We start from the raw sequence: 72,089 nt of genomic DNA on the forward strand, positions 1-72,089 counted from the left end.
AGATATATGTGCCTGCGGACTGATGGCCGTGCAGTGATGATGTTCAAGACCTGGTGTAGGCAGCGTGACTGCGTGGCCTGTGACACACCACCCACTATGGCACTTGTCCGCTGAAAGGATCCAGTGGCCAAGAAGTGCAGTACATTCAGGACCTTCTGCAGGGGGCTGAGTGCTTGGGAGCACAGGGTGGGTGATGTGAGGTCATCCTCCCACTCACTGACCAGGTCCAGTATGATGTGTGCTGGAAACCTGTACCTCCCATACACCTGGTCATCAGGCAACCCAAATAGGCTGGTTCTGGGTGTGAATATTCTGGCCCTGACTCTCCTCCTCCTCCTCCTTTGGTAGCCCACTGCCACTGCTGCTAGGAACGGTATGTTCATCCTGGCATCTGGCTTGTTTATTGATAAGTGCGCAAATTAATGCCTTGCGCGTGTTCTAGGCGAGCGTGTGACCCTCGCACCCCTGGAATCTAGTTCCCACTCCAATAGCGTGTGGAAATTCCCACGCAGCAGGCATACAGGTGCGCTGACGTACTTGCGTGTGTAAGTGCCCGCGCACCCCTGAAATACACGTACATAGGCCAATGGCGTGTACGCGCACTTTTGGCCAATTACACGCGATGTAATACACGTACATTAGCCAATCGCGTGTACGCGCACTTTTGGCCAATTACACGCGATGACACTCTGACGTGCAGTATTTCCACGTGTGCTCCGTCATCACGTGCTGAGTGGGGAACGCCCGTGCGGATCACGTCAGACGCGCTTAGGCGGTGAGGGACTCTGGTCCAATAGAATCGCGTATGCGTGCTGACGCACTTACGCGCTAAGGCCCTTTCCTCGGATTTCACGCTGACGTGCAGGAATTTCACGTGCCAAATCACTCCGTATCAAGCTGGCCACCCGAAAACACACGGAACACCACGCTCCTGCCCAGAAGGCCGAGTTACTGCCCCCCCAGTGCCCTGAGCAGCCTCCCACGTGCTATCTGCTGCTGCCTGCCTGCCTGCCTGCCTGCTGCCACCGTGCCCTGCCATTTGGTGCCTGCACATCAGCCATCTGCAGGGATCCAGTTGCTGTGTCCACCCCTGCTGGAACTGAAGACTCCCAACTGGGATTCCATCGCTCCACAGCCCAGCCCCAGGACCCAGTTGCCCACCCACACCTGCCTCTGGGGTTGCCATGTCGGGCACTTCGACATCTGGCACCAGTGGCAACCCCAGGCCAGAGGGGCAGAGGGGCACCAGCTTCACTGCCACCGAAGTTGGTGTCCTGGTGGAGCATGTCCTGGGGAAGTATGATGCCCTCTTTGGATCGTCCCGCGCCAGCAAGGAAGGACGGGAGAGGATCTGGGCCGACTGTGTGGTTGCCATCAACGCGGAGGGGGTGGCAACCCGCAACGTCCAGAAGATCAAGAAGCGCTGGGAGGACTTGAGGTCCAGGACCCTTGTGAAGGCCCGGCGCCTCGTGGAGGGGGGCCGGGGCCGCATGAGTTCCATCCAGAAGAGGGTCCTGGAACGCGTACGCCCAGCGCTCCACGCCCAGGTCCTTGAGAGGGAGGCCCGTCTGGAGTTGAGCGGTAAGTGTGCAAGCATTACTGTGTGAGACAGGGCATGTTGCGGTGTGCTGGTTCTATGATACTTGCCTGTATGTGTGCCATGGGCCATGTATGCATGTATGTGTGCAGGGACATCATGGTAATGCATGTGCGACCAGTGATGTGTGACCCACATGGTTGTTGCATGTGTTGAAATGTGGCATGGGGAGCCCTATGCAGATTTAGGACATGAGAGCATGCCAGTCTCTGTACCTGGACATGGATGGGGGTGAAGGATGGGTGCTGATGCCAGGTACATATATGGTAGCCATGTCTGTGTGCCTGACCTGCGTGTCTGTGACTTGTGCATGCCATGGATGCATGACACATGTGTGTGACAATGCACAGATTCTGTGACGCACCCAACTAACCCTTGTTTCGCCTGTGTTCGTTGTGTTTGGGGCCAGATGGATGTGACTGAGGTGAAGTGTGTGCATGTGATATGCATGAGCCATGATGCATGTGAGTTACATATCATTGAATGTTTCAAGAGTCAATTGGACATGCATGGAAATGTGCATGGCATGCACCATGCCTGTTACTGTGTGTGTTTTGCCTGGACTGACCCATGTGTTGTGGAGGGACATGATGGAAGTGTACTTTGACAGGGGTGCTCATCTGCTATTGCTTCCTGTCTAGGGGACCATTTTACAGTAGCCTGATGCTTGTGTCCTTTGTCTCCCTCTATGCAGCGGCTAGTGAAGAAGAGGGCGGAGACGGCGCTGTGGAGCAAGGCGGCGGGGATCCCCCCAAGGCTGCAGCGGAAGGGGTGGGTGAGCCCCCACAGGGGCCTGCTACGGCGGGAGACGGTGAGGAGCCATCCAGGTTGGTGGTTTGCACAGAGGAGGAGGAGGCCGACACTGGTGCACACATGGGGCCTGGTGGGAGCATCCCTGCTGGTGCAAGTGGTGCAGTCCAGGGCCAGGGGCAGGAGGCAGCACAGGTCACCGTGGAGGTGCCTGTGCATGTCGCTGTCCCTGACCCTGTGAGTGCACCACCATGCACCAGCAGGGATGCCCCGTCCCAGGCCCGTCCGCAGGTAGTGGGGATGTCCATGTCAACTGACTCCCCTCCACCTGCGGCCGTGGGAACCCCTGGCCGCGTGGAGCAGGTCCTGATTGGGGTCGCGATGCGCACGGCTGTGATTCGTGATGACGTGCGTGCTTCCCGGGAGGAGCACGCACGTCATCACGAAGTGCACCGTGCCGACGTGGCCCAATTGGGATCGGCCATGTTCGGGGGGTTCCTGCATGTGTTGGCCAATCTGACGGCCCTCTCCTCCTCTGTGCAGGCTATCCACCGGTCGTTCTCCTTGCCGTCTTCCGGCCCAGATGCCACCATGGCCCCCTGTGGACCTGCCCCGACCAATGCAGCCAGCTCGGTGGGGATCCCATCCCTGCCACAGTTGGGAGTCGGAGGTCCAGCAGGGGTGGACGACACAGCAAGTGGACCCCAGCAGATGGAAGATGTGCCGGCATCATCGGGCAGGGCACGTGCACGACGGCGTCGGTGGTTACCATCAGCCTGGATGCCGTCGTGCTGGCAGAGGCAGTGGCGTCGGAGGCAGCAGCGGGCTCGACGTGGGAGGCATCATGGCTCAGGGCCATCAAGATCAGAGGGGCAGGCATCGGCCGGAGGGCAGGGCAACCCTGGCATGGCGGTGTGTTCCGTGTGGGAGGAGTTTGGCCAGCGGATAGGTGCGGAGCGGCAGCGGGCGGAAGAGGAGTGGCTCGCCATGGCCAGGGCAGAGATCTCCATGCGTCGGGCATTGAGGCGGGCTGAGTGCCTCGAGGAGGCTCGCAGGGATTTTGGTGAGCACATGGGGTTGTCCCTGCGAGACCTCGGGGCCAGGACAGAGTCCCGCCTCCAGGACATTGACATGGAGTTCGAGGATGCCCTGGCCAGCATCACCAAGTGAGCCGCAGGACTAGCCCGCTGCCTTTGTATATAGTTTTTTAGTTAGTTAGTGCTAGGTTTCCTTTATTTATTTTTATTATTTTGGACCGCTCGGACAATGGCCACTTTTTTGTACATATTTATTTTATTAGTTAGTATTAGGTTTCATTTGTGCTGTTGGGCTCATGGACCCTGGAACATTCCTGTATATATTGTTATATTTTGGGAGATACATTTTTTAATTTTTTTATTGTTTACACCATGACGTAATGGTTTTTCTTTGATTTCCTACTACATGGTTTTGCTTTGGACAAATTATATTGATTTTTTAATCCTTTGTTTTTTGGTTTATCATTTTTGTTCTCGGACATGGACCTTTTATTTACTTTGCCACATAGTTGTATGTTTTATTGGTTTACTTGATATGTGTTTTTAATACATTTTTATATTATCTCACACTTGTGTTATTTTCTCTTTGGTTTCTTACATGTCATGATATGGGTTTTGACATTCACTTGCACCCATTGTGTATGTGTGTGTGACGGACATGTGTTCTTTTGCATACTTGCCTTTGGGGTTGTGTCATGTGATTGCATTCACTATGTGGGTGCATGCAATCCTTGCCTGGGTGTTTGTGCTGGGTATGCTGGCCATTACTGCCATGATTGTGTATCGTCAGGACCTGGGGCCAGGGGGACATGGGTGGGGGCCTGCTGGCAGGTTCCCCACAGTGCTGGGGGTGGGGGTGGTGGGAGACATGGGTTGGACATGGGTGGGGGCCTGCTGGCAGGTTCCCCACAGTGCTGGGGGTGGGGGTGGTGGGAGACATGGGTGGGGGCCTGGTGGAGGGTGCCCCTGGGGGGTGGGGGGTGGGGGTGGTGGGAGACATGGGTGGGGGCCTGGTGGAGGGTGTCCCTGGTGGATGGGGGGTGGGGGTGGTGGGAGACATGGGTGGGGGCCTGGTGGAGGGTGTCCCTGGTGGATGGGGGGTGGGGGTGGTGGGAGACATGGGTTGGACATGGGTGGGGGCCTGCTGGCAGGTTCCCCACAGTGCTGGGGGTGGTGGGAGACATGGGTGGGGGCCTGGTGGAGGGTGTCCCTGGTGGATGGGGGGTGGGGGTGGTGGGAGACATGGGTGGGGGCCTGGTGGAGGGTGCCCCTGGGGGGTGGGGGGTGGGGGTGGTGGGAGACATGGGTGGGGGCCTGGTGGAGGGTGTCCCTGGTGGATGGGGGGTGGGGGTGGTGGGAGACATGGGTGGGGGCCTGGTGGAGGGTGTCCCTGGTGGATGGGGGGTGGGGGTGGTGGGAGACATGGGTTGGACATGGGTGGGGGCCTGCTGGCAGGTTCCCCACAGTGCTGGGGGTGGTGGGAGACATGGGTGGGGGCCTGGTGGAGGGTGTCCCTGGTGGATGGGGGGTGGGGGTGGTGGGAGACATGGGTGGGGGCCTGGTGGAGGGTGCCCCTGGGGGGTGGGGGGTGGGGGTGGTGGGAGACATGGGTGGGGGCCTGGTGGAGGGTGTCCCTGGTGGATGGGGGGTGGGGGTGGTGGGAGACATGAGCAGGTGTGCAGGGTAGTTCCCTGTGGTGTGTGCTGCCTGCAGGGGCCGTGGAGGGTGTACAGGTAATGCCTGGGAGCACACAGCCAATTCGCGTGTGGAACTTCCCGCGCACCCCTGAAATCCACGTACCCGGCCATATCGCGTGTGGAACTTCCCGCGCACCCCTGCAATCCACGTACCCGGCCATATCGCGTGTGGAACTTCCCGCGCACCCCTGAAATCCACGTACCCGGCCATATCGCGTGTGGAACTTCCCGCGCACCCCTGAAATCCACGTACCCGGCCATATCGCGTGTGGAACTTTCCGCGCACCCCTGAAATCCACGTACCCTGCCATATCGCGTGTGGAACTTCCCGCGCACCCCTGCAATCCACGTACCCGGCCATATCGTGTGTGGAACTTCCCGCGCACCCCTGAAATCCACGTACCCGGCCATATCGCGTGTGGAACTTCCTGCGCACCCCTGAAATCCACGTACCCGGCCATATCGCGTGTGGGACTTCCCGCGCACCCCTGCAATCCACGTACCCTGCCATATCGCGTGTGGTACTTCCCGCGCACCCCTGAAATCCACGTACCCGGCCATATCGCGTGTGGAACTTCCCGCGCACCCCTGAAATCCACGTACCCGGCCATATCGCGTGTGGAACTTCCCGCGCACCCCTGAAATCCACGTACCCGGCCATATCGCGTGTTGGACTTCCCGCGCACCCCTGCAATCCACGTACCCTGCCATATCGCGTGTGGAACTTCCCGCGCACCCCTGAAATCCACGTACCCGGCCATATCGCGTGTGGTACTTCCCGCGCACCCCTGAAATCCATGTACCCGGCCATATCGCGTGTGGAACTTCCCGCGCACCCCTGAAATCCACGTACCCTGCCATATCGCGTGTGGAACTTCCAGCGCACCCCTGCAATCCACGTACCCGGCCATATCGCGTGTGCAACTTCCCGCGCACCCCTGCAATCCACGTACCCGGCCATATCGCGTGTGGAACTTCCCGCGCACCCCTGAAATCCACGTACCCGGCCATATCGCGTGTGGGACTTCCCGCGCACCCCTGCAATCCACATACCCTGCCATATCGCGTGTGGTACTTCCCGCGCACCCCTGAAATCCACGTACCCGGCCATATCGCGTGTGGAACTTCCCGCGCACCCCTGAAATCCACGTACCCGGCCATATCGCGTGTTGGACTTCCCGCGCACCCCTGCAATCCACGTACCCTGCCATATCGCGTGTGGAACTTCCCGCGCACCCCTGAAATCCACGTACCCGGCCATATCGCGTGTGGAACTTCCTGCGCACCCCTGAAATCCACGTACCCGGCCATATCGCGTGTGGAACTTCCCGCGCACCCCTGCAATCCACGTACCCTGACTAATCGCGTGTGGAACTTCCCGCGCACCCCTGCAATCCACGTACCCGGCCATATCGCGTGTGCAACTTCCCGCGCACCCCTGCAATCCACGTACCCTGACTAATCGCGTGTGGAACTTCCCGCGCACCCCTGAAATCCACGTACCCGGCCATATCGCGTGTGCAACTTCCCGCGCACCCCTGCAATCCACGTACCCTGACTAATCGCGTGTGGAACTTCCTGCGCACCCCTGTAATCCACGTACCCGGCCATATCGCGTGTGCAACTTCCCGCGCACCCCGGTATGCACGCACACGTTTATTTTTTCTCTCAGCGCGTGTCTGTGTTTGTGGGTACCCCTTTGTACGTCATTTGTCCTGGAGGGCCACAGTATTGGACATTGATCATGTCTGTATATAGGTGCTATTTGTTGGCGCACCTTTTAGCGCACATTTCTTGCAGGCGCAGAGACGCTACCGCCTGCTTTCTTGTGGCGGTCGTGTTTGTGCCTGTTTGTGCCTGTGCGCTGCTTTGAGCGTGCGTTTTTTTGCCCTATTCTATTCCATGAATACGTGTTGTATGCGAGCGTGTGGGCGTTCCGCGCACTTGCCTCCTATACTTTCCCCGTGCCGCCCACATTCTTCCCCATTCCGAGTGTTGTGCCCCATTTTATTCCCCATTCCGAGTGTCCCGCCCTGTGTTCCGCCTACTTTAGAGCTGTGCGCTGCGCTCGGAGTGATAGCGCAGTGGCCGTGGCGCACGACGTTGGTTGACCTGTGCGCCGGCCTGCGCCGCGCGCTTTTTCAGCGCACGTCCTCTGCTTTTCTTGCGCACGGACTTCCATGAATCGACGTGCGCTGGTTTCCCTGCGCTTTTCGCTAATTTTCGGCGCAGCGCACGTATTGGCCCCTCTGCGCCGGGATTTTCGGCGCACATTTATTCCATGAATCGGCCTGTCCATTTCAAAGCTCACTCGCCCTCAACCGAAATCTTATATTGGGGAATGCGTGGCAGCTCAATTCCATGTTTCAAAACTATCTTAACAGGCTCAATCTGTAAAGCACTGACATTATTGTCGTCGACAGCCCACAAGCTCTCTGGTACATCAATGAATTCTGGAGGCAAAGGTCTAGTCAAAAATTGCAAGGCAGAAGATTGCTGTGCTGAAATCGTCAAGCGCACTCCATCATAAGAACAATAAATCACTGCATTTAATTTTTTTAACAAATTCAACCCCAGCAAGTTCTCCCCGTAATCTGAGGTCAACAGAAAAGGACACTGGTCCGTAAAGGGACCCAAAGAAATAGGTACCGGCATAGAAACTGGACAAACAACTTGTGTACCGGAAATCCCTACAGAAACATTGGTTTGCCCTGACAGTGGAATGTTTGGAACCCGTGAATGATCAATGGAACACTTCTGTGCTCCAGTGTCTATCAAAAACTGATGCTTCCTATTTCCCACCATCACTGCAACGTAGGGACCTTTCTGAATGACAGGAATAGGCGTAGGTTCCAAACCCTGCTTCGGGCAATCCTAACAAAACAGAATATTATCAAAAGGAAGCTCTTCAGATAAATATGCAGCGGAAGGATGATCAAATATATTCCTAATGTCCGCACTCAGAGTCTGATTGTCCTTCGAAAAAGGTTGTTGAGGTTCCTGTGTAAACTGACCTCTACCAGGGACCCCTAGGCCCGGGCGATCTCTGGATCGCCTACCCATATTACCAAAAGTATTATTCGACCTCTATTGAAGGACGGGGCATTGTGCTCACCAATGACCCTCTTGACGACAATAAGCACATTGATTAATATTCACAGGACCCAAGGGCACATTCCCCTGCGGGACATACTGACCTCTAACCTGAGAGTTACCCCTTCTAGGGCCCCTAACAATTTGCTGCAATAGCACCTTAGTTTTTAAATCACCTTTCCGTTTGTCAATCCTATCTTTTTCATTATTGACACGGTTCTCATAGTACTGAGCCATGTGCAGTACTTCTGATTGTGATTTCGCCTGCCAAACGCTCTCAGAAGACATACTCTGTGACTGGATGTCAGGCAGTAATCCACGTACAAATGTGTCCACAAATAATCTTTTCCCAGACTCTGTGCTTAAGTCTTGTCCACTGAAATCTGAGAATACCTGTTCAAACTGATTAAAGAACTTGGTAGCACCTTCAGACTTTCATTGGACACAGGCCGTAAGCTTGACCCAAATAATTCTTTTTTTGGGAATTATGGTTTTTAATTTAGCAATGATTCTATCAGGCAGAGTTAATATCACCTGTTGTGGTCTTTCGCCAGCTGGCCTTTCCCCATCGAGTCTAGTTATATTCACCCATGTATCTCCCAACCCGGGTACATCGTCAATAGTTCTAACTTTTTTCCATAAATCTACAGGCAGGAGTACAGGAAACAACAAATCAATGTCACCTAAGGTGAACACTGAGGATTGCAAAACAGATTCCATCTCTTTATAAAACCCTATCAGATTTTTCCTAATATCAGGAATAGACTGTCTAATGGTGTTCACTTCCTGTCGTGAAAACTGGACGTGAACAAACTGTGATACATAATGCGCAGGAATGTTCACAGCGACTATATTATTTACAGCATCGGCCGCAACCTCAACCTTCGGGACAAATGTCGGAGGAACCTCTCTCATAGGCAACTGAGATGTAGGCAACTCTGAACGCTTACTAAGCAACAGAGCCAAAACGAGCGCTAAAGCAGTCGAAGAAGTGTCAAGTGAAAAATCTCTCTTAGAAATGTTCAATAACTCTGATGGACAACTAATGTTCCTTTTTACACATTCATCCTGCAGGTACTCTACCATTACCTGTATCACTTTCCTCTGCATTTCCAACGTATATTGACTATATGTCTCATATACCTCAACTGGAGTTATCGATATGTCTGAAATCCATCTAATCGCATCTTTCTTACATATTCGCATTTCCTCCGATATCGGTTTACGACACAGAAGGAACCGTTTCTGTACATACGTATTTCCCATTTCATCATCCTCAATCTGTATCCTTTCTAACTCCTTTCTATACCCAAATAACCTCTCGACATGCTCATTTACCTTCTCCACAGTGTCTCTGGAAAGTGCTAAAGTATTTAAATCCCTTAACCCTTGCGGAACATCCGCATTATTTAATCTTCCCCACATTATACATAACTGAATCCCTAAACCTTCAATAAAAACATTTTTCTCAGGAAAGTTATCTGTATTAAAAAGTGTGCAAAAAAGCGCTAGCTTGATCATCCTTCTCCATACAATGATTAGCCCATTAAATTAACTTAGGTTTCTTCTCCGGTGGTACAGTACTGCGAGTGACAACCTTTGACCCTGCACCACGATCGATTACAAGCGGCTCAGAACCACTTGGAAGAAAGGGAGCAGGCAAATTCGATGGAGGTGCTATAACTGGTGTGATAAAAAGAGGCAGAGGAGCAGGTGGAGGGACAAAAACCGGAGGAGTAGGAACAACAGGTTGAGAAGGAAGAGCAGGAATAACAGCAGGAAGAGGTACAGCAGCGAGAAGAGGAACATACAGAGGTGGCGCAGAGGCACCAGGCCTTCATTCATTTAATATTTTATCAATAAACTCATCAGAAACATGAAAATCTTTGGAATGATAGATTTTCTGAATACCAAGTGAGAAAGCCCTTTCCATATTTTTAGCCGACTCAGACTGTTTATCCTGGTCATATAACAACGCTTTTTCGGCATTCGTTTTATGACGGCGCACATGTTTCTCTCTACTCTTATGCTGTTGTAACGCTTCTTTTTTCCAATTCTGCAAAACATAAAATGCTACAGGTCTAGCCTTTTTCTTTAACAAGACTGACTCCAAATATTCAATGCGAGGGATCTCAAAACTACCATTGATTGGCCACTGAAGTTCGGAGGCATGTCTGGTTTGTCTGTGCCAAATATCATTAAATACCATACTTCCAATGCCATGCTTACAGTACATAGTACATGCCGGCGACCCCTCCTGTGGTGCCGGACAGCTAAATTCCAATGATTATCTATCACTGCGGAATAATGCCCTAAAGCAGGTAGACAATTTCCTAGGCATATCTCAAATTCTTGGTGTTACCTGGTCAATAATTGTGTCTGCAGATACAATACGCCAACATTCAAATTGTCAGGGTTGAATTAAGAATCGGGTCACGACTCACCTGACCAAACCTAAGGAGGACCGATCGGTACTTCTAAGAATCTTACCTAACCAATCTTACCTCGTGTATGGTGATTTCGACAAATCTGCCCGCCTCGATAAATGGACCCTCGTCAAGATGCCATCTCAGACCACAGTGTAATCGTCCAGGGATCGGGTCGTGCAGCGCAGCTGAGGTGTCTCGTCTCATCCAGGGGCCCCTTTCTTTTTGTCACACTGTCCGATCCCGGACCGATAGCGTGTGTCAACCTTCAACAATCCGGCATCAATCTTGAGGGTCCCTATTCGGGTGCCAACTGTGAAAACAGAAATAAAATATCGAGGCTGAGTACCCCAAAAGGAAATACACCGAACACGTGTTACAAAGGAACATACAAAGTACTTTATTCTCTACTGAATTCAATTACAAAAAAGGTGCAAAGTCAGATAGCTATCGGCCCTCAGTACAACACAACGAACTCCAGCGTGGTTCAGTGTGTTCACTGAGAGACGCTGTACATTAGAATGCATTCGCTTTTTATACATTTTGTTGGCACTATGTCCAGCCCCACTTCGGGTTAATATTCTACTTTATACATCACCAATTCTAGGGTTCGTGCCGAGTCTCAAATAACCGCATTTAACTGGTTTCGCATGCAGGCCTTCTTAAACATAAATACAATATAGTAAGACAGATGTTCTTCGTTCAGTATGCAAACACATTATCTCAATATATGCTCATGGATTAGTTGCATCGCACAAGTGATACCTTTACACATAGGTCAACGAAGGACGAGGTCTCAGTTCATAACCTCAACAAGTGGCCTGCAGGCAGATTACACATTAGCTATGTACAGAGGTCAAGACGGCCATGTTGTATTTTGCAATGACATCGTCCACCATTTTAGCTCACAGGGTGACTTTTACACAACGAATCTTAAAATGGCGGTTTGACCTAAAATGGCAGCCTACATAGATTTAAGGTCAGGACCTTGCAACACAGATTTCTTTCGCAAGCGACTTTCGAGCAGCTTGGCGTAGGTCAATATTAAATATATTTATTACAATAGGAGGCACAATATACTTTCTATTCCGACAGGTGAGCCTGCGGTCCGAGATGGCATCTTGACGAGGGTCCAAATATCGAGGCGGGCAGTTTGGCCAAAATCACCAACCACGTGGGTCCTTTGTGTCCTTAGAAATCCGATCGGACCTCCTTAGATCTTTTATCAGGTGAGTCGTGACCTGATTCCTAAGTATCCTGATAATTTGTTTTGGCACATTGCACTCACAAGTACAATTATTGACCAGGTAACACCAGTAATCTGACATGCCTGTTAAATTGTCTGCCTGCTCCAGGGCGTTATTCCGCAGTGACAGACAATCTTTGGAATTTGGCCGACCAGCGCCACAGGAGGGGTCGGCGGCATTTATTATGTACTGTAAGCACGGCATTGGTAGTTTAGTGCTTAATGACATTTGGCACAGACAAACTAGACATGCTTCCGAACTCAGTGGCCAACCAATGGTAGTTTTGAAATTCCTCGTATAGAATACTTAGAGTCTATATTATTAAAGAAAAAAACTAGACCTGCAGCATTTGATGTATTACAGAATTGGAAGAAAGAAGCTATGCCACAACTTAAAAGTAGGGAAAAACATGCGCGCTGTCATATGCCCAACGCTGAAAAAGCATTGTTATATGATCAAAATAAACACTCTGAGTCTGTTAGGAGCATGGACAGGGCTTTTTCAATTGGTATCCAGAAAATCTATCTGTCTAAAGACTTTCATGTGTCTGATGAGCTAATTGATAAACTTCTAAATGAACAAAGGCCTGGTGCCACTGCGCCACCACTGTATGTACCTATTCCTGCTGTTTTGCCTCTTCCTGCTGCCGTTCCTCCTCCCGTAGTTGTTCCTGCTCCTCGTATCGTTCCTCTTGTTGTTCCTCTTCTTCTGGCTGTTGTTCCTCCTCCTAATGTTGCTCCTCTACTTGCTCCTCCACCCTTGCCTACTGTTACGGGTTTGGTAGATTTGGCTTCTGCACCAGTGATAGCACCTTTGTTACCGAATGTACAAGATTCGTCTACTATTTCTCTTCCAAGTGGTTCTGTCCCACTTGTAGTTGATAAGATTGTAACTCGTAATACTGTATCTAAAGAGAGAAAGCGTGATTTAACTGAATGGGCTAGACAATGCACGGAGAAGGTCGAACAAGCTGATGTTTTTGCCACACTCTCTAATCTAGCAAGTTTTCCTGAGAAAAACGCTTTTATTGAAGGGTTGGGAATTCACTTATGTGTAATGTGGAACAGATTAGATGATATAGATCTCCCACAAGAGTTAAGGGATCTGAATGATTTAGCATATTCAAGAGATACTGTGGAGAAAGTATATGAGCACGTCAAGAGGGTTTTTGAGCACAGAAGGGAGTTAGAAAGTTTACGGAATGAAGAAATTGATGGTGATAGTTTGGACGCTATGTTTGTACAGAAACAGTTTCTTCCTTGTTGTAAGTCGATAAATGAGGAAACACGAATTTGCACACAGGATGTGATTAGGTGGATTTCAGACATGTCGATATCTCCCTTAGAATTATATGACACGTATAGTCAGTATGTGCCAGAAATGCAGAGGAAAGTGATACAGGTAATGGTAGAATACCTGCAGGATGAATACATAAAAAGAAAGATTTGGTGTCCCACAGAATTATTGAATATCTACAAGAGAGCTTTTTCGTCTAACACTCTTTCAGTTGCTTTAGCGCTCGATCTAGCTCTGCTGCTCAGTAAGCATTCAGAGTTTCCTATCTCTCAGTTGCCTATGTGAGAGGTTCCGCCAACATTTGTTCCAAAAGTTGAGATTCCAGCGGATCCTGCAACAGGTACTGCTGCTTAGGGTATTCCTGCACATTATGTGTCGCAGTTTGTTCACGTCCCGTTCTCAAGACAGGAAGTGAACACCATTAAACAATCCATTCCTGATATTCGAAAGAATCGAAAGGGTTCTATAAAGAGATAAAATCTATCTTGCAGTCATCAGTATTTACCTTGAGCGATATTGATTTGTTATTTCCTCTGCTCCTACCTGTTGATTTGTGGAAACAGATTAGGACTGTAGACGATGTACCAGAGTTAAGAGACACATGGGTTAATATAGTTCGATTAGATAGAGAAAGGCCAGCTGGCGAGAGACCACCACAGGTAATACTGACTTTGCCTGATACAATAGTCTCAAAATTAAAAGCTATAATTCCTGAAAGAAGGATTATTTGGGACAAACTTACTGCATGTGTCCAAGTGAAATCCGAAGGTGCTACCGAATTTGTTAATCGGTTCGAACAAGTGTTCTCAGATTACAGTGGACAAGATTTGAGCACAGAGTCTGGAAAATGACTTTTTGTAGACAAATTTGTGCGAGGATTGTTGCCTGACATCCAGTCGCAAATTATGTTTCGGAGAGCACTTGGAAAGCTAAGTCTCAGTCTGAAGTACTGCATATGGCTCTGTACTATGTGAACAGTGTCAATAACGAAAAGGAGAGAATCGAAAAGAGAAAGGGAGACCTGAAAACTAAAGTACTATTACAGCAAATTGTTAGAGGCCCTAGAGGGGGTACTTCACAATTAAGGGGACAGTATGCTCCACAGGGAAATGCGCCGTTGGATCCTGTAAATGTGAACCAGTGTGCTTATTGCAGACAAGAGGGTCATTGGCGTGCACAATGCCCGATCCTCCAGCAGTGGTCGAATAACGCATTTGGGTAGACGATCCAGAGGCCGCCCAGGGGCAGAGGGTCCTGGTAGAAGTCCGTTTTCTCAAGATTCACAACCTTTTTCACAGGATAATCAGGCACCGAGTGTGGATAATAGGAACATTTTTTATCATCCTTCTGCTGCATATCTCTCTGGAGAACTTCCTTTTGATAACATTCTATTTCGCTAGGATTGCTCGAAGCAGGGTTTGGAACTGATGCCTATTTCTGTTAATCAGAAAGGTCCCTACGTTGAAATGAAGGTGGGAAATAGGAAACATCTCTTCTTGATAGATACAGGAGCACAGAAGTGTTCCATTGACCATTCAGGGTTCCAAACATTCCACTGTCAGGGCAAACCAATGTTTCTGTAGGGTTTTTTGGTACGCCAGTAGTCTGTCCGGTTTCTTCGCCAGTACCGATTACATTGGGTCCTTCCCAGACCACTGTCCATTTCTTTTGACTATGAACTGTGGAGAGAATTTGTTGGGGTTGAATCTGTTGAAGGAATTAAATGCGGTAATTCATTGTTCTTCGGATGGAGTCCGTTTGACGATTTCACCACAGCAACGTTCTGTCTCTCAGTTCTTGACTAGACCTTTGCTGCCGGAATTTAGTGATGTTCCGGAGTGTTTGTGGGCAATTGATGACAATGATGTCGGTGTTCTGCAAATTGAGCCTGTTAAGACCATTTTGAAACATGAAGTAAAGTTGCCACGTACTCAGTATAAGATTTCGGTCGATGGTGAGCAAGCTTTGAAATGCATTGTCTCCGATTTTGTACATCGTGGGGTAATTCAGGAAATTGCAGGTAGTTTGTGCAATAGTCCGATTTTGCCTGTGTAAAAGAAAGACGATAATGCAATTCCTTTTCGTTTCATCATTAATTTACGTGCCATCAATAAGATTTTTGCTCCACAATTTTCTATTGTGCCTGATGTAAAGACAATATTAACCATGATTCTGGCGTCTGCTACTTTCTTTAGTGTTGTAGACCTTAAGAATGCTTTCTTCAGCATTCCTATACACAAGGATAGCAGATATCTGTTCGCGTTCACCTTAGGGGGACGCTCGTTTACATTCACCCGTGCACCGCAAGGTTACACGGAGAGTTCGAGCATCTATAGTAGGACTTTGAAAGAGCAGCTCGACACACTCAAGTTGCCTACCACTTCTACACTGCTCCAATATGCGGACAATCTACTTTTAGCTGCTGACTCAGAGAGTGCCTGTAAGGAGAGCACTGTGTTGTTGCTTATTCATCTAGTAAAACATGGACACTAAGCTTCACTCAAAAAGTTTTAATATTGTCGACAGGAGGTCTCCTATTTAGGCTACCTCCTGGCAAAGGAGGGAAGAAGGTTGATGCCTGAGCAGATAAAAATCATTTCTAGCATGCCTGTCCCAAATAAGTATGTCAGAGCCTTGATAGGAATGGCTTTTTACTGTAGACAGTGGATCCGGAACTTCTCGTTAACAATTAAACCAATGTTGGCTTTGACGAAGAAGGCCATTTCTTTGCCATTGCCGTGGAACTTGGAACACCAGTAAGAATTTGATCTGCTCAAGACTGCACTGTGTTCGGCACCTGTTTTGGGCACACCAAATTATGAAAAGGCCTTCGTGTTGTATGTGCATGAACGTGATGGATGTGCTTAGGCTGTATTAACGCAGGAACATAGAGGGAGGAATAGGTTGTACGGCTCCTTTTCTTCCGCTCTTGATCCTGTCACATGCGCTTTGCCAAGATGTTTGAGAGCTGTCACTGCTGCTGCTGCTGCTTCTGTGAAATAGAGCGAGGGAACGGTCTGAGGCCATGCTTTAACCCTGATGGTGCCTCACTCTGTAGATGTTCTATTAAACAGAACACAATAGCAACACCTCACCTCCGCAAGATTAACGAGATACGAATTGATCTTGTTTGCTCCGCACATTAAAATTAAAATTCAGAGGTGTTGTGTTCTGAATCCGGCTGAACTTTTACCTTTCCCGCAAGGTACTGCTTGCAGTGACGAAGCGTCACATGTCTGCCTTTACACCACAGAGCAAGAGACTAAAAGCAGAATCAATCTGAAAGATACTCCTTTGAACAATCCACAAGGGGAGCTCTTTTGTGATGGCTCCCATTTCAAACTTCCGGATGGTACATCCACGGCTGCTTATGCAATCACCACATTGAGCACGATTGTGGAAACAAAGAGAATCACGCATACCTCTGCACAGGCTTCAGAGATTATAGCATTGGCAAGGGCTTACAGTAAATATATATACTGGTAGTCAGCATGCTTTTGGGGTGGTACACAACTTTGGCAGACTTTGGGCAGAACGAGGTTGCTTGACCTCGCATGGAACGAAGATTCAGTACGGCTCCTTGATAGTACGGTTACTCTCAGCGCTTGTACTCCCCTCTCAATTAGCAATCATGAAATGTGCAGCGCATCATAAAATCATAGATGATGTGGGAAAAGGGAACTCTTTTGCTGACCAGATAGCCAAACAGACTGCCACTGATCCCTATTCAGAAATGTATACTTCAAGGGAAGCCACAAATGTTTGTACTTTGGATGAGGGTATCAAATCTGTGAAAAGTATTCAAGCTGATGCCACATTAGAGGAATCTAAGAAATGGGCTGAGGTTTTGGCAAGATTGGATGATGACGGATGTAGGGTGGACAAGTTAGAAGGGAAATGGTTGTTGCCAGACATGTACATTACAATGATGGTGCTATGGCTCATGGACCTTTCCACATATGTGCACGGAAGGTTACCAAAATGTTACAAAATGTCTGGGTGAATGATAAAATCTCCAAAGTAGCTGAACGTTTTGTTCAAAGTTGTATGATTTGTTTGCAGCATAATATGGGAAAGGGCACATTGACTCCAAGGGGTAGTTTTGCTCTACCTTCTGTCACCTTTGATGTTATCCTCTTTGATTTCATATGTACTAGTTGTTATCTGCGCCTTTAGTAAATAGGTTGAAGCCTTTCCTGTTAAGGATGCCACATCAATGACAACAGCGAAGACCATGCTTAAGGAATATTTTCCTAGATTTGGTTTGCCAAGGGTCATCTGGTCGGACAATGGTCCACATTTTATCGGTGCTGTAATTCTGCAGATATGCGCGGGATTACAGATCGATAAACTGTTTGATTCGGCTAGACATGCTCAAAGTGCTGGTTGGTAGAGAGGCATAAGGGCATCATAAAGAATAAGCTCGCTAAGACGTGTGCCGGCACCAAACTGAAATGGCCGGATGCCTTACCGATCATGTTGTTGTCAATGAGAACGACTCCACAGACTAAGACTGGGCTCTCCCCATTTTAGGTGGTTATGGGTAGGCCAGCTAACAATTGGAACCTACCTAAGCCCCGATCTTTGCATAACATTGAACATGTACTTCTTTCCGACTACTGTGGCCAATTAAAAAAAATCTGCATTTGATTTATCAACAGGTGCCAGAAGCCCCCCCTATAAAGTACGAGGGCCCAGGTCACAGCACACGGCCTGGAAGCTGGTTTCTCGTCAAATCATTTGAAAGAGCATCCTGCCTCGCACCGTGTTGGCGGGACCCGCATCAAGTTCTATTGGCCACATAGACCGCAGTACGAGTGTCGGGGCAAAAGCATTGGATCCACGCATCACATATCAAGAGGATTCCCTTTGTTTTGCCACTCAATACAGAAGACACAGAAATCCTTACCAGCGCTTCTCCCAACGATCACGCAGCATCGAGCAGCATCGAGAGTGCTTCGGAGACTCTCCCTGAGCCCGTGGGGCCTGGGGAAACAGCCACTTTATCTCCACACTCTCCTACAGATCCTTATTCGCCATTGTCAGGGTCTGTCATGGATCCGCCACTTCCATCAGGAAGCAACAACACATTATTCTCAGATCACGCAGTACCAGGAGTCACAAGGTACGATCTGTGCCCAAGGAGATAGACTTACTGCACGGTTCAGCTGTCCAACCAGGAAAAATCATTGGAGGGCTTGTCTTTTTGGCCGGTTCTTTTGTACACAAGGAATTCTGTTGGCTGGGGTTAGGGAAGGACTAAGAAAACATGCGATCAGGAGATCGCCAGCAAACAAACTCTGGAGTATTTGTTTGAAGAAACAATGCCTGCAACCGCTCCCACTCGTACGGAACAAATAAGAGACTGTGTGCCTAATAGTAGTAATGAACAATTGAATATATGGGCTCCGAAAATGTATTGTTGTCTTGTGATTATGTTAATCGGCTTCACAATAGTAATTGCCTAAGGATTTTGATATTTGGAAGAAGTACATCTGATTCAAATTTTGCTACCCACTGAAAATGTACCTACTGTTTCTACACCTTTTGTGCATCTGCACACTCTATCTCCTAGAGCCTCTCAGAACAGACAGAGTTACCACAACAACACTTTATTACTCATAATGAATGCCACACATGCCATTTTTAATAGATCTAATTGTTGGGTCTGCTCGCATTTACCGCAACACAGAGGCAAGGGGTTGGGTTAGTATATTCATACTTTACCTCTGACTACTGCATTCTATGCATCTTTAAGGGCACTATTCTTTGGCCAATGGAATGATAGCATCTCGGGGAACTTTGATGGAACTAATTTGAATGATTTTGACAGACGAGTTCTAACGCCCATGGATGCTCACTTTTTGCGAATAGGAGCAAGCTTAATGTTGCTTCTATTAGGCCTTCTGATAAATTGTCTCGTCCTTTTCAATCTCTGATCTCTTTCAAGATGGCCCCTATAGGCAATAGGGATGCCACGCCACCTTCCTACACTGTTAACCACAGCCCCGATTCAGTTTCTTTCTGCATACAGAGGAATGGTACTCAGTCAATGGGTGATTTCAAGGGTTGCGCCAACGTTGCGAATTTGACCAGTGTGCAATTCCCGTGAGGAGAAGACACTTTCTTGCTGCTGCTGCTGTATTTTGTCAACGTGCGCTGGGAGTTCTAAGAACTCGCGCATTTCGCATTTCCATCTCGCCTGCTCGCTCGCTTCCAGGAGGAGGCGGAGCGCTGTGCCGTCACGTGACTGATCACCTGACCTATCCAGGCACATACAACAGAGCTCAGCACAGCCGAGCGGCGTGTGCAATTCCCGTGAGGAGAAGACACTTTCTTGCTGCTGCTGCTGTATTTTGTCAACGTGCGCTGGGAGTTCTAAGAACTCGCGCATTTCGCATTTCCATCTCGCCTGCTCGCTCGCTTCCAGGAGGAGGCGGAGCGCTGTGCCGTCACGTGACTGATCACCTGACCTATCCAGGCACATAAAACAGAGCTCAGCACAGCCGAGCCGCGTGTGCAATTCCCGTGAGGAGAAGACACTTTCTTGCTGCTGCTGCTGTATTTTGTCAACGTGCGCTGGGAGTTCTAAGAACTCGCGCATTTCGCATTTCCATCTTGCCTGCTCGCTCGCTTCCAGGAGGAGGCGGAGCGCTGTGCCGTCACGTGACTGATCACCTGACCTATCCAGGCACATAAAACAGAGCTCAGCACACCCTTGCGGCGTTAAGCCCGACATGCGTAAAGGCCAACGGCTGTTGAGCGGCTGTTTGGCGCTGGTGGCGCGATAATCAGGGAGACTGCGGAGGAACTACCTCTTTGATCCCTTCTGAGCGCCCACTCCCTCTGTGCAGTGCGCACAGGCCACATATTGAGTACTCTAGGTGGTTCCAGCTAGTCTGCCTACGGCTAGCATTTTTGTACTCTCTGCAATGACTGCCCAATCAGGCCAGGGAGGCCCCCAAACAAGGAGGAAAACGATTCAACAACGACGGATGCAGAATCCGTGGACAGCCTTGAAGGCAGACGCGGCTTCAGACACTTCAAAGGTAAGCACTGCTTCACGAAAACACGCGTCTAAAGCGCAACCTGAAACGCTTGATTTAACAGGAACAAAGCAATCACTGTTAATTGCTGTGTCCCCTTCCGACCCCTCTATGACTTCTCCCTCGCACGATAAATCCTTTGATGCTCCAACAACGAACACAACGTGCGCAGCAGGCAGCAAAGAGGTGTCAGAACGAGTAACAAATGACTGTCGGTTGTCACCAGGAAATTCCGAAAATCCTCTTACCCTGACAAGTTTTGCTCAAGCTAATCCTACTGCTCCTGTGCCACCTCCTGCGCTGCTCATATCGCCACTACAAACCATTGGTAATCAGATAGTTGACGGAGGCGCACACACTATGCCTGACGCCATCCTAAAGGGGGCAGTGGGAGCTGCGGGGTCTGAGGGATCTGTGCCGGCACTCACGCCTGGGGACGCCGAAACAAATGATTCATTAGAGAAGGCTGTTCCATACATAAATGTACCTCAACAAAGGCCACTACTAACTCTTGACAACTTACTTCCGATTGGCCTAAACTTGTCAAGAACATTTTCATTCAACAATACATTTCAAGCCACGCATAACCAGATCACCTCAGAAACAGCTGATGAATTTTTTTCCCCTTTTGAACTTACGGATGCAGAACTAATGGAAGCCTCACAAGATGAGGAGGGAAACGGGCGCCTACTTGAATCTGATGAAATAATATTAACTACACAGGCCTTAGACACAGACCACGCAACTGTAAGAACTATTCCGGCAACTGTTGACACACCGCGGAGAGCTCCTCGGTTTCTACAATCCAAGGAATATACGACGTCTAACACCATTCAGTCTCTCCATGGCTACACAACTGTAAAAGGCAGTCAGCAACATACACTCCAACGATATAGTCGCAATCACATCGACCATGCTGATCTCCTTCATAGATTGTGTGACAACATGGGACACATGCAGATGGGGAACTTCAATAAAATTTGTTCGCCAATACGTGACAAACGAAATGGCGGTGGTACAGGAGAAAGTACCTCAAGTACACCTCACGTCAAGCCAAGAGGTCCAACATTTAACATAGACCCCTCCAGTAAATCGAGAAATGAGAACTTAAAGTCTACAACATTACAATCTTCTCAGGAATTACCTATTACCACGGCCGCTACCTCGACGCTGGCAAAAGATCCCAATTTGGAGAATTTAAACAGTTCACATTTAAATCTGTCAGACAAAACCAGCACTGAGTCAAAACCAAGTTTGTCCTCAGCAGCTGCAATGCAGATCTACAATAATGTTCTAGCAGCCTCGTCTGCGGCACTCCTTCCGTTTTTGAAAATGTATGAGTCACTCCACGAGGCCTACAAAGACCAGACGTCACTCATAATAACTCTAAAAGAAAAAATGGATAAATTCGACTCTGTGACACACTTCCTGCAACTACGGTCGACACAAGAAGCAGAAAAAACATTAAGATGGCAAGAGCGCCTAAGTGACCTCGCAGCGCGTCACCACTGCCAGAATGACTCTTTAGCCGACGGTTTGCTTGAAGCCGTAAAATGGATGAGACATTCAGCCTTGATGAACCCAAGCATCGAAACTACAAAGCTTCAAGTGCCTTCACGATCGAGCAAAGATCCTCACAACCAGCAAGTTCAAACACAGAATACAAATGCAAATGTTTTAATTTCAAACAACACTGATGCAGCTAGTGAATCTTCAACTACGACCGGCCAGCAAGAAGTTAGAGTCCAGGTCGTGCAACCCCCCGAGTGTGGTTCTGTGTCTTTTCCGAACGAACAAGCAATCTGTTTCAATCCAAAACTGACTTCCAAAATATCTACAGCCTCTTTTGGTATCTTCGAAGGTCCGGCAAAATCACTAAAGGTTCCCACGAGGCAAGTTCAAACAACCCAGAAACCGAAAGGCAGGCAGTCAGAGCCTGGGAAAAAATTGCCAGACCCTGAAAAACATGTACAGCATTCAAAGTCACAAAAATTCATCAGAAACGTAACACACGACTGTAGAGTTGGCTTATTCGAAAGAGCTGAACAGCCAAAAATTGATGACCAAAAAATTGTTCAGGAAGTCACAAACCACAGTAGAGGAGGCCGTCATGTCTCTCCGACAAGCAAGAGACAAAGAGTTGACGCAGACCGTGAAAGTCCCATGAGCAAGTCACCGGGATCAGCAATCGATATATCCAACTTTTCTACTCACTCTGATGAAGGCACAGCCGATCGCTCAATCGTCCCTTCCAATATGGCCACCGATGACATCCAACATGAATCCTCGCATAGGCTAAATCCAAGAGCGGGACAGGAGGCAACCTATGATAATAGGTGGACAAAGCCTGAGGACTGTCTAAATCTGCCTATATGCCTTAACCCAAAAAATCCCCGACAGCATGAAAAAAAGCAGGTCCGATACTCATCAAAAGCATCCACATCTTCGAGATCTGGAGCTAACTCGCTATTCTGCAAATTGAAACTACAAAATCTACATCGAGAAGACCATGATTTGAACCTGAACCGCAAAAACGTACTGAAACTATTTTCTTGCATTCCATCCCTCAGAACGATTTTGTCGGAGGACATTCAAATAGTTGCGTATGCTTCTGAAAAGTGTTGTGACCAGGTACTGCTACACATTTCCTCAGGATCAGTTCGAAATATAATTCTGAATGCACTAGAGGAATTGTTAACATTTGGGTTCGACATATCGGTGGAACCGACGAGCTTCAGGTCCGACATCGAAATGTCCAATACAAAAGACACCTTTCAAGGGACCCAAGAACAACGACGTGCTGAGCTTCGTAGAGAAATGGCAATCTCAGTAACCTCAGGCACAAATCTTAATCATCCAGTGAAAAATGGCAGCCACACTAACATCTCTGGTAGACGTTAGCCATCAATCAGCAGTAAAAAGTGTACTTGTGAATTTATTTCATGGAATACTAGAGGATTCACTCACCTATTCAACAAATTTGAGGCTGACTTGGAAAGGGTCTTTGTCATTTGTCTTCAGGAGACATGGTTGTGCGAGCCACCATCGAGGGACGGATTCCAGACTCTATTAAATCCTGCAACAAAAAATGTAAAGGGGAGACCCTCTTCTGGTTTGGTCACTATGATCAAAATAAACACCAGGTGGCGCCTTGTTGATTCCTCCAGTCCTAATCCATTCGTACAAAGTGCACTGCTCCAAACTACAGACGAAGACCAAGAAACAAGGAAACACCTGCTTATTATAAATAGTTACTGGAATCCGGCAAAAATAAGCACCAAAAAATTTCATCGACTCAATAACAACCTGCATTGATCAGACATTGCTAAACTACAAGAATCTATCAATAATCTGTGCAGGCGACTTAAACTGCTCCTGGTTCAAATTCGATCATGCAACCAAGCAGTTCAAATTATCATCATACGATGAAGTAAAAAGTCGGGAGTCCAAATGGAGGCAGGCGCTATGCAATAGAAATTGCAATATGGTAAATGGACAAGTTCTGGGCGACAAACCACCCCAAAAAACCTGGTCATCCCCATACGCCCAATCAATAATTGATTACTTTTGGGTATCAAAAAGTTTCTTTGAAAGTGACATAAGACTATCAATAAGCTCAATGTCAAGTAGTGATCACAATCTGCTTCGGTTGGCCTGTATGGTAGAATGGACGATTGAGCAAAGAAAATACGATCTCGTAATTTCCGTAAACAGTGGCGGAAACCGGCTGAAGATGGATAGACCAACGATAGAGAAAATAAGCCAGAAATTACGGCGGACCTCTGAACAGTCTGTAAACTACGCACCGTTGCTATTTGATTTCATCACAGTCAAATCCGGTGATCGTACAATGGGCTCCAAACATAAACACCTCTCATCTTCAATCCTGACACAAGCAAAACAAGTTATGAGACGAGATATAAGAACCTTAAAGAAGTCCCACAAATCGGACAGCGACACAAATGCAATGAACAACGCCATACGCATACGTCGCCAAAAATACCGTAACTGGTTAAAATCGCAAAAATCGATAATTGAGCAAGATCAAGCTGAGTACCTGATGAGGCATTTAGTCCAAAAGAATTCCCGAGAAATCTGGGCAATTTTGAACGCAGGAAACTCGAAGCACCAGTCACTACCATCGAACGAGATTGATGCCGACTCATGGGAACAGCATTATGGCAACATCTTTTGTAAAACAGCTAATGAGGACGCTAGAAAACCTGCACAAGAGACAATATCTTGGGAACCTCGAATAACAGGACCAGACATAAGACTCGCCATACGATCTCTGAAAAATTCACACGCAGCAGGCCCAGATTTAATATCAAACATGATGTTGAAAAAGAACGAGGAGCAATGGGCAATCTTCATCGAACTATTGTTCGCCCGTGTGCTTACATCAGCAACGATACCTGACTCCTGGCGGGACGCAATCATAGTGCCAATCTACAAAAAGGGCAATCGGGCAGATCCAATCAACTATCGCCCGATTGCCCTGCTGGACACTATAGGCAAAATCTTTGCATCTTTTTTACGTCAAAGGCTGGCTGCGTGGTCTATGTCAGAACAAATCCCTGATATCCGGCAAACAGGTTTTACCAAAGGCGTGGGGGTGGAGGTGAACCTGTTGCTCCTAAACATTCTCAAATTAGAAAGCCAAAAGGCAAAGACGAGACTATTTCTCGCCTTCATAGATCTGAGGGGTGCTTTCGACAGTGTAAACCGAAACAAACTGTGGCAAAAACTGGCAAATTGGAAATGTCCAAGAAACCTCATCAAGCCAATTAGAGCACTACATACGCAAACCACCGTCAGCATAAGACTAAACAACGAAGGCACCCTATCCAAGCGGATACCAACCAGCATAGGTGTGAAACAGGGATGCCCATTAGCTACTGAACTCTTTAAATTGTTTATTTCTGACATCCCTGCTCATCGCAAAGATGTGCGATGTTTTCCACCAAAACTGAATAACATCGAAGTAGGATGCATAATATATGCTGATGATGTGGTTTTACTGGACAGAACCGAGATAGGCTTGCAACGCCAATTAACAAACCTTCATGACTACCTGCACAAAAATGACCTGGAGCTAAATATTGAAAAAATTAAGATCATTATTAATAGCCAAAATTGTCCGAAAAGACAAAAAACCTTCAAGTGGAAAATCGATGACATCTGTCTTGAAACAGTCAATTCAATCAGATATTTGGGAATCATCTTTAACAGCTCAGTCCATGAACATCACTGGAAAGTTGACATGATCAATCGTATGACTCAATTTGGCATTCAGGGACAGTTGCTGAACAAAACGTTTGGCAAGTTCACTTTAACACCGGTCTTGATTTTCTATACCCCAAAGGTAGTTCCAGCAATCACCTTTGGATCAGAATCCGGTTGGAACATAGATGTCTCGTTTTGGCAAAAATTGGAAGGAATCTTCTGGCGGCGTGTTCTGAAGCTTCCAACCTACATATCAATGACCCAAATCAGATAAGAACTTTCACTGAATTCTCTACATTCGCATGTAATGTGGAAGTCCTTAACAGTAATGCGAAAGATGAATTTGTCTCCGACAGCCCCTGCATTCCAAATTTTCTCTGCGACAAGTAACACAGGGAATTCGAAACTTCTCGATGAGTGGAAGCAAATCATGCTGAGAATCTTAGCCACTGCTGATCTCAACCTGAACGATCTACTAGAGAGACCACAACTAGCAAAAAAAAAGTTCGAACAATGGTGCTGGATTTCGAACAATGAATCACGTCTCTTGAAACCGACCACCTTAGACTCTGGAGTTGGGGCACTTAAACTAAATGTTACAAGCAACTACCTAAAACACTGCCCGTCTCGACATCATCGTGAGCAGTTCCTAAGGTTTCGTTTAAATGCCATAAAAACGAAAGAAATGATGTGGAGTCGTCACTTTAAAGAAGTGAGTAACAACATATGTCGTTTCTGTCACTGTGAAACCGAAACTTCTGAACATCTCCTCACTAGATGCAAAGAAACCACCGCCAAACGGATGACGCATCTGGGAGACTTCATTCCTGTGGACTGTATTAGTCGAGATTGGTGGTCATATGCGGCAGCCGGACACTGTATAAAATTAAGCTGTGCCGTAGTTGACTACTTGGACTCTCTACGTCTCGACACAAACTTTATTTGAAACAACGTTTCATCCAGGATTTTCAGAAGTGTCTCGAGCGGACGGTAACAGTCTGATGGACCTTTGCTTGTTTTGGAGAAGTCCTCTTCTCTTTTTCTTCTTTTTCCTTCTTTTTGGATACATAGGACCACATTGTAATAAAAGTCTGATGTCACAATGCTTGCATTGAGACATGTCAGACTGGTGTTTCAATAAAAAAAAAAATAAAAAAAAAAATAAAAAAATTTGACCAGTGAGGACAGACCTCTTTATGTAGGCAAACCTGTCTACTTTGTTTGCGGTAATTAAGCTTTCCCATGGTTACCTAGGGATTGGCAGGGAACCTGTTATTTAGGGATTCTATTACCCGGGGTATTCATAGCAAGCACCATAGAAATCTCTATGGCTCGTCCAAGGCGGGACGAGAATGGCGATACTTCAACACAAGTTCTGGGTGACTTAGCTAAATCTTTTGTACCTTTTTGGGGGCAAATATTAAGTTCTGAGGCTTTCAGAAGACTAGCGAGAGTACTGGAGAGGACCATCAACTGGACCACTGACATACCCTATAACATGACTTTAGAACAAAAAGCGGTAAGGTATGTGGCACTTCAGGACCGGATGGCCTTAGACGTCATCCTGGCTGAGCGTGGTGGAGTATGTAAATTAGTGTGGTTCGCTTGTTGCGTTTTCGTGCCAGATTCCTCCCCAATCATTTTTAAGGCAATACAAAATCCGTACGTCCTTAGTTTAGAAGTGCATGTTCCTGAGGGAAACTGGGATCTTAGCGCTTGGTTCTGGGACTTCTTACGATCTTGGGATGGAAGCTACTTTCAATCTTGCTAATCATTTTGGGTATACTGTTGTTTTTCTGTTGCTGTTTACAGTGTCTTCCTGGAATATGCTCGGTGTTAGGAGGATGTTGTGCACAGGCGATGGGAACGTTAGGACAAAAGGTACGTGCCCCAGAGAAGATGACAAACAAATTTGTGTTGAAAGAAATATCTGTTTCTGACCTCATGGTGATCGATATTTCTGATAGTGATTCAGGGTGTATGGACATTGAGATGTGGAGTTACTCGTAAAGTGACTAGAAGTAGTTTAGCGCTTGGCTTAGGCCAAAAGGAGGGTTTGTTAAACGGGAAATCATATTGTGCCTCCTTCTGTAATATACATTGGCCTAAGCCCAGTCTCTCTACGAAGAAAACCATGTTTCAAATGTGCCGATTTTGGATCGACGTCACCGCCATTTTGGGATCATCCGCCATTTTGATTTCTGTTCAAATGTAACTCTGTGTTCTAAAATGGTGGACTGTGTTTCCAACTAGTAACCAAGCCTTCCTGAAGCTTGCCCTTTAGTTAATATTTAGACTGTCTGTTGGCCGAATGTTTAGGCTGAGTAAAGAGACCTTGTCCCATGCCTGACTTGTGGTCTCAGGATTGTCTGCACTAATAAGCCTGATCCACGGACATACATCGACACAATTTAATGCAAATATCGAACGTGGACACTGGCTGAACTGCATTGTGAGGGACATGTGCTAAGGCTTACTGCTAAATCCGGGAATACACTGTTGCCATTGTGACTTAATTGTATGTAAACTAAATGTAATCCGTGTGCATATTGTCATACAAGCCATAAGTGAACTCGGCACAAACTCTAGACCACGGATTATTAACTTGCAGAGGGGCTAGACATTATTACAAAATTGTATAAATGCATGAATGTCCAGATGTCCAGTACCTCTCACTTCTCACACTGAGTGGCTGGTATTCACTGTGATGTACTGAGGGCCAGATAGCTATCTGATTTGTTTCTTTGTAAACTGTGCAGTAGTAATAAAGATCTGTGAATCTTTATAAGCCTGTGTTTGGTGTATTTCCTTTTGATAGTACTCAGCCTCGATATTTCCTTGCGTTTTCAGTAGCTAAATGCGCCCTTATGCTTCCGAATCTTTACAAACTCTTAAGTTGAATTACAATATTTGAACCTTATGCTTCCAAACCTTTACAACCTCTAATGTTAAACTACAATCTTTGAACTAAAAAAACCCTTTTGCCAACATTAACTCATGTGTGCATGTGCCAATGTTTCGCCCACTTTTGGCTTTATCTAGGCATCCATAACTATATGATCATCAATAGCATAAACATTTGGAAATCAAAATCATACATTCTTTGTCCAAAACCTACCTGTGTATATTTAATCTATCTGTTACTGCAATGTATGTGCACTTAGTGGTTGGTTCAGTTCCTGCACCACTGCCCTATATCAACTTTGGTCATTCCATCTGAATGGACATTCAACAGGAAAACATATGCAGTGTTATTCACCTTGCAGGAGTTGCATTCGAGTTGTACCAACCAGTTAAATTTTCAATCTCTTCTTCATGGTGCGTGCTTGGAGGCAATTCCCCAAGAAATCTTTATCAGTCAGCAGTTGTTTTATTTCAAATGTGGGGTGGTGCTCTGCGTATTTTGCAATGCTATGTGCATATATACCTATGGTGCACAATGGCACATCCAAGCCGCCCACTGCATCCAAACAACAGGGCCTCGAGCCATGCTCAGTGAACACTGTGCTTGGGTGTTTTGTTTCACCATGCCCCACGATTCTCAAAGAGCCCCAATGTGACTACAAGCCGTGGGCTTTCACCATGCAATGGCACCTCCTAGGCACACATTGCGCCTATTGAGCATATCCCTGGCCGAATCAAATACACCAAAAGTGCCAACTGAGCAAAGTCATGTCCAGGCACTCCCAAGCTATCTGAGGTGACCATTGGGAATGACTTATAGCCCTGTACTTTGTCCACTTTGCTCGAAGTATGGCCAACGGCTATGTCCTGAGAAAGCCAATCTGACCACTGACAACTATGCCTCAGACCATGCCGAGGGTCCACCAACACACATAAAGTGGTCACTGGACATGGTCTGTCATCATGCCAAAGGCTGCCCGGCACTGTGAAAATGTCACATTCTGGAGGCAGGAGGATGGGAATGGGGGGAACTGCTACCTGAAGTAATGTATGGTAAATTCACAAGGGACACATTCCATCCTCTGCCTCAAGTAGAGAACTAATCCAATTGACAAGAAATCCATATGGAAGCTTGGGAGATTTAGATATAATGATGAATGCACATATTGCTCTAAGACAAAACCAGCAGCATGTGTGTCATGGCATATCTGCAAAATCCGCTCATACTCGCTTGTGGGGTTTCTCGAATATCAACATGTAGCCAGACATGAATACGTTCTGATACTAAATAGAAATTAGATTGTGTCATTCCTGGAGAATTACCGGACTGGGAGTCACTCTGGAAAATATTTTAAAACGGCAGAAATATGTTCCTTAATCTCCGATGTCGTGGGTCAGTCACAAGACAACAAATGACAGCTGGGGAAGGAATAGTACAGACTGGACTGTCCTAATCATCAACATGCCCACACAACACACCCAGTTGCCCACAGTCAAGACATGTCTCTAAGCCCTCCTAATCCTTTTATACTATACAAAAGGGAACATTGAGATGGGACGTATTGGAGTTAACAGTCACTGTGGGAATCACAGGTGCATAACGGTGCAGTGTATCATAGAGTGGAAGGAGAAGAAGAGTTAAAGAGAGCGAGAGGCATGTAGTGGAAGTACCCAAGAGTGTGGGAGGAGCAGAGGTGGTCCTCCCCATGCTAAAAGACCAACACCATGTCATGCAGGTGGACAGCTCCTTTTCATACCCTGCACCAGACACATGTGGGGGTCCTAGAAGATCCATGCTCTGACCCTTGATCTTCAACATGTACACCGGGCCCTGGAAATTCTTCTTATCTGCCACAACATCTTCATCCACCAAAACTGAGATGATACTACACTCTACCATTAGCATGCTGTGCCCCACAAAATACAAAATTCCTCCTTTGCTTCAATAACACAGAACACACCCGCAGCCAGACCTGGCTGTCCGCCATGAACCTAGAGGGCTTCACCCTACAGTTGTACCATGCACCATGCCCTTGAGATTCCACATTGACAGCCAAATTTGCATCAGAACGCATGTAGAAACAGAAAAAAAAAGAAACGATTCTTCTCATTCTCTCTCGTGGAAAACATTAGAATTTCCTTTCAGGCAATAAGACCCCATACAAAGTACAGGGTGTTTTTCCTTTGTCGCCTAGATGGTGGTACACACTGCTCACCAGCCAACTCATTTCTGCCTTGGCACAAAGAGAAATATCCTTCCTGTCATCAGAGCGCTAAACAAATTGGACCAAATTAAAACAAATTCATCAAACTACATAGGTTGACCCTACAAGCACACTTCTCCTCGAAAATGAACTGTATCATTTCAAAAGCCATCACCTTACATTATCCTTCCTAACTAAATGACAGGAACAGCATCTATGGTGGCCAACACTCCACAAGAATCCTGGGCCTGGAAAGATTGAGGCTGTAAAAGTGTAAAAAAAAGAGGAAACAAATATTAAACAGGCATTTCGTATCTACTCCTCAGCCTATGCAACCTCACACTCATCAGCTTTAGACGCACTCCCACAATCGTGCAATGCAGAAAGGATCTCAAGACCAACTTCTTCAAAGAACACCTTCTTTAGGAGCTTAGACAGTCTCTGTAGCTATACATTCAAAGAGAATCATATTATAGTAGCATTCTTAATAGTTATCCTGTCCTTAAATTAACCAATTTAAGTTGGGAGTTTTAGTCAATGTACCATTTCTTCTGAAACTGACGTGTTTTATTGTATTCCTGTTTAATCTGTTTCCTGCGAGTTAAATCATTTAACAATTGGTTGATGTATTTAAGTTCAACATTGTTTAAAGTAAGTACCAAATATTTGTACAGTTTCCCCATTTCAGTATTTAATCATTTCCAATATACAAAACGAAGATTGTAGATGTAAATATATTCCGTATCAAGCATATCATATGTCAATACCGTGTTTGTTCTCCTTTATCTCTCTGTGTGTCCCTTACTAACATACACACACACACACTGTTTCTGCACTCTTTTTTCTCTCTGTCTCCTAATATGTGTTTGTCTCGTTCTATGAGAGTGAGAGTTGAATAATTAAGTGTATGATTTATAGAGCTATGAGTGAATTTGCGGACACCTGTATGACTATAGTACTAAACAAATATCTTGAGGCGAGGGGTGGGTGCCTGTTTTAATTTTGCAAAAGCATCTACTAATACAATCACACAATCCTATAATTATTTCATTGTAGTAACATCACAAGATGACAGTCTGATATACTCACATCACAAGCTTTCAAACTATCTTTGTCAGAAAGGAAAGGGGGACAAATAGCTGCAATGAGGGTTCAAGCCTGTTTTGTATAACATCAAATAACATTTTTGGGAACATAATGATAATACCAGATCTTTACATTTGACAACTATGTATTTGATATAAGGGTTTTGTGTTTGAATGTCTAAGTAAATAATGCACATTGAGTTTGAAGCTCATCTCATTTTACACACCACTAATTTAAAATAGTGTACCATTTAAATGGGTACACTGATTCAGATACCTTCAGGATTTGGAGGTGAGAATAAAATAGCCATGTCATCAGACAATCCATTGAGTTTCAAGAGCCACCTATGTTTCCTAGTGCATTATGGCAGCCCCATCTCTTGAAAAGAATTACTGTGCACATTCTCAATTCTCAATGCACATACATCCTAAGAGTAGTATATCAAGTGGATTCTTGTAACTTTTGGGAAGGAGTACATAATCTTAAGGGGCTGCATTTTGCTTGGGCTATAATGTGTTTTAACAATAACCTCTTATCTTTGAATGAAGCTGTATGCATCTTCTGCATGTTAAGATGATGCCATTTGCAGAAAGTGAGCCACTAATCATTCTGACCAGATATAATGGGCCTCATTACACGGTAGGCAGTAACCATGGCGCTATTAGCACCATGGTTGCCGCCGGTATTTTACTGTGTCCGCCTTGGTGGATGGCGGAATTACCGCCCTACTCCATGGTGAGCTGGGGCAGTAATTCCCCATTCACCAAGGCACTTCCCCATTCCCATTTTTGTAATTTGGTAAAACCAGCCGTTAAGGTCGGGCCCCGCAAAGGGAACTCGTAGTAAGGCGGTAAGAGTTTACCAGTACCGGTGCCCTTACCGGTACCGGTAAACCCTTACCGCCTACCGTGTAATGAGGTCCAATGTCAATAGATCAACCTCTGTCTGTTGTGAGTTGGGTCAGAAATCTGTAGTGAGAAGTGTAGACCCTTCTTGATTGTAATTGCATTGTTGTCAACAAAGCTGTGCTTAATTTACATGGGCACTTGTTTCTCCAAACATAATTATTAATTTCTGCTCTATGACCAGTTCTGCAATCTTTGCAATATGTTCTCTCTGAATGTCATGCCAATGCTTGGTGGTCTAAAGAAGAAAAGAACATTAAAGAGGTAATTCATGGATTATTTGCACCGAAAAAAAAACGGGATTTGTGCGCCATTCTGCCTGTAAATCCCTGTTTAACAAATGGGGATTTGCAAGCAGAATGGCACACAAATCCCGTTTTTTTCGGTGCAAGTAATCCATTAATTACCCCCTAAATGTTTCTGAGTTTGGAGTTTTTGACAAGGTTTCATTCTTCAAAAATGTTCCATAATGGACAATTTTGGTTGGTATGTTAACACTGTGTATCATTCCCACGCCTCCAAAAAGCCAAGAGTCTGTTCTTGAAGAGGTTTGTGTATTTATTATGAAGCCTGGGTCAATACATTCAGCTGAGGTTTCACTGTATTTGGGTGATTCAGGTTTGGGTGAACATTTCAGAGATTCGGTTGACAGATCCATGTTATACTCGTGACAATTCATGCTGATGTACTGTTGTTGTAAACATTGAGTTTCCTGACATCACATGTACAAATCAAACAAAGTACAAAGTCAATGGAATAGATCAGAACTTTGCCTGATGTGGATGCTCAAAGAAAGAAAACTGCTAAATGACTAATGACGTTGCTTTGATAACAAAATGTACTTTTGATTTGGAGCTGACAAAACATTGTAATCTTTGGAAAGGAATGCAAGTATAACTTTTTTGTTTTTACATAGCGACATTGCAGGTGATCATATTTGCAAAGGTGGCCGGTGCGTTTTAGGGAGCAGTGCTGTAGCTAAAATAGTGTTCTAGCCATCCCCCTTTCATACGTGAGTGTCGGGGGCATCTACGGCGCTCCCTGCACCCCCTTGGAATATGGCAGTGCATTTCATCATGATAGGCTCTTGATAGGCCTTCCATTGTGAAATGTGCCAAAAAAAGAAAGAATAAAAAATACATCTCTATCCATGGTTGAAGAATTGCAAGTTAAGTGGGATATCAGAGGTTAATGTCACTGCTATTCCATGCTTAAAATACATTAACGAATGCCCCTGAAATTATCCTTTCATTCACTGCACTTCCCCTGTGCCTGTCCATCAACGCACACGGGCAATGTGTTTGTTTTTTGCACTTTTTTTGTGGTCCTCCCATTTCTGAATTGTGGATGCACATTACATTGTGAAGAAATGCTGCTTATTTGTGCACAATGCGAAGAAATGAATAAAGGGCATCTGAATGTGTGCATGTATAATGCACATTTTCAAAGGAACTTAGTGAAAATGGCACATCATTTTTCAGCGCACGGGATACAATGCTTTCACGTATCATATCACTTGTAGCATCAGCTCTCGTGAGAATGGGCCTTTTATGTGTTTTCCCAGATACAGTACTCATAATATTGCAACCCTGCCAGACTAAATGGTATTCCTTTAAGGCATGCCCAAGTCTACATCATGAATGCTTGACGTGTGACAGACACTGCCTAGGCCCTACTGGCCTGTCTGGGGTTATTGACATGCAGCAATGGACTCTCCCCATCATTACATAAACCACCCCATGAGTCCTTGTGGAATCAAACTTAGCAGGATGATACTTTTTGCATCCCTAATGGATGAATGACTCTTCCGCAGTCTGTAGGCTTTTCAGGGGTCCCTGTCAATCATGCATTTCCTATGTTGTGACATCATACATCTCATAAATAATTCTGTATGTGTCAAAATATAAATGATGCAAAGAAGACCCAGGCATGCCTGATGTGGGACTGACTCTGCTGCTCTGCAGTCTTACAATTCCCACTTCAAATGCACTATTTTGATAATAGTCAGAAGGATGAAAGGGTGAGTTCCTCTTACCCTGATTCAAAATTGGGACCTGCAGGTTGGGCATAGATATCTGCAGTAGGTACATTAATCCACTAAAATATCTTACTGCAGAGTTTAAGGTGCAGTCACACATATAAGACCAGATTCACAAAGCGTATTCCCATGGGATTACACTATTATAAAACACTTCTGTGAATCAGGCCCTTAGTACTTTCAAAGATGATGGAACGTACTCCATTTTCTTTTGTTAACCCTACAACCCAGCCTCACACGGCACCCCCCTTTGCCCTAACCTTTCTCTCTCTTTCTATCCCTTTCAGATTCCTTTTAAATTATTTTCTGTACATTTTTATTCCAAGACTCATCCCAAATCTGCCCAAATTTCTTCGGACATTCTCTGAAAATGTGTGGCTCTTAAAGTAGATTTGGGCAGATTTGGAATGAAAGAGTTTTCTGCCGGAAACTACAAGCCTATGTGAACCTGACTAGGGGATTTGCTGAAGCCCGCAGAGCCCTTTTAGGAAGATTTTCCCAGGCTTGTTTATTAGAGACAATGGCCATAACTCAGCATAGCCTATGCCCCGACCCTGGGAGGCCAGCATATCATGAATGTCTAATTGTATGTTTTGTGCCAGAGCACATTTGCAATATAACATTATTGTATGTGGATTAGATATTAAAAGAAAATCTGCATATAACTATATTTCTAAATGACATACCCTACAACTCTGATGCCATTAAGTGGAATATGGAAGTCACATTTCACTGCGATAAAATCCCATCAGGGCAATACAACATTTTTCTTTCCCTATTTGCTATTTACAGCATAGGTAAGCAGAGCACCATGCTCGGCACCATGGCTGAAATTTACGGAGATTGAATGCTGCCCGTGGAGCTGTTCTGTGAAAGCACATGATCTTCAAACCAGCCAATGAAACAGGCCTACATCTAATACACTAGCAGAGAGCAGAGCCCAGTAGACAACACTTGACACTTGGTAAATCCAGCTAGATTTCACCTTATTCTTAAATTACCTGAAAAGCAGAGGCAGTGAGTTTACCAGCTGCAACAGTTCTGGAGAACCGATGGTCATGGATGGCCAGTAACAAAATGTTCTAGTGGATATTTTATTTAAAACAGATTTTAAACATAAGTTTCAATATTTCAATGTCATGTCAGGATTCTCTGCAGCCTTCAGGTAACCGTGTTCATTAGGCCATCTGACGAAACACTGCCAAACCTGTAAAATGCCTGTTTTATGATTCCATTATCCTGCCACATGTGTGATAGTTAGGACCTGAAGAGTGGCACAGGAAAACTTACAGTGTGGAAATGTCCATGATGAGGGTACCTATCAGAAATCTCACCAAATCAAATATGATGAATGTAGATACATTTCTAAAGCATTTCCCCTGCTGCTTCCTTTCATACACTACAACATTACTGGAGGTGGGGGAGCCAAGGAATTGGTGGGTACAGCTGAGACAGAGCCAAGCCATGTGACCTGGCTCGTCTCTAAGGAGTGAATGCAAGCTATCGAGAAAAAGAGGTCTATCTTGCCATCTGCATCCCCACCCTCAAACACAAATGTCATACCTGTCATCCTTCCTCCAACACTACTACAACAAATCTCCATTACATGGCATCTTCCTCCCTATCTCCCACTGCACAAACCCATATCGAATTCCCTGTCTCCATGCCGCCTATAACAGAAAACCAATACATGGCATTTCAATTTCAGAAGATGTGGCGCAGTGACATGAAATGATGTCTGTAATTTGGACACTTGACCCCATATCTTCTCTTTGCTAGCTGATATATGTGTGCGCTAATGTACATAATTAAGGAGCAACATTATTGCTCTGTTTCATAAAGATAACTTAAATGTACACAAATCACAATATAAACCAACTTAGCAAATGTATCGCACCATATGTAAAAGAAAACATGTGGTTCTAGCTTTATTTGAATCATCCTGAATGGAATTGTACAAGTAGAAGAATCCAAAGTAATGTGAGTCTAAACCATCCCCTCTGTTTTGCAACTGGACTTGGAGACACAAGAACAAAACTGTGTGAAGTGTTCAGCTACTTGTAGCCATTGTTTCACTCAGATTTGGGGCTGGTTATTGTGCACATTGTCAAGCAGGGCTAAACCATAGGGGAACTATTGCCAATCTTTCAGCAGACTAAAGTTTGAGCAACGAGCAGTGCCCCAGTGTCCAGGATGGAGTGAGACTGATGACAAAAACTAAAGGGTCATATGTTAGGCCTCATGTCAAGACAAGCACTCCTCTTGACCAAGACCAGTTTGGCTTACCACCACCTCATTCTCAAACTGTGCATTATGTGGAGAACCAGAGGCCCCTGCCTATATCCAGGGCAGATTAACATCTTTGTTTTAATTTTATGATAAGCTCCTTAGTAAAGGAAAATGCACCAGACAAACCCTCTTATCCACCTAGCAGTATTTCACCTATTTCAATGTTCAATGTTCCGTTAGTATAGGAATATGACACGTTAGTGACAGAGCAATGAGTGATGTAAGGGATATTTTAACCTTTGGCGTGCACATCATACATAATCAATATTTTATTATCTTTGGCTTTGGAGAAAACACTGCAGTTTAATACACTGTTTAATACACTACACTACAAGTGCAAATTTTTGCGTAGTGCACAATTAACAGAAACATGTCTAAGTGATCCTAGCTGTGGCAGCATAAGCAACATGATAGATTTAATAATATTGGTTTGTCCAGGATTCCATACGTCAGTCACGTGTTTAAAACAGGTTCTGTGATGGTTCACGTTGCACTTTTGCAGGTTTCAGACCATACATTATTCCCATTGCATCTTTAGTTTTGCACCAAAATGCAATTCCTGACAAGAGATAAAGAAAGTAGTCTGCGGAAGTAGATGATTGCATGCAGTTCTTTTAACTGACCCTTGGTGGCAGTGGCATTTTATATTATTATGAATTTAACAAAGCATGATATGATGCTTGGCCAGCTCCAGTTGGGCTCCTCTTTCAAAACGGTACGTGCGCCGTTTCCGAACCAGGCATTTGGCTGCAACAAGGCTAGAGCTGGCTTTAGCTCCCTGACCTCTCATAAATACCAAACTATCCCAAATAGTTTTCTGGTTGCCTTTCTTGATTCTCGGAACTAGCAGGGTGTGCTCCCTTACATTGAAGGTTTCAAAACGTACATTCTGTTTTGCAGCATAAGTTTCATAAAACTGTAAGGCACTGACTAGTAGCTATGAGCAGTGGTGTAACACAAGATCTGGGGGCCCCCCTGCTACCCATGCTGAGCTCCCCCCAACTCTGCAACAAATCACGTGTCGCACCACACTGTGGGCCGGCTTAGATTACCACGCTAGCGCAATACGCACAAACGTGCTGCTGAAGGAGTATGCCGCACACTGCAGTAGGAGAAAGATATACATATGTGTTTTAATGCAATATACAGCACACAATATGAGAAAAATGTGCTAATAAGCCAGTGTTTGCTATTGTTTTGTAGGGTAACACCAATCCAATACATGCAAGTCACCAACAGTGCACAGGAATATTAATGCTTTGCTGTTAAAAATGCCACGCCACAATGAAAACATGTCCCACTGGCTGCACAATGTAGACCAGTGTAGACACGTAATAACATTACAGTAAAGCATGCCAGGCCACATTTAGAAATGCCTAGACTGATTGCACCAAAATGCCAGTCGAAGCAATAAGACTCATCAAGAAGAAAGCACACATTCAAGTCTGTGCCTCTGCAGCCTCTACAAACATGACCAAACTCTTTAAAAATCTGAAAGGAACTGGCCAATCCTGTTGCGGTCTCTACCTCTCCTGGTCCCTCAAGAGGCCCTCTTTATGGCTTTGGCCTCTCGCTTCTCCGCTAAAACTCAGGACATCCTGTCCACTACCTCCTCTTCCTCTCCCTCTTCCTCTCTCGCCCCCCCCCTTTGGCCATCTCTCCCTCTCCTCCTCCTTTCTCCTCTTTCTCTCTAACACCTGGCAAGGTTTCTAGGCAAATCCCATCTATGGAAGTGTCATCGAAACAGGTGCTCGTCTGCTCCTCCATAATCCTCAAGGACCATATTGACACTCTTGCTCCAGCCTTGGCCTATTTTTGTAATCATTCTTTTGCCACTGGAACTTTCCCCTCTCCCAAACTCTTGGAAAAGCAGGACATCTCTCAGCTTACTCTCCACACTGAATCTGTTGGTTGTCTCTATGACCATCACTGTGGCTTAAAAGCTGCCAGGGCATGGAATCTGCTCTCCTGAACAACTGTGAAGACCTGATCTCTAACCTTGATTCCAGCCTTCCTTCTGTCCTCATCCTCCTTGAACTTTCCTCTGCTTCCGACATGGTCACTCTCGCCATCCTGATCAATCGACTCCGTGAGAACCTGGGCATCATGGATCAGGCCCTGGAGTGACTGACCTCCTTCCTCCTGGACCACCCCTCCGAGGTCCAACTTGGTCCCTTTCTCTCTGCCACCTTTCTCTACCTGTGGCATTCCCCAGGGCTCTATCCTCTCACCCTGGTCTTTCAACCTCTACTTGGCCCCTTGGGCCCACCTGATCTCTACCTTCACCTCTAACTTTCAGTGTTATGCAGGTGACACTCAGCTTTCCTTCAGGCTCCCCTCAGCCTCCTCTCCTCTCTCGCTCATTCCTGGTGTCATCTTCAACTCCACTCTCTCTTTCTCTCCTCACATCTTGGACGTCGCCAAGAAGTCACACTACCAGCTGCACTTCCTCAAAGGGACTCTTCCCTTTCTCAATTTACCCCAGAAGCTCACCAGAAGCTCTCCAGAGCACTGGTTCTCTCTAAGCTGGACTACTGCAACAGTCACTTTCTCAATCTGCCTTCCTCTACTCTCCGCCCTCGGCAACTAATCCAGAACTGGACTGCAAGTCTTATCATTGGCCTCAAGCCCAGGTACTGTATCTCTCCAGCCATGAAATCTCTCCACTGGCTCCCGGTGGCTGCAAGGATCCAGTTCAAGACCCTTTGCATTGTCCACAAGGCTTTCTGGGGTTGGGATCCGCACTACATCCAATGCCCTCTTCCAAAATACCTTCCTTCTCGAGCCCTAAGGGCTAGATGCTTCTCCAGGCAGAGAGTGGGGTGTAGATCTCTCTCCTCTACAGAATGCCCCCCTGCCCCTCCCAAACTTGAGCCGGACCACCTGAAGTTCTGGAAGCAGCTCAACACATTCCTCTTCTCCTCTGCTTTCTCTCTCTCCCTCCCCTGCTGACCTACCTGACCTACCTGTCTGCTGTACTAACAGGTTGCTTGGCTACCCTCAGCCTCACTGAGTCCAGGCTCTTTCTTGATAAGTCACCCTTGATCTGCCTCCAGGCCTACCACGCAGTTAAGGGCTGTAACTGTAACCCTACAGTCCCTTGTTCTCCTTGCAGTACCGAGAGCCGAGCTGCCCTGGCTGCACTCACTCAGAGCATTGCTGCCCTGTTTTCCCCTCCACTCTCCCTTGCACTCCCCCCCTCATTTTACCCTTGCACTTCTCTTTCTCGCACTTGCATGATCTGAATGACACAAGGCCTTGTAAGATAATTTCTCTTGTCCTCCCTCTGTTTTCCTTCCCTTGTATTGTCACGCCTAAAAACACTTGTGTACAGGTGTGTTATATATGACTTATCATATCATATAATTTTATCACAGATGCCCAGAAAAATATACAATGCCACAGTAAGAAACGGCTAGACTTTCAGAATCCAAATGCCAGTCTAGCCAGGTAATTACACTTAGCAGGACTGCTTTATCAGAAATGCCCAGTTAAAAAAAGTCTTACCAAACTGAGGAATGACTAGACTGGCTGCACAAAAATGCCTCTCTAGCCACTAATACCACATATCATGCCTGCTTAGCATGGACATGGACGGCCATTATGATTTATTGCATAATTCCGCCCCCCGCATATCCCTTCTCCCTCCCATCCCTTACCCAACCTCCAAAATCAGCTAATTGGCCCAGAATTACCCCCATGTCCCTCTCCCTTGCCCCAGTGCTTACGTATGATGCTCCATGTCTCATAGGTAAGTACTGGGATGAGGAAGAGTGGGACTAGGAGCAAAGAAGAGTACATGTAGCTAAGTCAGGCATTACCTTCACGTACCTCTAACTCATCCCAATACTTGTGTATGCAGCATAGTGCCTCATACACAAGTACTGCCTCATACACAAGTACTGGGATGAGGAAGAATAGGGCTAGGAGTAATAAAGATTACCAATAAGTACATTAAACACAAGTAGTGGTGCAACACAATTGAGTTGACTGGGCTTCAGCACTCCCCCGTCCCATGAAATTGTGGACTATGTTCACTTGACCTGGCTGACCTACAGAGCAGTTGCCAGACAGAAAAGGACACAGATGTGAAACGGCACCTGCGTTTCGCTGTTAACAAGGTCCCGGCATAGCAATTACTAATGTACAGCATATCACTGTTAGTGCCTGCATTCAACATTTTTAGGCTATTGAATTTGTGATGTGGGTTTAGTACTTGCATGCCAGGGGAGTGATTGTAAGGGTTGAGAGGGAACAGGAGACCAGTCATTCTCACAGCAGTCCATAAATGGGGTCTTTCAGACTTAAAGGAGAGAGTTAACTGCTTGTAATATTGAAGCTGCACGAGAATAGTCTCGTTAAAATGCATAAAGAAGTTTGATGCCCCCACACAAATAAGTTTGCTACTCTCCCACCACACATGAAGTTAGCACCTCTCCCAACATTGGAATGGTTAGCCCCCCTGAAATGTAGGTTTTGTTGCGCCCCTGAACACAAACACACACATCATTCACCATATATACACATGGTCACCCGGTCATCCATACATTTAAGTGTGCACTGTTTCACCATAGAAGCACACCCAGGCAGCCACCCGTACATTTAAGTGTGCACCCTTTCACAATACAGGCACACCCAAGCATCCACCCATACATTTAAGTGTGCACCATTTCATCATACAGGCACACCCAGGCAGCCACCCATACATTTAAGTGTGCATCCTTTCACCGTACACGCACACACGCATACCCAGCCACCCATACATTTGTGTGCAATCTTTCACGATACACTCACACACAACCACGCATCATGGGGTTGAGGGGAGCCATAAAACTTCAAAAATACATTGTTTCTTTTTGAAGTCACTCTGACTTCATAAAGAAATTATTTCCGTTAAGAAAGGAACCATAACGGAAATAATTTCTTTATGAAGGCAGAGTAACTTCAAAAATGATCTATTTATTTTTGAAGTTATAGGGCTCCACCCACCCACCCCATGACATGGAGGCCTCCAGTCTAGGGTCTTCATGTCATGGGGTGGGGGTAGTCCCCAGACTTCAAAAAGAAAGTTTCTTTTTGTATTCACTCTGCCTTCATAAAAAAAAGTATTTCTGTCACAGAAATAATTTCTTTATAAATGTAGTGATTTCAAAAAGAAATATGTATTTAAAAAAAAATTGAAAACAATTCTTTTTCACATTTTTTTTAACTTCAAGTAGGGCCCCCTCCCTGGACATGTGGTTGCGGGGGCCCCTATTACGCCAGTGGCTATGAGGCTCTCAGCTAGAGAGAAGCATGAGGCTTTATCGAAACGAATGAAGGAGTCTCTTGGTGAGGCTGTCCATTTAAGTCCAGAAGTCACATGACTGTGTCCTGTGCCTGTTAAGCATAGGAGCAGAGCATTGTCACCTCACCCACTGGCAACAAACACGCGCACACTTGTTATTTGTCCCTAAATCCCAAAAGAATGCGAAACATGACAGATATACATACACAGACCTCACTAAGAGAGAACACACAGCTGTTTCCCAGAGAAGTGGTCTTGTCACCCCTGTTCTCTGTAACCAGTGCCTAGACACCTGCGATGTCCACGAATCTAGAAAAGAAATGATGAATAAATAAATGCATAAAGTAATAATCCCAGCATTCACCATTGCATGCCTCTACTCAGAGATTTTTCAAATTTATTGAAATTCTTCACCATCAACTTTGAGTGGGATGACCTGTCTTCATGTACTCAATGACGAATGCATCCTGGTACCATCATTCACTGAATAGAACTCCATTGGGAAAACACAACAGCTAGAGAACACACCTGAAGAGCTCAGGGCTAGGAAATGTCAGCCATTCATCAGCTTTGAACTCCTCTCTAGTCTAGAGTATTTTAATCCTTGCAAGAGCACATCAAAGAGAATTTCTGATATAGGCATTGTTCGTGATTAATTCCTGACCAAGGACATTATTTCGCCAGAGCCATTGCAAAACTCGAAAGCATCTTTCTTTCCTCGGACTAACCTGCTACAGCAGGCTGTGCTCAGGGGTGGACTGGGAAGCAAAAAAGGCCCTAGAAATAATTTTCAAAGTGGCCCCATAATACACATTTTCAGCAACCCAACCTTTTTCCTATGAGCAAACTTTGGAAATAAAATAGGTCACCACACAAAAGAGGCCCAGGTTGCAGAGGTCTACTGGGAAATATCCAACGTTCCCTTTAAGCCAAACCCCCGCTGGCTGGGCTAGAACCCTAGAGTTCTTTTTTGTTGTCCCTTGAAGCGAATTCCACATAAAAGATCTTGTGAAAGATACATTGACAATTTGAACCCACACTTTAACTTCCCATAGGAATTGGAAGGCCACTAACTCTCATTGACGGCCCTCACTTCGCTCAGGGTATTTCAAGCTCTTCGAAAGCAGATGTGAGCTATGGAGCTTAATTATTTATATAGCTTTAAACAAAATGAAAACTTTTACTTTTGAATCCTAAATTTGCATTCCAATAGTTCGTATTAATGTCTGAACAAAACACATACCAGCTCTTCAGAAAGCATTCCAGGATTAAGTCAATATAACTACCACAGGTAACAATAGGGGGCGTGAAAGAAGGATGCGAGGGGAGCGTATTTATGGTCATCTGCTAATGTATTTATTATTTAGTTTCACACTAAATTAATACTTTGTCTGCCTCATCACAGCCAGTTCGTTTGTCTGATTAAGTTGCTGGCAAAAATAAAACTTCACTGGCTCTCCATGATTTTTAAATGTGCAAATGTGTTCTAATTTAGTGGCAGTGATAATTCCAGTGGCAGCTCCTCCATTATGGGTGATGGGGTGCTGACCCACTGGTATCCACGTCCATTATGAAAGAGTGTAGCCAGCCCATTGTAAACATTGAGCGCTCCCCAACTGTTTTCTGCAGTTGAGGAAGAGCTCTTGGGAGGGCTTGAATTGTCAAAGGGAATCATGATTTCATTTGAACTGATTTTGTTCCGAAGTGCACATTTCCAATGGATCATCCAAGGCCAGGGGTGTTTTGCTTTCCCAGTCTTGCATGGCCCATTTGGGATCCAGGCTGGGGAACTGCACCTCTGAAGAAGTGTGGGGATGCTCCCACACCTTCACTCACATGCATACTGTGTGGTGGTGTGACATGCTAGCCTTCTGAGTCCTGGTGCATATACAGGAACCAGAAAGTGCTATTTTCTTCTTGGTTCCAATTTGTGTGGTGCGCGGGCCAGCTTCCTTAGGGAAGGAACCATAACGGAAATAATTTCTTTATGAAGGCAGAGTGACTTCAAAAATAATCTATTTATTTTTGAAGTTATAGGGCTCCACCCACCCCATGACATGGAGGCCTCCAGTCTAGGGTCTTCTTGTCATGGGGTGGGGGTAGCCCCCAGACTTCAAAAAGAAAGTTTCTTTTTGTATTCACTCTGCCTTCATAAAGAAAGTATTTCTGTTACAGAAATAATTTCTTTATAAATGTAGTGATTTCAAAAAGAAATATTTATTTAAAAAAAAAAAATGAAAACAAATGTTTTTTCACATTTTTTTAACTTCAAGTAGGGCCCCCTCCCAGGACATGTGGTTGCGGGGGGCCCTGTTATGCCAGTGGCTATGAGCCTCTCAGCTAGAGAGAAGCATGAGGCTTTGTCGAAACGAATGAAGGAGTCTCTTGGTGAGGCTGTCCATTTAAGTCCAGAAGTCACATGACTGTGTCCTGTGCCTGTTAAGCATAGGAGCAGAGCAGTGTCACCTCACCCTGTGGCAACAAACAAGCGCACACTTGTCATTTGTCCCTAACTCCCAAAAGAATGCGAAACATGACAGATATACATACACAGACCTCACTAAGAGAGAACACCCAGCTGTTTCCCAGAGAAGTGGTCTTGTCACCCCTGTTCTCTGTAACCAGTGCCTAGACACCTGCGATGTCCACGATTCTAGAAAAGAAATGATGAATAAATAAATACATAAAGTAATATTCCCAGCATTCACCATTGCATGCCTCTACTCAGAGATTTTTCAAATTTATTGAAATTCTTCACCATCAACTTTGACTGGGATGACCTGTCTTCATGTACTCAATGACGAATGCATCCTGGTACCATCATTCACTGAATAGAACTCCATTGGGAAAACACAACAGCTAGAGAACACACCTGAAGAGCTCAGGGCTAGGAAATGTCAGCCATTCATCAGCTTTGAACTCCTCTCTAGTCTAGAGTATTTTAATCCTTGCAAGAGCACATCAAAGAGAATTTCTGATATAGGCATTGTTTGTGATTAATTCCTGACCAAGGATATTATTTCGCCAGAGCCATTGCAAAACTCGAAAGCATCTTTCTTTCCTCGGACTAACCTGCTACAGCAGGATGTGCTCAGGGGTGGACTGGGAAGCAAAAAAGGCCCTGGAAATGATGTTCGAAGTGGCCCCATAATACACATTTTCAGCAACCCAATCTTTTTCCTATGAGCAAACTTTGGAAATAAAATAGGTCACCACACAAAAGAGGCCCAGGTTGCAGAGGTCTACTGGGAAATATCCAACGTTCCCTTTAAGCCAAACCCCCGCTGGCTGGGCTAGAACCCTAGAGTTCGTTTTGTTGTCCCTTGAAGCGAATTCCACATAAAAGATCTTGTGAAAGATACATTGACAATTTGAACCCACACTTTAACTTCCCGTAGGAATTGGAAGGCCTCTAACTCTCATTGACGGCCCTCACTTCGCTCAGGGTATTTCAAGCTCTTCGAAAGCAGATGTGAGCTATGGAGCTTAATCATTTATATAGCTTTAAACAAAATGAAAACTTTTACTTTTGAATCCTAAATTTGCATTCCAACATTTCGTATTAATGTCTGAACAAAACACATACCAGCTCTTAAGAAAGCATTCCAGGATTAAGTCACTGTAACTACCACAGGTAACAATAGGGGGCGTCAAAGAAGGATGCGAGGGGAGCGTATTTATGGTCATCTGCTAATGTATTTATTATTTAGTTTCACACTAAATGAATACTTTGTCTGCCTCATCACAGCCAGTTCGTTTGTCTGATACTGTGATTTTAAGTTGCTGCCAAAAATAAAACTTCACTGGCTCTCCATGATTCTTAAATGTGCAAATGTGTTCTACTTTAGTGACAGTGATACTTCCAGTGGCAGCTCCTCCATTATGGTTGATGGGGTTCTGACCCACTGGTATCCACGTCCATTACGAAAGAGTGGAGCCGGCCCATTGTAAATATTGAGCGCTCCCCAACTGTTTTCTGCAGTTAAGAGAGAGCTCTTCGGAGGGCTTGATTTGTCAAAGGGAATCATGGTTTCATTTGAACTGATTTTGTTCCTAAGTGCACCTATCCAATGGATCATGCAAGGCCATGGGTGTTTTGCTTTCCCAGTCTTGCATGGCCCATTTGGGATGCAGACTGGGGAATTGCACCTCTGAAGAAGTGTGCAGGTGCTCCCACACCTTCACTCACATGCTTACTATGTGGTGGTGTGACATGCTAGCCTTCTGAGTCCTGGTGCATATACAGGAACCAGGAAGTGCTATTTTCTTTGTGGTTCCCATTTGTGTGATTCGCGGGCCAGCTTCCATGTTTCCCTGGAAGTTTGTGTGTAACGATTAGCAGAGTCCACACTGCGGCTGAAGATAAGAAATATCTGTATTATGTATGTATGCTTGTGTGAATGAATGAGTGAATTATGCATGGGTCTGTGCTGTGTGCTCGTATCAATGAGCGAGCATATGGTGTATTGGTGCATGAGTGAATGCTGCACGAATAAGAGAGGCAATATTGTGCGGATGTGTGTGCTGTGCACCTGTGTGTTTCTGCAAGGCCAGGCTGCTGATTGTGTGTGGGGGTGTGATGAGAATCCAATGGCATAATCAAAGATGCGCAGAAAAAAATGAACATTTTTGATCAAGAAAGCATGATAAGTGTTATTACATGGTGAGACTGGCATTTTGGTGCAGCTGGTCTAGCCATTTCTAACTGTTGTGTAATTCTTTTTGAAAACACTTATATGGCATGCGCTTCTGGCACGAACAGTATTATCACACCAACAAAATAACTTTTTCAGTTTAATTTATTTTTTGCATTGAGATAATGTGGTTTCCTTCTTTATACATTGATACACATCCTTATAATTATTTCCTCTCAGTACACATCCTTATAATTCTTTCCTCTCATTTCCTCTCTGTACACATCCTTATAATTCTTTCCTCTCAACACGTGTTTCCCCACGTGAAATACACGTGGTTCATCAGGAGAGATTCTTATTAAGAGAAGAAAATTATACAAAAAGTAAGACAAGATTAACTCTTTTTTTTAAAACAAACAATAGTGGTGGTAAATGTTGTAAGCAACTATAATAGTATTGCCTTTCAGTCATACTCACCAAAATTCTGTGTTTTGTGTTATTATTTCTGATATATTATTCCTTTGTTCATAATTATCTCTCTCATTTATGAAAATCTTTCTTTATTAAAGTAAGATATAGGCAGGTTTCTGTAAAATATAAAGAAAGGGTATCCTGAGTTAAACCCAAGCTTTCCTGTTCCTCCATGGCCTAAAGCTGTATAGTCCCTAAGATGTTCCATTAAAGCCCAGATTATATTCCTCTCATAAGAAAGTTACCTTTTGTTGCCCTTGGTACGTTTGCCTCCGGTCTGCCTCGATCCGCACTGCTTAACTACACGATTTTCACTTTCTTTTATACAAACTGCAATCTCGCGACGTGTGACATCATCGTGTTATGCTGCGCGATGATGTCACTCGTCATGCCGCGTGGTGACATCACACGCCACACAGAGACGTCTGGTGGCCATTTTAATTCCATAATTTTACCGTGAGACCTTGATCATTTTTAAGCTTTCCTAATTTTAATTAGTCTTACTAATGAGACCTATATTTTAATGGTACCCAGCCTCTGAGGATATATAAAGAGTAAGAATAAACGAAAGACTACAGAAAACGAACGAAATCCTTAAAGAATAGAGAATCACCTCTTAACAAACAGCTTGACTTTTCTTTGCTACTCCCTGATACATTCCATATTTTAACCCTGAAACAGTACTTAACTTTAGCAAACAACTTGTACAGTCTATGCTAATTCTTCATACATTCCATAATTTAACCATAAAACAATACATGTCTGGACCTAACAAAAAACAAAAACAACAGAAATTCAGTGAATATGCTTTAAACGTGGTGCTTTTTCAAAGTCTTATACTTTTCTTTCCAGAATTTGAGTGTAATAATGCATTATAACCAATAAGCCATCTCGCTTTCTGAGTTCAAACCAGAATAGCAGGTGTCCAAAGTGCATATCCATTTAGCTTCTCTTTTCCTTGATTTTCACTTTCTTTTATACAAACCGCGATCTTGCGACGTGTGACATCATCGCGTTACGCTGCGCAATGACGTCACTCGTCACGCCGCGTGGTGACATCACACGCCACACAGAGACGTCTGGTGGCCATTTTAATTCCATAATTTTACCGTGAGACCTTGATCATTTTTAAGCTTTCCTAATTTTAATTAGTCTTACTTATGAGACCTATATTTTAATGGTACCCAGCCTCCGAGGATATATAAAGAGTAAGAATAAACGAAAGAGTACAGAAAACAAACAAATTCCTTAAAGAATAGAGAATCACCTCTTAACAAACAGCTTGACTTTTCTTTGCTACTCGTTGATACAGTCCATATTTTAACCCTGAAACAGTACTTAACTTTAGCAAACAACTTGTACAGTCTATGCTACTTCTTCATACATTCCATAATTTAACCATAAAACAATACATGTCTAGACCTAGCAAAAAAACAAAAACAACAGAAATTGAGTGAATATGATTTAAACTTGGTGCTTTTTCAAAGTCTTATGCTTTTCTTTCCAGAATTTGAGTGTAATAATGCATTATAACCAATAAGCCATCTCGCTTTCTGAGTTCAAACCAGAATAGCAGGTGTCCAAAGTACATATCCATTTAGCTTCTCTTTTCCTTAATTGTAATTCTCTATTACCTCCTCTTTCCATTGTGTCAACTCTTTCAATACCTAGAAACTTAATTTCTTTGATGTCAGTTATTTTATGTTCTTGATTGAAGTGTACTGCCATTGGGTATCTCATGTCCTTATTTTTGATTGCTCTTATATGTTCTTGTAATTTAACCTTTAGTGTTCTGATTGTGCTTCCCACATATCTTTTTTTGCATATGCATGTTATTACGTAAATCACATATTTTGTATTGCAATTAATGCATTGTTTTATCTTTTAGCATCTTCAATTTGGTAGTCTTATTTCTTTGATTCCATTCTCCATTTGATCACAAAGACCACAATTCCCACAGCTCTGGGTTTCTTTTGGTGCCGGCACTTTTAGGAATTGACTGAGAACCTCAGGTTTATCTTCTTTGAGATGACTTGGACTCATTTTTTGCTTTAATGTTGGAGCTCTTCGGTAGATTATCCTTGGTTTGACTTCTATATTCTGTTTGATCGTATCATCACTTTGTAGAATATTCCAATGTTTAGTCAAAAATGTCTTTAGAATATATGCTTCGCTGTTGTAAGTGGTGATAAAATCTACCTTTGTTTCTTTATTCTTCAACTTTGGTTTATCTTTCAGTAGTTCAGTTCTGGGAATTTTTTCAGCTCTTCTTATCGATTTTTCTACCGCTTGAGGTTTATAGCCTCTCTGTATACATTTTTCTTTGAGAAGTAGGAGATGATTTTCATATTTTTCTTGTGAGCTACAATTCCGTTTTGTTCTTAGAATTTCACCATACAGTATATTTTTGATTATATGGTTCGCATGGTTATTTTCTGCATGTAACACTTTGTTTACTGATGTTGGTTTTATGTATAGATCAGTCAGGATTTTCTCTCCATCCATATAAATTTGCAGATCCAAGAATTCTATACTTTCTGGGCTTTTTTTGTCTGTGAATTTGATATTATAATCATTTGTGTTTAAATAACCAATGTATTCATGTAGTTGCCTCGTATCTCCATTCCATATCATTAGAATATCATCGATATACCTTCCCCAGTATACAATACGTCCTTCTATAAATACTGGGTATTGCCATGCATGATTGATCTCAAAGTGACCCATGAACAGGTTTGCGTATGCGGGTGCAAACTTAGCCCCCATCGCTGTACCCTGCTCTTGTCTATAGATTATTTTATTGAACATGAAAATGTTGTTGGTTAAAGGAAAATGCAACATTTCTAAAATCATTTTGTTTTGTTGAAAACATGAGATTGATCTTGATTTCAGAAAGAATTCAGTTGTTTCTAAGCCTTTAAGATGTTCAATACTGGTATATACAGACACCACGTTACAAAAAGAAAACTTTTCTCCCAGGGTATTCCTTCCATCTGTTGGATAACATGTTTGCTGTCTCTTAAGTATGATGCTAAATTAGTTTTTAGTTGCGGAAGATTTAGATCGATATATTGTGATGCTCTCTCTGTTAATGAACCTATACCATTTATTATCGGTCTGCAGACTGGAAATTGATCAAATGTTTTGTCAATTTTTTGACAGGAAATATGTTATGGGCATAATTGGGTGGATGTTATCCAAATAGTTGTATTCTTCTTCTGAGAGTAGACCCATTTCTTCCCAGTTTTTAATCATGCAATGCCATTCAATCTGCAATTCCTTAATTGTTCTTTTTTTTAAGTATGGAGTAACAGTTCCTGTCATTCAAGTGTCTATGTCCTTCAGTTATGTAATCCTTTCTTTGCATAAGAATGATGTTACCTCCTTTATCTGCACTTTTAGTTACCCAATCTTTATTTTTGGCTAGAACATCAATAGCTTTTGATTCTTTGAGTGAAAGATTATGTTTGAATTTAGTTGGTTTATTTTTGAGATAATTTTGTCTCAAGTCTTCACTCACCATTTTTTGAAAAACATCTATCACTGTAACGCTCACCTGACTCCCACGGAGGCGCTGGACTCTTCTGGGTTGCTGTGGCCTCTTCGAGCGTGATGCGCAGAACTCGGAACACCGACTGAACAGGACCCTCAAATCTGGCTTGTCTGGCCCGTAGGACTATCCTTCTGCAGATGAGAAAGGGGATTAACAGTCTGCAGAATAGTGTGCTCGCTCCCCCCTTACCCCCTTCGTTCTTCTCTAACTTCCTCCGAAATCCCCGGTTGAAGCTCACCTTATGGTTTGAAAGGATGAACTCTCCATCCTGCTTCTGGTGTTTGTCCAGTTACTTCACTGGTTTTCAGAATGGCGCTGGCAAAATCCACTTGACTTTTCCGAGTGGAACGCCGTGAGTATGAAGATTACAAAAGTTCAAGTGTTGAGCCTCCTTTTCTGTATCCTTCCTAACCTGTGATGTGTCCTTTATTTCAGGTGCAGAATGAAGGCGATGCGTTGAGGGATTGAATTGCCGTTGGTAAACTCAGGTGAGTTAGCAATGGGGGCGATCCCTATTAATGTCTTTATATTCCCCCAGTAATGTCTTTTGTCCTTTCCCCATAGGGGCCGGGGTGTGGTACCTGCCAATAAAGCGGCGCCGACCCGAAATGAGGAATGGTCCACCAACAGAAGACCGGTAAGTGTTATGGCGGAAAATTAGGCTTTCCTCATATGTTCCTTCTGCTCACCTTTTGTCTCTTCTTCTCTCCCCTAGGTGCAGAGGTGTGGCAACCGGTGCAGACAGTCGCGGTGGAGCCAGAAGAACTCCCGAGGACAGATGAGTGAACCGCAGCGCTGCAGTGTGCAACGCGGTGCTTTAAAATGAAAGTCTTTTCTCAGGAACGCTGGCGTGAAGGTTCCGGATGCAGGTAAGAAGTTTGATAAAATTCTTGGTTTTCACCTTTCTCTTCTCTTCTTTCCTTACAGGTGTTCCAGGATCGAGGCGGGCGTGGCTGGAGACCAGATGCAGGAGCAGACACGGTGAGCGTTCAGCTGCTTGGATGCAGAACAACGCGAAGCGTGAGCTACTATCTGGGCGTGGCTTAAATAGCCCCCAAAGTAGTTCCAGGTAAATATCCTTCCCTGGCCACGCCCAAGTGGCAAAATAGTCCCAATGAAAAAATAGTCCCTTTCAGGTCTCAGGGAGGCCTGAATCTTACAGCATGGTCTGCATCAGGTAAGTGCACAAAACACCTTCCTTTATGAGCCTGGCGCCTATGGTGCCAGGACTGATGTCCAACATGAGCCTGGCGCCAACGGCGCCAGGACAGAGTCCAAAGAGCCCCTATAAGGGGCCGCTGGGCTTTTACCCAGGGGCATGATGCCTGCTCCTGGGGGTGCTGGGCCTGGCCTGGTGCTCAGGGGGTAGGCATCATGACAATCACATTGTTTTCTGCCGTTTTAGGAATGAATTTTGATTTCAATTTTAAATTTGATTCTTCTGCTTGAAAATGATTGATGTTCTGTTTTTCCAAGAACATTTCTGTGGTATAATTTTCCTCAGTAAGGTTCATGATATTCAATGTACCTTCTACAATTTCAACTGAAAGTGGTGAAATTTCTTGTTCTGCCTTTTTTTTGTTTTTTGATCATTACTTCAGCAAAGCATTTTTTTTTATTTTCAATTTTCTGCAGAATTTGAACAAATCTACTTGCGTATGAAAGTAATCAGCCTTGTTTGATGGACTGACATTTAATCCTTTATTCAACTCTGTATTTATTGTTTTGTCTACTTCCAGTCCAGTTAGATTCATCACTAAATTCACTTGGTCCTTTTGTCTTGTGATCTGGTTTGCATTCCCCCTTGTCCACTTCCTTTGTTTTTGTGTTCCTCCTCTCTTTCCTCTCTTGTTTTTGGTAAATTGGTTGATGTACTTTCGCTTGTGCCAGATCTTGTGCCCTTTATATTCATCATGCCTTGTTGAAAGTTTTATTTTGTGATGGACTTGTGCCTGCGGAATTCTTCTAAAAAATTGAATTCATGTGTTCTATTCGATGTATTTGGTTCTTCTTCTGTTTCTCTTTCCATTTCACTATTTGTTTCTGTATCTGATGATTGAGTAGTTGAGGATGGTATGTTCACATTTTTATTGATTTTAGAATAAACTTTTGGGATCGGTGTGGTTTTTCCTTTTATATCATATTTTCTCTGATATGTTTATACTCTTCCAATCTTATAGTCAATTTCGTCCCTTAGAAACACTTTTTGTTTTTTGAAATTCAATTCTTCAGTAAATTTATTCAAGTAATCATCCAATATCTGATAATTTTTACAGGTTATTTCAGGAAGATTTAATTTTTCATTTGTTTCTTTTAATATTTTTATTTCTTCTAATGCTTTCTCATGTGCTAATGCCGAATGATTTATAATTTTAACCATCATTTCTTTTGAAGTTTTAGTGAGGAGTGCATTCCCAATTTTCCAAATCTAACTGTTGTGTGACATTTTTTATTGGACCCTGCTGTTCCCACAAACTACCGACCTATAACCACGGTCCCAGAGACAAACTAGCATACTCACAAATTCAAATCCACCTTGAGCAAAATCATCTCTTAGGAGCTAGACAATCAGGATTTAGGCTGAACCATAGCACGGAAACAGCACTCAATGATTTAAAAATCCAGATGGATACTCTTAGAGACTCAGTTAAACTCTGTATTTTACTGCTTCTGGATCTATCTGCCGCCTTATACCTTGTAGGTCATGATAAATTATGTTCCAGCCTAGCTAAAGACTTTAGCTTTTCAAAAAATGCTACACTCTGGGTAAAATCTTCTCTTTCTTTCTGAATGAACATCCAGAGTCTCCATTCACAAAGATGCTGCTGCCCCATAGCAATCCCCATTGGTGTACCTCAAGGCTCTTGCCTTTCTCCAACCCTTTACAATGCCTACACAAAGGTCTATACGATATGGGTGTCATCTACACCAACTCTGCAGATGACACCCAGATCCTCAACCCTATCTCTGAGAACTATGACCAAGACACATTGACCATTAACAAAGTTAATGCCATTATCCAAAACTGGATGGCCCTGAACAGCCTCTGCCTCATCGATGAGAAGACACAGATTCTCATTGTGGGCTAAATATCCAAAATAGACACCCTTCACTCAGACTGCTCGGCAATCAACATTGATGGTACGTTGATTCCAGCACTCAAACAAATAAAAACATTAGGAGTCCACCTAGACACCAACCTCACTATGGTCAAACATATCTCCGCTCTTGCGTCCTCCACGGCTTACACATCCAAATTAATTTCATTAAGCTGCCAATTCCTCACATGTACAGACTGTATTACATTGGCCAGAGCTCTGATTCTATCAAAATGAGACTATTGTAATGCCTTACTACTAGGAAGCTTGAATACGAACCTCAGCAAACTACAACTACTGCAGAATAAATCTTTAGGGGCAGCACTAGGAATAATAAAATGTGACCATATATCTAACATTAGGAGGTAGGCACACTGGCTTCAAGGCCAGAATTATATTGAAAATATTATGTGTCACACACAAATGCCTTGCTAATAAAGCCCCTATCTACATGAACAACACCATTAAGAAAAAAACAGCCAGTAGAGACCTCAGATCCAACAATAACGCCCTCCTTGAGATCCTGTGATACAAATGCTCTAGAGCAGGAGGTAGTAGTTTCCAAGTCCTTACCCCCAAAAACTGGAACTCCCTCCCTCTCAATATTAAAAATCCTTCCCAGGATTAAAAAAATCCTTAAAAACATGGCTATTCAACCAATTCTAGCCATCTCAAATCAGTTGTGTAGGCCTATTAGTATCTCTATGACTAACATAAACCTTACCACTGAGGTTGACTGATCTGATCCTGTAAATAAAATTGATTGCTGCATTGTTTATCCTATGTATCAAAAGTTTTGCTTTAAGACCTATTTTGTAACGTTATCTTGCTGCTAATATGTATGTAATCTAAAGATGTCTGTAACTACTCTGTGAAACCCCAGGGTCTGGGCGTGTAATAAATGTAATAAATAAATAAATAAATAAAAATAAGCATGGTAAGTGTTATTAGGTTGCTGGATTTGCATTTTGGGGCAGCCAGTCAAGCCATTTCTTACTGTGGCATGACATTTTTTACTGCACATTTTTGATAAACCGAGCATACTACGTGTTATAATGTGGCTATATTGGAATTTTGGTGCAGCCAGTCTAGCCATTACTTTGGCATAGCATTTTCTTAGTGGGCATCTATGATAAAGCAAGTGTGACATATGCACGTACATGGCTAGGCAGGAAGTTTAGTGCAGCCTTTCTAGCATTTCCCATGGCATGTCATTTAAAAGGGCATCTACAATAAAGCTACTATAATGTGTAATTACATGGCTAGATTAGCATTTTGCTGCAGGCAGTCAAGCCATTTCTTACAGTGGCATGATATTTTTTTACTGCCCTTCTTTGATAAATCAGGCATAATTTGTGTTATTAGGTGGCTAAACTGGCATTTTGGTGTAACCATCTTGGACATGTTTTCATAATGTGGTATCGCATTTTTAATTACAAAGTCAGCTGGAGTTTGTTCTTACATTGGGACACTGCCATGTATTAGCAGAACCAGCGTGGACTTGTTTTCTTATAATATAATTACTAGCATTAAGCGCAAAGCGAAGATAAGTACGTTCTTGGATGGGAATACTAGCACGTGTAGGAGCACAGTCAGCATGAAAATATTGTTATATCGATGAATATCGTGGGCAAAGGCTTCATTTAAATGCTTTGGGAAATGCTCCTGGTCACTGTTAGTAACTCACATCTATTTGGTTTTTTCATGGCTCACCCTACAAAACCAATTGTAAATGCACCATTTTCACCTATTATTCAAAAATAGGGTATTGTGCATCCTTTTTGGAGGGTTTGTGTCAGAAGCGACTGCATGACAGTTGATGCAGTGCGGCTTGCCACGTGATATATGTAGAGAACAAGCAGGTGCTTTTCTGTAAGCTTTCCTAGTCGGGTGGATGTAGCGTGTCGGAGCTCTGCAGATTATAAAATCTGCGACTTCACCTTGCCTTAGCCTGGATAGTTCCAACCCCTGGAGTTCAGCGAACGGCGCCATTTAGAGGTTGGTTGGGAAGAGGGGGCCCCTGGTTGGCAGGTGGGGGCCTGCCTGCCTTTGCTTTGGAATCTTGGGGCTCCAACACTTTGACCTTGGCGGTAAGAATTTTACAAACGGCTTTAGGTACTTGCTGGCAGTGCTCCCACTGTCCAACTGTGGCACGTGGTGTGGTGCCTGTTGTGCCTGTTCTGTCCACTTATTATAAGTGGCTGTGCAGGAATGCAGCAGGAGAGTGGGGCTGTTCGTGGTTCGATGTGAGAAGACAGGGAAGTTGTGACTCTGCCCTTGGCTGACTGTATTTAAAGCTGCTGGCTGCTGGTTAATTAAAGATCCTCGTACAAACGTATTAAGTTGCAATCAAATTAAATATTGAGAGGACTTTGTAAATACACACTTGAATTATTCAAAGCCACTCCCTTTCGAGGCTTTGGTTTTTTGGTAACTCTGAATAACTGTCGTATGCTCCAGAAATATTTTTGTCTCTTAGCAACACAGCAGCGGCAGCGCGGTTGTCCCCGATTGGCTTAGGAATATTTGCTACTGGTACATCTGCTATACCCATAACTGGGTACTTATGCATGGCTGGGGCTTGATCTGCAAAAAGGGAGGATCTGTTGTTAACTTAACATAGACAGTGACTGCTGATCTACTTGATCTTTGAGCTGCCTAAGGGGACTCTATCATCAGTTTAATTAAAAGCAGTGACTGTGGTTCTATTCAATCTTGGGGCTGCATGAATAGTATCTGTGTATGGTGCTGTCCAGGCAGTGATTGTGGATTTTTCTGACCTTTGAGTTGCTTGAAGAGAGGTTGCCCTCTGTGCATTTAAAGCAGTGGTTCCGGATTGCACTGCCTTTTGAGACGTTATTGTCTTTGTGGCAATTTTGGTGCAAAGTATTGATTGATTGCTCTAAAGTAGCAAGACAAGAGGTTATTTGTGGTTCCTTGGTGGGTCCAGGTGAGTCCAGAGCCCTGCGATTAAGTATTGTTTGTCAGACCATCAGAATCGAGATGTGGGTCCCCCCCACAGTCTTATTAAGTCGGGTGAAGCTTCCCTAAATACCCGTTGTTGTTTCCGCTGCTTTAGTGTAACAAGTGGGTGTTTTTTTTTTAAAACAGGACTAATGCCAACAGCTTGTCGTAGATGCTTGCTACACACTAAGGAGCGTGCTGCCTGCTCTCAATCCTGGGAGCTAGCTTCAACTTAAAAGAAATTGCAAGCAACGCAACATCTTACCTGCGGTAACCGCCCCGGTTATAACAAACTGTACCTGTGAAATTAATGTGATGGCTGACGGTGAGCGCGGTAAGATCACCCCATTTTTAAAACCAATTTCTAAAGTTATGACTGTTGAGACATCACCTGCCAACATTCTGGAAGCAGTTACCACAACTGGCTCTGATCCCAATTCAACGTTGGAAAATCTAATAGATAATAATGAACTTTTAGACTTGGTTTTCAGTTTAGCTGAGGTTAACACTGCTAGTGCACTGACTCAAGTCGGAACTCAAGATACAAAAAACATAGAAGGTTTTATTCCCTCTTCAAACTTAACTAGAACTCCTGATTTGAACCATATTGCAATGAATGCCTCACCTGACAGCCATATCAAGCATCAATCAATTAAAAGAGGACTTGAGTCGATTGATTGACATGAATACATGTAAAAACGTTCTTTGATGCTGGAGTATCAGAATATGGATCCAGGTCAAGGTCCACTTCTGGACTCCTTGATTATGGAGATTCAAAAAACGCAGCCCACACAAAATGTACACCCACAAGGCATTATTGAAGATCAAGTTGCTGGAATCAACCAGAGAGAGCTCATGCACCCAATTCATCGAAGCATTGAAACCTTCCAGCCCAAGCCACTTCAGCTGCTATTGGGAAATCTACTTTGCTAGGGAAGAAGAAAAATCAGTAACGTAAACTTCTTTCTTCCAATCAACCTAGTTTAGACAACAGTGGTGGCTCTTTGAGTGCAGTTGTAACTCAAGCTTTGAGCTCTTCCTTTCTGAAAGGTCTGGTTTGCCAAGAGACAAATAGTGGCTTTGAGATTGTGACGAAGAAACTACAAGATCCAACAGCAAGGAAACAACAGAGATATATTCCGGGATTAAGAATGGCAAAAAATGCAGTTTCTTTTGAGGAACATCTGCATGACAGTTCTACATGTAGAGATGCCTTCTTTGCTTTGACTAAAGATAATGCTGGTAGACATGTAAGTGGTATCCAGCTAGACTGTTTGGCAAAGGCGAATAATGTAAATCAAAGAATGGGCTTAAACTTTGACCAAAAGTCTAATCTCCCATTGCCCATTTCAAATACTGGCAATTCACTAAATTTAGATTTTTTATCATTGAATGTGATTAATCACACATCTGATAAGATAAAAAATAATGATGTGTGCTCAACTACATCTTGCCTGTTCTTGAACTGGTCTAATATTCTCAAATTAATTCACCAAATATTACCCTTAAAAATGATCATGACTCAAGACATCAAATTGGTTGAAATTCTGTATACATCTCAGGGGTCTAAATTTGCTGTGATACATTTGATTTTGGCAAATTGTCAGTGAACTTCTCATGACCCAGGATCCTGTATTTTTGTCTGTGGGCTATGAATTTGTGAAAGAGGTAAAGCCCAAGGAAGGGAAAAAGTTGAAAATGGACACTATGGGTAGCCTTTTGACAGAAGATTTCATTAAGAATATTGTCAATAAGGTATGCTCTATGCTAATAACTAAAATGATCCCCACCGCTAGTAAGGTCTCACATTACTATGGGGAGTATGATTTTGATGGGGTGGAGTGACAGGAATGTGTGGATGACAAGCGGATAATTATCCACTCAAGGAACATCAGGGGATACAGATGTTTTAGAGCTAATACCTTGGGGTTGAATCTTTTGCTTAGTGCTGTTGTTACCGGGCTCTAAGAAACCTGGCTAATACATGATTTGTTTATCGATGGTTATGTGTTATTACAGTGAAGGGAAGGAAAAATATGAGTGGATAGCCTTTTGGGTGGTCTGGTCTTTGCAACAGTGCTAAGACTGAAAGCGGAAGAGTTCCTTGATAATCATTCCGTAGAGTATGTCCTGGCAATTGCTATTGAAAGGGAAGATAAGGAAACTAAAACAATGTTGTCATTAATAAATGTCTTTAACCCACCTGGTAATTCCCAGTCTGAAGTTATGATTAACCATATAGAGTTCACGCCCAAGACATGGTTTAGTATTTTCCCGATAGGGCAATACAACATATTTGGGGACCTAAATTATAGACACCCACAGTTTCTTATTTACCAAGTTATTTTATCTCAAGATTACATCTATCTTTGAAGCACCTACAATACATGGACCATTAGAAGTGACGAAAATGAACTAATACATGATTCCAATCCCTGGTTGCATTTTATTCTTACACATCAAAAGTTATCAATGGTTAATGTTGCTGCTAATGATTTTTGTTATACGTGGTCTAATGGCTTATGTTTCTCATGGATTGATTTTGTATTGACCAATGATCAGGGCTTTGAAAATATTGTCAACTTTTGCTTATCCCTAATTATGCGAGTGGCCATGTGGTGATAGAATTTGTCCTCAGCAATGATTGTGACCAGCCAATAAATAAGATAAAGGGTGGGTTGCAAATTAACATTGGAGGTAATAGAATGAAATGGACTGATTGGAATGTATGTAAACAAATTGGGATTACTGGACAAGCTAGTAACTAATGTCACTTCTTATTTAATAACATGGAAGAGTATTACTTATTCTTTTTTAGATAAGGCTGAGAAAAAGGTGAAAAAGATAATTGCTGATAATAATAAACAGTTGCAAAATGTATATGATCATACGATAGCGATGACGAAAAAAAAACTAAATAAAGTCAAGGCAAATTTCAGGAACTGAACGAATCAAATCTCATATATAAAAAAATATTAAGAATGTGATTTAAGAACTGCCACAGAATGCACAAAATCCCAGCAAATTATGCCCAGTGGAAAATCATGTATAGCTTTAAATGACAAAAATATGCATATGTTTTGGGATGTCTTTAATAGGGTAATTGTTTGCCATGTGGTTGTGAGAAAGATAAACCCCATATCAAATGAGAAATGGAAAATGTATATATTGTCATTATATTATCTGGAGAAATATCCAGAGTTTTTAAATGATTATCAGACTGTCCCAGATAAAGACTTTTTTAGTTTCTCAGAGGAGGATGTGAAGAATATAATGAAAAAGTTAAAGCCATCGCATGCGCCGTGTCCCGATGGCACACCAAACAACCTCTATAAAATGAATCCAAAAGTATGGCCATATATCCTATTCATCATTTTCCAAGTGATTACCTAAGGCATGGACTAACTCTCTATTAATGCTGATATACAAAAAGGGAGGTAGAGATCTCCCAGGCAATTATCAAATCATAGCTATGATCAATTCCAGCGAAAACATCTTTTTACAATTGCTTTTAGGCTATATTAATAGGTGGATAAGGGAGAAGAGGATTTTTCGTAATCCGCAAGCAGCTTTTAGGAAGGGTTTTAGCACTTAATCAAATCTTTAGCGTTTAATGTATTTAATTAGATTGACTTTGATGAATAAGGATATAGTTTTATACCTTTGTTTTATTGATTTTACCAAAGCTTTTGACATGGTGAATCACCATATTTTGTGGGAAAAGATGGTAAAAAGAGATTTGCATCCTCAGATTTTATATTTTGTGAAAAAATTCTATAATGATAATGGTGTTCAAATTAGGACCAATCAGTGAGCCATTCCAGGTAAATCATGGCCTAAAGCAAAGGTGTACCTTGGGTACGTTGTATTTTTTAATATATATGACTGACCTAAAGGAACAATTGAAACACTGTAAAAATGATCCCCCACATATTGCTAATCATCCAATAGCCTGGTTATCATATGCTAATGACATTGTGGTCCTTGACCAAATGGCTATGGGTTTGCAATGAAATCGTGTAGTTATGGAGAGGTACGCAACCGACCATGGACTAACTATGAATCTAGCAAAAACTAAAATGATGACTATTAAGGGAAACAGGAAGAACATTAACGGGGTATAACATAGAATTCAGTGCACAAGTGACGCACGCGGCTGGCGCACAGTGTGCGCGTGTGACTTTCTGCGCCAGCCACGTGCGCTAAAATCCATTCCTGCGCACAGCGTATTCATGGATTTTAGCTTCCAAAACCAGCCGTGGCGCAGAGTGGCGCAGCGACCCTGCAGCAGCGCCAGTTACTCCCCGAAACCCTCCCCGTGTGCCATGCGCAGCGCACAAATCCCGTACATGGCGCGCAGGCCCCCAACCACGAAAACACCTGTTAAACTCCCCGCGCACCCCTCAGAATACACGTACCCCGATGCACGGGGAGTCTCACACGCGATTGGAGCGGGGTACGTGTATAACTGGGGTTCGTGGGAAGTTTCACAGGCGATTGGAGCAGGGTACGTGTATTTCGGGGGTGCGCGAGAAGTTTCACATGCGATAGGCCCTGTGCGAGTGGGGTACGTGTATTTTGGGGGTACGCGGGAAGTTTCACACGCGATTGGAGCAGGGTATGTGTATTTCGGGGGTGCGCAGGAAGTTTCACACGCGATAGACCCTGTGCGAGTGGGGTACGTGTATTTCGGGGGTACGCGGGAAGTTTCACATGCGATTGGAGCAGGGTACGTGTATTTCGGGGGTGCGCAGGAAGTTTCACACGCGATAGGCCATGTGCGAGTGGGGTACGTTTATTTCGGGGGTACGCGGGAAGTTTCACATGCGATTGGAGAGGGGTATGTGTATTTCGGGGGTTCGTGGGAAGTTTCACACGCGATAGGCCCTGTGCGAGTGGGGTATGTGTATTTCGGGGGTGCGCAGGAAGTTTCATACGTGATTGGAGCAGGGTACGTGTATTTCGGGGGTGCGTGGGAAGTTTCACACGCGATTGGAGCAGGGTACGTGTATTTCGGGGGTGCGCGGGAAGTTTCACACGCGATTGGAGAAGGGTACGTGTATTTCGGGGGTGCGCAGGAAGTTTCACAGGCGATAGGCCCTGTGCGAGTGGGGTACGTGTATTTCAGGGGTTCGAGGGAAGTTTCACACGCGATAGGCCCTGTGTAGTGGAGTACGTGTATTCCGGGGTGCGTGGGAAGTTTCACGCGCAATTTCGCTGTTAGAGCGGGGTACGTTTAACCAGTGGGGTGTGCGTGGAGTCCCACACGTGAAGTAGCACTGTAGGTCCTCCCTGGTGTCCCCTCTACCCCCTCCATGGCCCCTGCAGGCAGCCCACACCACAGGGGACTACCCTGCACCCCTGGTCATGTGCCGCAGGCAGTCCATCCACCATGGGCATTCCCCCCATCCATGCCACATGTCAATTTGAACTAGTGATCACCATCCCCCAGCACTCCCACTCCCCAGCATTCAGGGGCACCTGCCAGCAGGCCCCCACACATGTCCCCCAGCACCTCAACCCCCCCTGCAGTCAGGGGCCCCTGCCAGCAGGCCCCCACACATGTCCCCCAGCACCCCCACCCCCCAGCAGTCAGGGGCACCTGCCAGCAGGCCCCCACACATGGCCCTCAGCACCCCCACCCTCCAGCATTCAGGGGCACCTGCCAGCAGGCCCCACAAATGTCCACCTGCCCCCATGTCATGACGATCCTCAATCATGGGCCTTATGGCCAGCCACATCACACCCCACGCCACCCCAGCCCAAAGACCCAACCAAGTATTGCATCCACCCACAAAGAAATGCCCATTACATGATACAACCCGAATGGCAAGTATGTAAATGAACACATGTCCGTCACACACACACAATGGGTGCAAGTGAATGTGAAAACCCACATCATGACATGCATGAAATCAATGAGAGAATATCACACATCGAAGTATGAAACAAAAATGTATTGAACCCAAAATGAATGTATTGAACCCAAAATGAATGTAATGAAAAGCAAACACACAATAATGTGAAGAAGAAATAAAACGCAGCATGTCCGGAAAATAATCAAAAATATGAAATCAGAATCCAAAGAAATCCAAATGAAAATGTGTCCAAAGTCTCAGTCCAACAAAGCAAATCCATGGAAAAAAAAAGTGAAATCCATTGCTCCATGGTGAAATGAAAAAAAAAAGACAAATCCACTGTTCAACTATATACAAATCACCAATCCAGGGTCCATTAGCCCAACAAATGAAACGAAACCTACAAAAAAGACTACCTAATAAAGAACTATATACAAAAACGTGGTGCATTGTCCAAGCGCCCCAAAATAAACAAAAACAGAAAGGAAACCTAACACTATCTAACTATATACAATGGCGGCGGGCAAGTCTTGCGGGTCACTCTGTGCTGTCCCGGGCCAGGGCATCATCGAACTCCATGTCGATCTCCCGGAGGCGGGCTTCTGCCCTGGCCCGAGGTCTCGCAGGCAGGCACTCATGGCCTGTTTCAACTTATTGCGAGTTGCCTCGAGGCACTCTGCCCGCCTCAACGCCCGATGCATGGAGAACTCCGCCCTGACCATGGTCAGTCGCTCCTCTTCCGCCGGCCGCCGCTCCGCATCTATCCGCTGGCCCAACCGCTGCCACACAGAAGACACTCCCATTCCTGGGTCCTCCTCCACTCTGGCCGATGCCTGGCCCTCCGATGTTGATGGCCCGAGCCATCATTGCTCCCACTTACAGCCTGCTCCTGCTGCTACTGCTGTCCATGTGCCCTGTCCGATTGTGCCTGCACATCCTCCATCAGCTGGTCTCCAGTTGTGGTGTCTACCCCTGCTGGACCGCCGACTCCTGACTGTGGCAGGGATGTGAGCTCCACCAAGCTGGCTGTGTTGGTCGGGCCAGGACCACAAGGGGCGCTGGTGGAATCTGGGCCGGAAGATGGCAGGGAGAACGACTGGTGCATAGTCTCCACAGAGGAGGAGAGGTCCACCAGAGTGCGCGACACATGTAGGAACCCACCGACAAGGGCCCCTCCCAACAGTGCCACGTCGCGATGGTGCTGTTCGTGATGGTGTGCGTTCTCTGCAGTGTCCTGTGCTGCCTCCTGACCCTGGCCCTGGACTGCACCACTTGCACCAGTGGTACTACCCCATGCAGGCCCCATGTGCGGCTCAGTAGCGGGCTCCTCCTCCTCTGTGGAGACCACCAACCTGGATGTCTCCGTACCCTCTTCCTCCATTGCAAGCCCCTGTGGGGGCTCACCCGGCCCTTCCGCCACAGCCGTAGTGGCAGACGCGGCACCAGCCCCATTGCTCCCGGATTATGGCAAGTCCTGGGAGGGTGGCTGGGCCTTGCGTCACCGCCCGGTGGAGGCATCCCCGCCGCTTGGCTCCACAGCCCCGTCTCCGCCCTCTTCTTCACTTGGCGCTGCGTAGAGGGAGACATAGAACACAAGCATCAGGGTACAGTACAACATTCCCCTAGACAGGAAGCAATAACACATGAGTTGCAGTGTCTAACGTCACTTCCATCCTGTCCCTCAACAACACATGGGTGAATGCACGCAACAAACATGCATGAACAGGCACGGCGCCTGCAAGCAACATCAGCATCCATGTACAAGGGCCTCTATTAACCAAAATCTTGCCTTCAAACTCACATGCATCATGGCTCACATTGATCCCATGCACACACATCACCGGAGGGTCATGCATCATGCCTTGCACACCACAGACACAGTGGATAGTCACAGTGCATACAACGGTGACCGCACTGCATGAGTGAATGTACACATGATCACAGACATGCGTACCTCACACCCCCACCATGTGCAAGAACAGACATTGGCATGCTTTCATGTGTGCATTTTCCATACAGCTACCCATGTTGCATTGTAACTCATGCACCAACCATGTGGTTCACACATTACTGGTCTCTCATGCATGACCGTGATGTCCCTGCACACACACATCCATACATGGCCTATGTCCCACAAACAGGCAAGTATCAGACTACCAGCACACTACAACATGACCTGTCTCACACACCAATGCTTTGCCACTTACTGCTTAACTCCAGACGGGTCTTCCTCTGCAGGATCTGGGCATGGAGCGCTGGGCCTACGCATTCCAGGGCCCTCATCTGGATGTCACTCATGCTGATCCGGCCCCAGTCCGCAAGGCCTGATTACGAGGTCCCTTTGCGGGTGGCACTTTAACGCCTGCTTTTAGCAGGCGTTAAAAAACCAATCCGCAAAGGTACCTAGGAGCTAATTACGGCACCGTAATTTACGGTGCCGTAATTAGCGCCTTCCCCTATCGGGCAAAAATGGGAATGGGGAAGGGCGATGGTGGCATGGGGAATTACGGCCCCGCCAACCTTGGAATGGGGTGGTATTTCCCCATTCCACCATGGCAGACTTGTTACAACACCGGCACCAACCATGGTGCTAATAGCGCCATGGTTTAGCGCCGGGGTTGTAATGAGGGCCCTGGACCATAAGTCCTCCCAGCGCTTCTTGACGTGCTTGATGTCGCGGGTTGCCACCCCCCTCTGCGTTGATGGCAACCACTACGTCGTCCCAGATCCTCTCCCGTCCTTCCTTGTTGGCGCGTGATGTTCCGAAGAGGGCATCAAAATGCCCCAGGACATGCTCCACTAGGGCACCAACTTCCTTCACACTGAAGCTGGTGGCCCTCTGCCACTCTGGCTGGGGGTTGCCAGTGGTCTCAGATGGTGTTTGCCCTGACATGGCGACCCCCGAGGCAGGCGTGGGTGGGCAACTGGGTCCTGGGGCTGGGCTGTGGAGCGATGGTATCCCAGTCGGGAGTCTTCTGTTCCAGCAGGGGTGGACACAGCAACTGGAACCCTGGCTGACGTGCAGGCACCAAATAGCAGGGCACGTGGGCAGCAGGCAGGCAGGTAGCAGCAGATGGCCGGTAGGAGCGTGCTCAGGGGCCTCGGGGCAGTAATTTGGCCTTCTGGGCAGGAGTGTGGTCTTCCGTGTGTTGTTGCGTGGCCAGCTTGATACGGAGTGATTTGGCACGTGAAAAAATTGCATGTCAGCGTGTAATTGGAGGAAAGGCCCTTAGCGCGTAAGCGCGTCAGCACATGTACGTGATTTCATTGGACCAAAGCCCCTTAGCGCGTAGGCGCTTCTGTGACGTTATGCGCACGGGCGTTTCCCTCGTGATGTGGGCATAGCGGTACAGCGCACATGAAAAAACTTCACGTCCGCGTGTGAATGCGTGTAATCCGAGGAAAGGGCATACGCGCGTAAGTGACGTGACGCGCGCGGGCGTTTCCCTCAGCACGGGTTAAAGGTGAGCATGGCCAGTTCACTGTTCAAAGTTCACTGTACGTGCCTTTCGTGGAGACCGACGTGTGTTCCTGCTTCGTGTTGTTTCACGCACCATCAAAAATTCACAGCTATCAAGGATGTATCTCTTCTTTTGGCGGGGGTATTGGCTACGCGTGTTTTTCTGCATCGCGCTAGTCAGATGGTGAGTCGCGCACGCTATTTTTCCCACTGCAGGTGCCCCTGTGTATCGCACCCGTTTTCGAGGTCATAGAAGCCTGCGTGTCTCACGTGTACGCGTTTTTCGTGTTACTGGGTGCCACTGCGTACTGCGGGAGGTTGATTCCACGCACGTAGGCTGCAGGGTTGCGTGCACGGTTTTACTGCAGTTCCGGGGTGCCTGAGCGTTGCGTGACCTGTCACTACATCACCGGGGTCACATACAGCCTTGCAGGTGCAGGGGGGCTGTTAACATCTTGCATCCCACCCCCTTCACCCCAATTGCCCAGGTCAATTGTGATGTACACCTCCCATTGGCACTACTCGATCTGTGCCGGCACTACTACATCTGTGCCATGGTTGGGAGGCCACCAAAGGTGAGGAGCGCCTCAGCTGGGCGGCCTCCTCATAGCGGGCGTGGTCATGGACGTGGCCGGGGTGACCAGGGAGTAGGCGGACTCCATGGTGTCTAGGGTGGACGCAGAGGGGGAAGAGGCAGGGGTGCGCCAGTTGAGCACAATGTTGTGCCATGTGTCGGTGCAGTCATGCCACCACCCCCTGTGGTTCCGGGAGATGCAGCTTCTGCATCTGGCACTGACGCCCATGTGACCCGGCAGTCCATTTCATCGACTGCCATGGGCCCAAGGGTAGTGATAGCTGCAGGTGCAGCTGTGGACACCACCACCCAGGCTCAGGGTCTCCCAGCGCAGGCTGCGTTGGCACTTGAAGAGCCCTTGGAAGATTTCCAAAAGGCCAGGAGGGAACCCGTAGGGGCACACAGGGCTGCCCTGACCAAGACACGTGTCCCTGGGGCAGTTATGTCATCTGCTGCCCCGAACAGCCGGGTGTTGGCAAGTGCAGGGGCAGATGCACCCAACAACACCCCGGTTGTGAGTTTGCCAACCAGGACAGTTGCGGTCAATGACCCTGCCACTGCAGATGTTGCTGCGCAGGGTCCATTAGAGGGCACCCAGCTGCCACTGACACAAGTCAGGCCTTTGGTCGTCCCTCCACCTGCCACTCCCTTGGCTCAATCCACTGAACCCACTGGCCATACTGATCAGGGCGGCATTAGTCAGTCAGGGTCTGCGCCACAATCCAAGAGGAGGAAGGTTGCACCTGCAGCACAGGCTGGGACCCCACACACAGCCACGACCTCTGGCACGTTGAGGAAGAAGCCTTTCTGCAAACAGGAACTGGACTTCCTCGTGGACTAAGTGCGGGACCACAGCTGTGACATGCTAGTGGGTGCTAATTGTCAGACTACGGCTGCCCACCGTGATACCCACTGGAAGCAATTTGCGGAACATGTGAGTGGATTCAGCCATGAGGTGCGCACGGCGCAAGAGTGCAAAAAGCGTTGGAATGAACTCAAACGCAGCGCTATGGCTAAGCATACCTCAAATTACAACTTGACTCTGATGACTGGCAGTGGGCCTGCACCAGAGGAGGAAGACCTCACTCCGCATGAGTCACTCGTTGCAGAGTTCATACCATCTGAATCGGTCGAAGGAGTGGGAGAGATGCCGGACTTTGATGCCCAGTCAGTGAATGTTGATGCGTGTTTGTTGAGGACGTGTGTGTTTTACTTGTGTGATGTGTTACACATGACTGCCACTACATGTCACTTGTACATGGTTTTGATGTGAAAGTAATGCAATGTTTCCCTGATGCATGTCTACTCTGCTTGATTGTGGACATGTGGAGCAGACGGGGACTGTCCGCATCACCACTATTGCACCCTACTCAAATGCTTGTTAACAGAATGCCCCTCCGGTCCATTTTCCAGCTCAGTGGCACTTCTGCATGTAGTGTGGGGTGTCCTTCCTCTCAGCCTAAGGACTATGCATAGCATGACTGACGTGCATGTGTCCTCTGCCTGCAAGCGGGTACTCAATGTAGGCATGCTCCCTTGCCCCTCAACCCCCCGCTTTGCACCCCAATTCCACCTTAGCACTGGTCTGCTACAATATTGCTGTTGGGTTCTTCCCTGTTCATGCCTCCTAAGTACATGCTAACATCCAGCGTCCAATCTGCCAGGCATATGCTGTGTGGTACATCCTTAGTACTTGATGCAGGGTGTCTCACTTGGACTGTGCAGAGGTCAGATGCCCCGGAGGGACATGAGTGCTCATTCATGCTCCATGTGCATTCCACGCATGCCCCTATGTGTCTATGACTGGATGATCACTGTAATACAAGTCCTGGATGACCTACATTGCATGGCATTTCATCTGCCTTCCCATGTCAACTGTGGCTCAGTACTGCGTTGCACACAGGTTTAGGGTCTGACAATCTGTGTGGGTCACAGGCCTCAGAATGTTTAATGGCCAATGACTCTGTCCAACTGGTGTAGTGTCTTCTTCACACGTGGGTGTACTCCAGAGGTTTCATCATGTGTCCTGCTTACTGTCCCATCATCATTTGCTGTGTTGTCATTTGACTCACATGATGCGGTTGATGCTAGTCAACACTGTCTGTCAATACACAGGTCTAAGTTCAGTCTTTAGATACCATGCTAGGCATCCCTGCTTTTGCACTTGGGGGGAGGGGTGGTTTGCTTGTAGACATGCTACCCATTGAATGCACATTGCACGTGATGCCTGAAATTGACCTTGCACTGCCTTCACATTTTTTGACACACACCATGAAGTCCTTGTACATGTAGATAGTGAGTAACATACATATTTGCTGCACTGCATAGACCCACGTCAGTGCAAACTGCCACCTTTCCACAGGTCTGATCACAGAAGCAATTTCAAGTTTATCCAGCATGCATGCCAGGTTCTATTTTGTTTGTCACATGTCTGCCTGATGTGTTTGGTGTCGGTGTGTGCGTGTGTGTGTTGTGTGCTTCTAACATGTGTAGTGAAATTTTCCCTCTCTATTTTTAAGGTGATGACGCAATGGAGCTGGAGGATGGTGTTGTCATGCCAGGCACAGGGTTGTTATCACTACATCAACACAGCACAAGTGGGGGTCGTGGGGTGGTAGGCCACGAAACCCCCCAAGTGCTACAGTCCATCTTGTCTCTGGCTGCCTATGAGTCCAGCCTGATGAACACTCTGATGACCATGTCGAGTTGGATGAGCATCAGGTCCATATGTCAGGGGTGAGTGTTTCTGATGTGGACACTCCTCTGTCTGCGACACCTGCACTGAGGGGTCAGACAGTCTTGGAACCTCCGCCCGTGGTGGATCGGGACGCAGGGTCACCCTCCACACCAGTCACTGTTGTGCCTGGGACATCACGTCGACGGGGGCATGTAGTCATGCAGCCGCGGGCGGTGCCATCACAACGAAGACACCCGGTCCTTGGGCCCCGCAGGGGTCAAGCCCAGCAACGCGGTCGCCACGTGCAACTGCTGTATACTGAGTGGGAGCAAGAAATGACTGCCAATTCTGGACACCAGGGGGCAGCAATGGAGAACATGAGCGTGTGGCCCGATCCGTGCTCCCCCCGGCTAGGCAGGTGCTTCTCCAGCAGCAGGCGGCACGGTCCATGGCCCGCTTGCTCAGGCTGGCATGGCGGCCTCAGACAGGGCACGCCAGGCTGAAATGTTGTCTCTGCATGAAGCAATTGCTGCTCACGCAGAGGCACACATGGAGGCCCTGAGGGAGGAGTATGTTTCCCTCAGATCCACTCTGGGTGTCCTTCTGATGTCCCAGAGGATGCGGGCAGAGGAGAGGTTTGCACAGCTTGAGCGTACCATCTCGGCTGAGCTACATGCTTGCCGGGTGGTGCAGCGGCTGTCCAGCCAGGCCTTGCAGGAGGAACTCAGTGTTACACGTGCTACCTTGCAAGAGGAAGGACGTGTATCACGGGAGGTTCTGCATGCAGACCTACCTGTCATCGCCACACAGAACCAGGCTCACCCGTCTGGCAGACTTGCTGCCGACAAGTGGCAAGCTGCGGCTAGGCGTGGTCATGCTCCTGTGCCACGTCCTCCTTTCCAGGAAGAGCCAGACTCGGACGACAATCTATCTCCCACATAGGTCAGGCTGTGCAGGCGTTGAGCCCATGGAGGTTTTTTTTTTCCTCAGCATCATCGCATGTGGGTGTTGAGCAGCACCCTGTACCTCCCCCCTCCTTGATGCCTCCCCCCGGGTCGAATGTGGCCATTTATGATGTTTCTTTTAGTTTAGTTAGTTAAGTTTCTGTTTGATAGTTAGTTTAAATAGGTAATGTTGGTTTTTCATAGTGTAATTAGTTAATATAGTTTAAAATGGCTTGTCTATTGTGCTTTCATGTGACGGTGTGGTGCTTTGTGGCTTTTGAAAGTATCCACTGTCTGTTCCAGCTGGGCCCTTCAAGCTTGTCTTGTGTATGTGTTTGCTGCTTGGGGTCCTTGACTCATACATGCCACTCCTGCTTCCCTTATCCATGGGCTCGCAAGGATGGTTCAGTGTAACAGCCTATTACACAAGGGCTTTGGACTGTCATATATTTGGCATGTCTGCTGCTGTGGAACTTGTGTTGACACCCCTAGTGGGATGATTGGGGTGTAATTGACCACGGTTCTTCTTTTGCTAGATGGGGTTTTTCATGATTCATGTGTACATTCATTGCTAGGCATTGTGTAATATGTTTCTTATCTTTACTGTACATGTGCATGTTGCAATTCATGCCGTAGATAGTGTGTTCCACACTTTGGCTGTGAAAGACGGACTGATGGTGTGATTTCTGATGTACGTCTCTGACATGGTCCAGTCATGAAATGCCTGAAGACACACACACAGATGAATCTAAAGCATTAATCATGTGTTTCATGGCCTTTCTGCAGGGGGATGAGCCTCCAGACCACCTTTGCCAGCAGACATGGCCCATTGGACGTCTGGAATCTGGACACGTTTGGTGGTGCCGACATGCGCATGTGTGCGCAAGCAGAGGCACAGGGATTGCGATCATACATCCGAAAACTGCTGACGTCTTTCAAGGGACTCCAGGCAAGGTGAGCACTACAGGGGGGTCACAACACAGCAAACCTTCCATCAGGCCAGCTGCACATGCATGCTTAGTAGCAGCACTGACGGTGAGCTTGGACAAATATTGGTGTTGAAGCGCACAATACAGCTCAGATGTGTTAGTGGACTGATGGCTAGTTGATATCGAAGGTTGTCTGGGCACCTGCAGGGGCAGTGGCACATACCCTCCGGTCCACCATGGGCCATTGAGGCACTTGTATTAGCCATGTAGTGTTCTGAGACATGGAAAGAAGCAGCTCACAGGGACAGACAGCAAGGGACATACTCGGGTGCAGTGCATTTCATTTCCGAGTGGAATTTGCAACATGCACTGCCTACTTTATTTTGGTCATGGTGGTACTTGACTTGTTCTGAAGTCATACTTTGCTATATGCGTCTGTCTGCTTACCCAGGGAACATTGCATGTTGTGTGAATCGTGACACATTGGTGTTCCATTTGCCACGCACCCACCGGCGCCTGACTTACTGCATTGACTGTGTATGAACCATCACAGGGGTAATATTACGTATGTGTACGAAGAATCCACACAAGATTGTCTGTTTGTAGAGTAGTTTGTTACTTTGGGGCATATTTGGTGGTGTGTTTGTGTGTTTTGGGAATGCACAGATTATTAACTGTGGCTCTCTTTGCAGCATTAAACTGCTCCTGTTACCGGACCTTAGAGTGCACAAGAAGGAGGCCAGCACTCACCCCAGAGATAAGTTTCTCTTTGACTTCCATTTGAGTAATTTGCTGCTAT

Source organism: Ambystoma mexicanum, chromosome 11 (assembly GCF_040938575.1).
Source record: "Ambystoma mexicanum isolate Mex_15411 chromosome 11, UKY_AmexF1_1, whole genome shotgun sequence".
NCBI classification, from domain to species: domain Eukaryota; kingdom Metazoa; phylum Chordata; class Amphibia; order Caudata; family Ambystomatidae; genus Ambystoma; species Ambystoma mexicanum.